At 42.7% G+C, this 72,089-nt stretch overlaps 1 protein-coding gene across 1 annotated transcript; it reads right to left on the bottom strand.

Moving 5' to 3' along the window:
• Window positions 1–20,976: 20,976 nt before the first annotated feature.
• NUAK1 (NUAK family kinase 1) lies at window positions 20,977–69,339 on the bottom strand. The gene is made up of 7 exons (XM_051784373.1): window positions 69,026–69,339; window positions 45,583–45,703; window positions 34,906–35,057; window positions 33,532–33,597; window positions 26,582–26,701; window positions 26,141–26,273; window positions 20,977–25,077 (listed from the first exon to the last, which is right to left on the bottom strand). Exons 1-7 carry the CDS (start codon window positions 69,311–69,313, stop codon window positions 23,924–23,926), a joined length of 2,034 nt encoding a protein of 677 aa, XP_051640333.1. The 5' UTR covers window positions 69,314–69,339; the 3' UTR covers window positions 20,977–23,923.
• Between the last annotated feature and the right edge of the window lie 2,750 nt (window positions 69,340–72,089).

The following is a 72,089-nucleotide window of genomic DNA, read 5'->3' as shown; positions in this document are numbered from 1 at the left end:
AGCAAAATCAACCTACACTGGGTCATCATGATTCAGCTTTCATATTGGATTGACTCAACTGGTTTACAATTCAGTGAGGCTCCAATGCAATGCATCCTGATCAATCAAGAGTAATGAGAGAAGCTGAGCTGAATTGTACTGGTGCAAATAATGACATAGCTTGGGTGACACAGACTCCACATCATGCAGTCTAGGACTTCTCCAGAGAGAGGCTCCTCTGCAGTCACTGAATGGGTATTAGTTTAAATGGAGTGGAAAAGAGTGGGAAGATGGCTTGGCTGAGGGATGAGGGAGAGTATTAGTTGGTTTCTTGCATTTCAATGGCATTACACAACACAATTTTTGCAGTCTGGCTGGATTCCTACCTGGAGGAACTTGCTGAGCACATGGGTGGGTTGAGGATTTTGCTTGCCCGTTTGTTTTCCTCTGAAAAGCAGGAGGTTTCTCATTAAGAGCTTATGAGAATCTCAGTTATAATAAAGATGTTTGTGTTTAAATGAAAATATTCACTGGGGGAAAGTGTTTCTCAGCCCTCTGTATTGTGTGCTTTCAGTTCCTGAAAAGAGAAAAGAAAGGTGCCTGACATCCTGTGGGAAGTCCCAAAAGAGGACTGTATCACATATGCAAAGCAACCCAAAAAAGTTTAGCAACAGACCTAGGACAATCAGAAGTACATGAAAAGCCCTAAACAATACCCAAATTACTGAGCTATCTCTTGTCATTAAGCCCATATAAATGCTGATGGAGGTATTCTGCTGATCCAGTAGTATGCTATTCTCTGGCCAGACCCCCCACTTCGATTTCTGGGCCACCCCATAGCAAGCAAGAGAAGTTATCAGACTTTGTTGATTGTCCACCAAGGAGTGGAAATGAAAACAGCTAAACATCTGCTATTCTTCACAGCAACATTACAGCTCAGCTATGCAATCCACCTATCTAACTTCTGTGCAAACGAAATGGTGCACCAGCGTTTCCAGTATTGTAAATCAAGGTTACAACCTGAGATGCTGTTAGAGATCCTATAAATAAAGATAAGTATATGTAGGGTGGAGGGAAAGATAATAAAAAAGATCCCACATCTGTGGGGATTTGTGTTATTGCTCAAATAAAGGGATGGGATTCAACAGGCACAGCTGTTCCTTGCCTGTTGCTGCCTCCTCCCATACATTTTCAACGATATCCATATTTAATTGAGCTTTCTCAATGATATTTTCTCAAGTGCTTTTGAAAGGTATGTTTGGTTCATTTTTCCTTGGCATCATCTTCCAGCTGCTAATTTCCTTATTACTGAGGACTCTATCACTCACAGGAGGTCTCGATTTTGACTGGTCCTGCATTCAGTAGATTTTAAAGCTGATGTAGCAGGATACCATCCATTGTGATATAATGGTATTTTTTAGAAGTAATTATAGTCAGATGGTGCCTGTAGAGATGTATATGGGAAAAGTCAATACCCAGGTTTGTTCCCTTTGGAGCAGCATGCAAATACTGTTCTGTGCCTGCCCCCACACTTTCTTTTGGGATCATCCGTGTAGTAATTTGCTGATAGCAGAAAATGGCAACATGGGCTTCCCCTGCATTTGGCTATTGCACTGTGGAGCTGAAGCCTGAGAAAAAGGACATGTGGCATCTATACAACTGTGCATAGAGTGAGGTGAGGACAGAGGAGCTGGGACAGAGCAGCTGCTTGTAATCCCTGGGGAGGGCCCTTGCATGGATTGCCTGTGTTGGATGAAGGGGCAACCCTCTTCTGGAGTCTGGGCTACTCTGCCATCCTGGTGGAGGCACAGCAGGGTAAGGGAGGCCCACAGGGAATCAAACCCTCGTATATCTTTCTAACTTCTGATTCTAAGCCCTACTGCTAACCCACTCTAAAGTCAGATATGTAAAATAAGTATGAAAGGCAAAGGAAGCCAACAACATCTTGGAAATGGATCTGCTTTTACAATTTAGGGTTGTTTTCATCTTTGCTAAAGCTCTGTCCAGTCAAGTGTGACCTGTGATCCCAGCTCCAGGCATCAGTGCACAGCTGAGGTCCTGGGATGGGCACTGCCCTGCAGCCAGCTCTTTGGAGGGAGGAAGATGATGGAGGACTGCTGAGATATCCCAGAAAAGGGAAAAGCTGTTACCCGAGGCACATGGTACAGACACCTCAATGTGTCTGCAAGTAGTCAGCCTGGGTCACCCAACCTCAGCTCCTGGGTCACTCACATTTGGGGCTATCTGAGCCCAGCTAACAGGGGCTGGCAGACATTCCTGCCCCAAGGGCCCTGGCCCTATAGTGGGGAGGTCACAGAACACCAGCAAACAGGATGCATGAAGCATAAGGTTAGTGTAGATAAGAGCAAAAGATAGTCTAGTTCTCCTTAGATGTGCAATGTCTTTGTTAAAAACAATTAGATTTTGCTTGACAGAGGGTACAATTTCAGGACTTGTTCTGGGATGACTGAATAAATTTTAACAGTTGAAAGGAATCACAGAACAGTTGCAGGCAAAGTCAGCATGAAGGTAACAGACACTTTTTGTGCCTTTAGTTTTCTTTATGGCCCTTTCCATCAATTTCAAAGTGGTTATCATCTCCTTGAAATTCAGTAGTGCTAAAGGGCATGATCAAGCTGTGGCCAAGTAATAGGATAGAATTTTAAGGGGAATGAAGACATGAAGCAATGGGACAAAACTGTTCATTCTGCTCTGCTGAACACATTTCTGCAGGCAATACATGTGGCTAACACTGATCAGAGGTAGGTGAAACTTATTTAAAATACGTAAATTAAATACATATGTTAAAATAAATATGCTTATGTGCCATAAAGTATATGATCAAGAAGAATTGTTTGCTGAAATGTATGGTTAGCACAGCTTAGCTGTAATTGCTATGGTCAGTGCTATGTTTTACTTGCAATACCATTACAATCCATTTAGTTGCCAAAGGGAAACTTGGGAAGAAATTTAATGCTATCTAGATGAACACAGAAGAAAAATTTGCTCTCACAAGCTGGACATTTTTTATTACTCAGGACTAAACTGCAGTGTCACTGACATTTGTTTAATTTTGAAATGCCACATACTAGGAAAGTGCAAGTTAGGCAAAGCTACATGATAGATGTTGTGTACGTCTGCAAAGGAAGGCTCTTTCTCTGTTTAATGATCTTAAAAAATCCAAACCCATTCATAATCCCAAAATGGGATTGCACATTTAATCTAATTATGGACTCTGGAAAATCCTGAGAGTTTCCTGTTATGCTGTTTGGCTTTATCCTTCATCTCAGCTGAAACCTCTGAGCTCATTTTGAGTCTCTGTGACACCATGGATCTGATTCAGCAAAACACTTAAGTATACACTCAGCCCAAGCACTTTGAGGACTTGTATCCTTTTTTGCCAGTACTTTTAAGCACTTACAGAATTTCAAGCATATACTTAAGTCCCTTCAACTTCATTGAAGCATAAGATCTACTTAAGTATTTTGTTTAATGAAAGTATAAGTGATTAGAATATCACAAATGCGAACTAATTTTTTTCTGGTTTGCATTGCTCACTTCTTTTCAAAGTAGTCCAGCTTGTCAGATCTATTTGTTTGTATTCACTTTAAATGCAGAGCTGTGTGTGGGAACTCTACAATTAAATTCTCCAATCTGTTTGTTTGATTTTCCCTGCAGATGTAGGGGTTCCCAGCTCTTTGGGGAGGTGCTGTGCTGCAAAGTATTTAGCACTATGCTGAAGCCAGAGCAGAGCTACAAGTCAGGTTCGCCGCAAGTGACAGAAGCAGATGAGTAAGCTAAGCTCTGTTTCAGTCCTCTTAGGCAAGATCTGTGCATCTTTGGCTCTAATCTTGCAAGTCACATATGAGGAAATAATCTTCATCCGCTCAACTATATCCTTGAAGTTGGTAGAAGCACTCAATGCACAGAAAGTTTGCAAGAACTGGTCCTCATTTAAGTAAAGAGAAGAGAAAACAGTGCAAACCCAACCCGAAAGAGATCACGTGCATCTGCCACTGAAGTCAGTGGCAATTTAGCACCAGCTTCAGCTTCAGCAGGCTCAGTGCCGAAGGTGGGGCTGGACCCTTTGCTGTCTGTGCCATCCATATAAACAAGCAGAAAGATTGCTTTTCACAGACTGTTGTGGCATGATATAAATGAGCTCAGGCGAGACCATCTATAAATCCTTTCCTTGAAATGTCTTTTATAAGGCTGGGTAATTATATAGGAATTACTTCTCAACTTGATTTTACAATGGCTCCTGAAAAATACAAGGAAAATGTTTGACTCCATCAGAAAACAAGTTTTGTACTGTAGAACTGTTGTGTTACACCCATGAGAAGAGCCTAGGCTGCACAGCCTATGAGTGATTGTATCTCCCACTAGTCCTTCTCTTTAGCAGACAAATCCACCCTAATTTTTCCCTGACAAAAAGACACAGCTTGATTCCTAAATCTACAGGATGACACGCAGGCTGCTGGGAAATCTGGCATCTGTGATGAGGCAGGAGAGATTCTGGCACTGGATGATGCCCCACAGGAGAGCAATTCTGCTCCACAGCTTGGCCAGAGAGAGTTTTAAAGTGTGATTCTTTCTCGGGACATACTTAAGAGAAAAGCCATCCTAGAGGAGGTAAAGGCAAGTGGTAAAACTGTACCAGGTTCAATAAACTATGTTGACACAGACACTGCTTTTAGCATAAAATGAAAAGAAGATTAATCTAGCTTTGGTGATGCTAATGCACTGGGGAATCAATTAGTACAAAGGGACTGCAGAAAGCCCTAAAAACTCTCACTATACAGAATTCTAATCAGAAGGTTCTTTTAGAAAAGACCAAAACACCCAGGAAACCAGCAGCTTTTAAAAAGAGAGAGGTACAAAAAAGAGGTCAGCCAGAGGAAGAGAAATACTACTTTTTCTCTTAGCTTTGAAGGGTTTTACCTTTAAACAGAGCTAGTCAGCAATATCAAACACTAACTGTAAGACGAAGAGTAGCTAAACACAGGACAAGCATGAAGCACACTTGATTTTATAACCATCATCTTAAATAGAATATCTTAAATCTGATTTAATCTCAGGCATCTGGAGTAATTTCTCTGAAACATGAATATAAAGTGGATTTTTTCGCCTATGCTTCTTTCACAGTCACAGGGGAGAGGATGATTCAGCTCATCTGTTCCTCATGTGTATACTCGGGTGATGGCTGAGGGAGTCACATCAGGGAAAGGACTCAGCTCTGGCCCAACTTGCAGGGCTTGTTTCCCTGTCTTACATTCTTCACAAAGAATGATAATAACTCTTAGTCCCTCTCTTCCTCTGATTTTTCTATTTGATTTTGAAGTCTCTGAAACAGGCAGAGATCTCCAGATTATTACATTAATATATAGTGTGAGTTAGCCAAATTATGATGTTCATTAGCAAATGTCCCTGCAATATCGTGGTCACAGTTCCAGGAGTCTTAACTAAGTCATATTTGTTTAGAGGCATCTTGACAATGTGGAACTCAAATATGTTTAGCTTCACTTCCTTGTTAATATTCCTTATGAGATATGTGTATGGGGTTTTTATATTTTTATATATTTACACTGCAGTCTGACTTCATTTGTGGGAATATCCTCTGTATATTTGCTACACAGTGGATAAAGAGGGTCTAAAACTTTAAATTGTGAGTATGAAAGCAGCCTGGGCTGTGATGTCTTTATTTCCAGGCAATAAATTAGATGGTTTTTTGCTCTCTGTGACTAGAGAATCATCATTTTTTAATATTCATGTTTTGGCCAGTGGTGAGGCAGGAGGTGGAAGTCTTTGGACAGCATTTCCACAAAGGAGACAAGCTGTCCTTTCCCTGCTCCCTTCAGGGACAGCAGGAGAGTGGCAGGGACTGAAGCCTGGCTTCCCCTCCATCCCGCCCACCCCAGTTCTGCCCTGACCCCCCAGGGCCATGAATCACTTAAAGGGCCTCATTTTCAGGAATGCCTGACATCCACAAGTCTGCAGTGGGAGCTGCTGGTGTTCCTCACGCTGGCAGATCAAACATGTGAGGTCTGCAGCAGTGGTTCTGCTTGAGCCATACGCAGCCAAGGTCGTGTGTAAGGGTCTGGAGGTGTCAGCATCCGTGGTGTGCCAGGTGAAGCCCTGTATACTCTTCCAGCTATTGATAAGGGAGAGTTTCGGTGACGCAGAGGTCCCAAGGCAAGCCCCAAAAATGCCTGTGGAGCAGTGACTCAGCACTGTGTGGTGGTGGGACACCCTGACCATGGCTCACGCCGGTGCTTGTGGGGAGGCCTCAGCACATGCCTATCAGAGGCACCACCAAATTCCCTGGCCTCGCCTCGTCCTTCTCCCCTTCTGCCAGCAAAAGCCTGTGGGGCTGAGCTTCTGCACAGCAGGCACTTCCACCAGAGGTGGCCATGGGCTCTCCAGCGTGAGCCAAGACACCCCGGGCTGTCCACAACCCTTCCCGTGGATATGGGTGCCCCTTGGCACACCCGCCGTGGGGGTTCACGTGGCATGGGGTGTGGCTCCAAGCATCCACCAGCCTCAGCGCTGTGGCAGAGTACCTTATTTAACCCTGGCGGGGGAACCACCAGCTCTTTTCCCTCTCAGCATTTGTTTTCAGTTGCTAATCCAGGAAACACACGTCCTTTCTATTTACTTTGAAAAGAATGAATCACAACCACGGTTCTCCACAGCTCCTTCCCCCTCTCTGGTCCTCTTCTCACTCCCCTCCCCACCTTGCTATTAAAATGGCAACCTCTGTGTTACAGACATCTCCGGGCTGTTAGAGCACTTAAGCAGCACCCTGTGAGCTGCAGCCATTTACTACGTGTGATTGTTTCTGCGAGACCTAATAATTCTACCATTGTTATTATAACACTGTGCACTAATACAAATGAGCTTGTAAATAGGGGTCCAACTAAAATAAAACCATTATAATCACAGCCCAGGCTGTAAATCACAGACTAGTGTATTCTGCTGTGGTTTGACCCAGAGCCAGGCAATAGTCAAATAATCAAACAGCAGATGTTGGGATAGAAAATCTGCTTAAATTTAAACAGTGGCAAAGGTCCAAACAACAGGGGGGGCAGAAAAGAGTCCTTTGCACAATGTAGGAATTTCCCCACACCATCCCCCCTACCCCTTCTTGTTAACTGGGTCTATAAAGTAACCAGACATGTTACCCAATAATAGCACTGTTCCTTGGCAGCTTGTGCACACCAGTGCCAGCTTGCAGGGCGTGATGCCATCCAAAGCGTCTGCAGAGTGACTGATAATTAGCACTAGCTGCCAGGCTTGTGGGGACATTCCCCCAACAGCCCCATGGCCACTGCCAGTGGTGAGATCAAGCCCTCCAAACCTTCCCGGGGAGAAGCCCAAGGGTACCCAATAATGTTCTGTACCATGAACTTTGTCAGTTACCCCAAAAGTCGGTGATGCAGTCACAGCTTGACTCTAATTTCTTGAGCTTCTTACTATGACTAAATCCTCTCTCTCCTTCATCTTACTCTTAGATGACCCTATTTCCCCATAATAAAGCCTAGGATGCAGCTGCAATTTGGATTCCTACTCGGCATCCTTGGTCAGGGCACGCAGAGAGACCTGCCTAGAAGTGGCACGCTGAGGGTTGTTTCACTGAGCAAAGCAGCATGTGAGGGGCAGCAGAGAGGCTGTGCTGCAAGCATGGGGCAGCTGAGAACAGGATCCACATCAGGCTGTCACAGTCTGCCAGCTATTCCCATGGCTGTGGGAGATGCAGTGTGGTTGCTTTTCCTCCTAGCCAGAAACCAGGATCTGTGTCAGTAGTGCTCACAGGCAATGTGTTTTTGTTTGGAGAATACATGAGCCTTGGCTGTTGCCCCACGACATTTGAAATGATACTATAAGATGCAATACTTTTCTTTAAGAAAAGTATACAGTCATTTGTTTTTCTGACAGCCCAAGGCAAATAAGTTGGATGGGTCCTGCCGCTCACCATGTTGTCACATGTGGTCACAGGAGGACTGTTAAATGTGAGAACCTCCTTGATGTAACTTTAACTTACTAGGAAGGAATTTTTTATGGTTTTTTTTTTTTTTACTGTAATATTTAAGTGGCTGCCAGGCAACAAGTCATAAGAACAATCAATCACACAAACAGATGTCATGTAAATACATCTTTTAAGAGAGTAGGTCAAGAAATCATTGAGGGGATAAAGTAATGATCTCTCCAAGGGAAAATCAGCAAAATGACCTTGCCAGTCTTGGATGAAGACTGGACAGGATACAAACCAGTCATCCTCCTGAAGCTGCTTCTTTTCTGTGGCACTGACACAGCAGATGTGAATATTAATGTTATTTCCCTAAAATCTTGTGACTAAATTCCACTATAAGGACAATTTGCCCTTCCTGCTCAGGAAATATTTGCTGTTAAAATGACTTGAAGGCAACATGAACCAAGCTGCAGGGACCCCAGAAGGGGATTTTAGTTATGAAAAGCTCATTCACTGATTTGAAACATTTTCCTTAGAATTTGAGTAAGCAACTTGGAAGAAAGTCCTCTTTTCTCCTTTTTTTCCCTGTTCTTGGTTCTTTTTAAGGGACAGTCTATCTCCTGGAGGTGGAGGACTTTTTTTGGCCTGAGTCTCCCTCCTGGAAGGAATAAAATGTTAAGAGCAGAAAAATGTGCCACTCTTAAGTACATATTGCAAAATTAACATTTCTTGAAAATTCATTTTGCTGCATCCACATTTTAACAGGTTTTCCTGCTCCATTTGTCAAGGGCACCATTTTTAAAAAGTGCTATTTTTTTAGTGTCCAACTTACAGTAAGCCCATTGCTCAGAGGAAACTTGCAGAAAGAGACCGGTTTCCTTTGATGCATTCCTAAGTGTCTTGGTGAGAGGAATTGTTCTGGTCAGTGAATCAACTCTGCTTCCTCTGCTTGTCAGAAAAACAGTGCAACCTTGTACTGCTGATATATGCCACGCTGCATGGGATGTGGTTGATCTCTTCTGCTACTGCTGCTGCTCCACAGAGATCTGTTTCACAGTGTGAGCAGTAACCAGATTAAAATCAGTGCTGGAGGTTGTTGTGAACATTAAGCATTAAATAAACTCCAACACTCTACCATAATTCCTCATAAATGATTAGATCATCCTGCTGGGAGTGCTACCATTATACATAAGGCTAATGTCACTGGGTGCCTCATAAATTTAGCATACAAGTACTAAACATTAGGTCTGATTCACTGCTGCTTCGCTTTAGATTATCCTAGTATGAGGCAGAGGAGTTACATTGGCATAATGTGCAGTGAAACGCTGGTTCTCTTCTCATTTTAAGGGATCAGCTGTTTCCACTGACTTTGGTAAGACTGACACTAAGTAGATTCACAGTTGCTCTATTCGAGCTATGTTAAGTCTCAGTTATGGTAGATCATGCAGAGGAGCCAGTCCCGGGGAAAAATATAGGCTGGTATTTCTGGCATAGAAATTGCACTCCCTAAGAGTGAAGGTAGCTCTAGACTGCAAAAAAATCATGTGCTCTGGAGTTGGGTTGACAAAATCAAATTAGCTGATTTAGGGAAAAAAACCCACAGCCATAAGGTAGGTTTGATTTTGACATAGGATAGCTGCTTGAGTGCAAGTCCACCACAGAGCTCATGTTGAACAGGAGCTACATACATGATCCAAAACCCAGATTGTCTCAAATTCCCTGGCACTTCAACCAGAGCTCACCTGCCAGCCACACTTCCCTGGGGAAAGGGAAGGTTGGCACAACACCATTTTGGTGTGTTCCACAGCTCCCATTTCAAATACAGTGACTTTCCCTTGATGTTTCAGATTTTCCATAAAAAGAGTGATTTCCCTCAAAAAGAGCTTCCCTCCACCTTCTGTTTGTTAGGGTGGAACTAAAAGTCTCCTGCCTCAAAAACATTGTTAGGAAAACCTTTAAAATCATATGCTGACAACAGCACTCATAATAGAGCAGAATATGGCCTCTGAAGCTCCCTGATACTTGACTTCCTCACTGAAGGATTATTCCTTGCAATCCCCCTCAGGGCATGTTGACCAAGGTATTTTTAATGAGGTGTTGACTAGTTCCCTCGGGAAATTTTTCTGCAGTCTGACAGGTCTCATTGTTAGCATTCTACCCAGCCTAAACTTCGCTTTACCAGACTTTGTCTCAAACTCTTTCCCTCTTTCCTTCGTGTATTTTGCATCTTTCAAATATTTGTAGGCAGTTATCATATCCCCTTTTTAGCTGTCTGTCAGCCAAGTTAAACATAATTAGCTTTTTTAATCTTCCTCCATAAATCCAACTTGCTTTCTTGAAATCCAGTCCCCTTCTCCTACTTACGTGTCTTTTTGGTATGATGAAGCTACATATTTTGTGGTTGGTTTTCACACGCCATCATTGATATCAATAGGAGGAGGCATCAGAAAATCAGACAGCGGATCAGGAATGGTTTCTAGCCTGGGCCAGTTTTTTTCTCTTTGTAACACAGACTTTGTTTTGCTGTCAAATAATTTTCTTTGAATTGTTATATCAATTAATATTTGCAGCATTCAAATCCTGTACAGTATTTTCAAAGCTAATTGCTGTAAGAGACTAATTAGGAATTTTCTGCACATTTTATGGGTAGACTGGCAACGGTAGAACACTACTGGAAGATTAATTTACCTGTCATGAAAATGTGTTAACTCATGTGGAAAAATGACAATTTTTTTTCCAAAAACAATTAGAAAATATTATCCAGGACTGTTTTTTTGTTTGGCACTGGTGAAGCAAATGTTCCAATGTCCCAGCACTCATTCCCTAAGCATTTGCTACAGGATGCCAAAACTCCATTTTTCAGATCTATGTAAACAAGAAGGAAGCATTTCCCACTGTATGCATCCCAGAGGAGTAGATGGAAGCTTAACCAGAGCAATGTTTTGCACACCTACTGATTCTGGACACAGGCAATATCTATTTACTCATTCAGTCATTGTTTATATATACTTACATGTATCTCTCTATATATCTCCTTTGGGAAGAAGGAGGCTGGGGGTTAAGTGCACACAGCGGTCATGAATTGAGTATTCATATTCTCCAAGCCATTCTCCCATTTTAAAATTTTTTAATTTTTCCCTGTCAAAAGCCTTCAGGGACTTGATAACACTTTAATCTTAGATGTGCTCCAGAGGTACACTATCAAAATGCTGAAGAAGTTCATCCATATGGAGATTTTAAAGATGAACTGCCTTCAGGTCTTGGGTTGCTCAAGGTGACTCTGAAAATCTCAGCTTCAGACATTAGTAATAAATGACTGAAACAATTTCCCCAGGAACGCAATTGATTCTTCATCCACTGGAATGTTTGTACCAAGGCTGGTTACTTTCTAAATGATAAGCTGTATTTTAAACAGATGCAACTCATATCTGGTAAATCTGTACAACTTCTGTTTAGCAAAATGAGCAGATTATAAAATAATCCTCTGTTTGCCCTTAAGCATATACTAACAGCTCCTTCCTTCGTTGTATGCACACAGATTTGTAGATTTTCACTTCAGCTCCTTCAAATACCATAGCTATGACAAAAAGTGTAAAGAGGAATCCTACTTATCAAAATGCCTTCAGGGAAATTAGCAACTGAAGCAGGAAAATCCCCGCTGCAAGAAAATCCCCTGAAACAGGGATGGAAGCAGGCTCAAGTATAGGCCTCCTTCAATATTAATATCCTTCCTGAGGGCAGAAGTCTTTGTTCTTCAGGCTTCTTATGTACAAATTTTCAAATCTCTAAATACAGCTGCAGAATGACTGATCAGTGTGGCTGCTTGAAGTTTTTCATATTTTGAAATTTAAACAAAATTCTTTAATTACAATTTGAAGGGATGAAGAAAAAAATTCGCAATTTTTTCAGTGGTTTGTGTTGTTTTCACAATTTTTCCTATGAGAATGGGTCTGTACCCAGAATCACTGACAGTAATTGTGTTATGCAGGTCTCCAGTTTCCTTGGTTTAGTGCACAATAAGTTCATAAGGAATTCAAATATGGAAAAGTTGAGAGAAAGATCCAAGTCCAAGCAAATGAAAATGAAAAGAGAGGGAGCTGCTTTTGTTATTACAATAGCTAAGAATGTCCTGAACTGCAGATTTCACTCACTGACAGAAGCAAAATCCTAGCTGACTTCCATTTCTTTTGCTGACGATGGTACTTCTTTTGCAAGATCTGCCCAATACCACTCCCCATAGTCATCATGAAAGTGGAACAAAGGCCTGAAAGACACCATGAGACATCTGACATGAGCAATCATGACATCAGTCAGAGCTGTGCTCAGCTAAGGACTGTTGTATAAATGCACATAAAAATTGCATAGCTGTGTACGTGCAGCTCTACCCCCACAAGGAGTTCACAACCTGCAACGTGCTCCACACAGACAGCAGCAATCCAAAAATATGGGAGGGTGCACAGAAGATGCAGCCTACAGCTTTATTTCTCAGTTTGCCTTTTTAAAATAAAAATAATACTGTAACATTACTCATTTTTACAAATAGGAAGGAAGCTGAATGAACAGCCAGGAGCAGATACTCACCTGAGAGAAATCCATCTGGATGCAGGCAAGCCGACCTCCCCACCTGCTGTGGCTGGGGGAGCAGAGGCTGCTACTGTGCAGGTTACTGCAGGTCTGAAGTGCCCCGATTTGACTCTCCCTTCTTGCTCACGAAACAAGGGCAATTTTGTTCAGCCTAATGGGGATTCCCAGCATGGAAACCAACTGCTTGGATCACCTCAGCCCCTCCTGCCTTCCTGAACTTGGCTATTGACTTTTAAAGTAAATTGCCTTCCCCAGCAGCAGGTATACATTAGCCTTGTCTTAGGGGAACCAGCAGGAATGAACCATGGGATGGGATGTCCAGTTAAGAATTTGTCTCTGCTGTTGCTGGCAGGAATTCTCAAATCAAATCAGCCTGGACAAAATGGATGAAAACCTATGGTCTGGGTACCCTGGCCCTTGATTAGCAATGAGCAGCAGCAGACTACCCTTCCAGGAAATAAAACCAAAACAGTGGTGGAAATGGGGTACAAAAAAACCCCCGAGGAGATCATTCAGCTCAAGGTGTGTGTGGTGCAGAAGATATTTCGGAGGGACAAAGTAATAGGGATCCTGGAGGTTTCTGGGGTCTGATGGCACTTTTGGAGCAAGGTCTGGGCTTGTGGCAGAGGTTGCTGCAGATGTATCCAGCCTGCACCCATGCTGGGACATGCTACATGGCCTATGGGGTGACAAGGAAACTCAGTATGGATAGAGGTGAGCAGAGACTCCGTGCAATATCCATTTCCTTTGAGCCTCTTCTTTTCCTCTATTTTGCTCTGGCACTTACAAAAAAACCAAGCAGTTTAAAGGTCAGTTTTATTATTTTTGTTGGTTTTTTTTAAGAAGTTTAAACCATAGCCTAAGGAGTCTATCTATGCCATTTAGGAAAGAAAAATCCGCACATAAACCCAGTCATTTTATATATAGGTGAGGATGACCTGTCCACTACAGCAGGAAAGATTTCATGGGCTACAAAATTAAAAATGACAGTGACTCTGGATGTAGTGAAACAGCCTCTTCAGCTTTTCTCTCCATCACTAAGCTTGTTGATTTAATTCCTTCTGAATCCATAATTATATAAGAGAATATCAGGGTTGTCATTATAATCTTGCCAAAGTGTTCATTCCTTTTGCAATAACTCCTATAATGATCCTACCAGAAATTGGAAACTATTCTTCTGGGGCAAAGCCATAGGATAGGCTTTTGAGGGATTATCTGCTGAAAAAAAAGAAAAAATATATTTCTGGGGTTTTGCTAGTAACTTGAACAAGAGCAGAACCAGGCTTATGCTGAATGTTTTTGAAAATCTCAGCTTTGATTTGTTAATGACCATTTGTATGATGGACTACTGCAAGCCATTTATCTGCAGAAATAAATACTCAAAATAGAAGAAAACAGGACATAGTCAAGCAAGCTGTGGTTTGTACCAAAGCTTCATATTTGCTGAAAGACAGATATATAATATTGCTCGGTTTTTTCAAGAAAACCTCTACTGAAGCATTTCTGCCAGCCTCTTTGAGTTCACATCAAAAAATAATACTGAAAACTGACCCTTGATTTTCCTGGATAGCATTTCATTGTCAGATAGAAAGCCATAGCCCTGAGTCAGCAATGAATGGGCAGGCCTATCTTTAAACATGTGAAAGTTATTTACAGGAGTAATTTACTGAATCAGCATTCATATGGGACAGGTGAGGGGGAAGATTTCATAAAAAAGACTAAACTACAGGAAATCCTGGCAGAGGATTTGAAATGTCACGTCTCCTCTCCCCACCCTCCATTTAAAATGCATTCATTAGTTGTAGCAATACTCTTCCTTATAAAAGTGCTGGATTGTTGGAAGATGGACTTAATGTGGTTGCTGCCAACCTGGTGGTAGACTTAGCTTAAGGTGGAGCATGAAATTCAGGTAAAGCTTTGAAATATCAGTACCAAGACCTGCAAGGCAGATCAAGTGCCTACATTGGCTGTGTCCTCGTAGGAACCACTCATTCTCTAAAAACCAAACCTCACCAGAGTGCCTCAAGTGGGACCCTCAGAAACCATGGCAGCTAAAAATTTTATAAAACCTCTAGACTGAACCTACAATGAATTAGTCCGACACAAGAACAGAAATTTCTAACAAAAACTTGCCTGTTCTGATGAAAGACAGTATTTGTAATCACTGGTAAGACAACTACATTTGGTTATTTTTTCTAGTTCTTCCTCACCCCTCAAAGCAAGCTGAAATGACCTTACAACAATAGTTTATTTCTTCTTGGCTCAATCTGAACAAAGGCTTCCTATTCCCATGCATGTGAATGAGAGTATGGATACTTTTGTGGTGAAAAATCAAATCTCTCTTTTGAACTTCTCAGACTTACTGTGGCACCTCCAAGGCTTTCTTCTGTCCTCCGAGAAACCGGCCAACCAAATGTTTGTTTGTAGCTAAGAGTACATACAACAGGGCAGAGGACTAAATCAATCTAGAGCCTTCTGATACTTCTAACACATTTCCTTCTGGGGGGGCAGTTAGTCAGTATGGCCTCACAGTATTTCTGGGAATTTGCCACCAGACATGGAATGTTCATGCAGGCTGTGTGGACAAGCTTTGACTGGTCATTAGTGATGTAATTCTTGTTCCATTTCTCAGACTGACCTGAGTATTGTTTCTATAACTGGAGGACCTTGCTTCTGCTTTTAACCAAGGCTACTTCAGAAGAAAAGGTTTAAGGGGGGAAAGCATATAAACTAGATGTGGGAATTCCTGTCTCAATAGTACCAGCTTTGCCAGAAGAAAAGCCAGATAACTTTGCAGTGGAACAGTACATTTTTAATTAAGGTCTAGTGAGTGTGTTGACAAAAAAAGGCTTTTCTGCTATTTGAAGCAATCAGGTCTGCTCACAACACATGTATTTTTTGAAGTATTTTTAGAGATGGCTTCTGTGGCAAGAGTGCTTTTGCAGGTGTTGGGGAGTGCACTTATGTCAGAGGGGAAAATATGCAAATCTTCTTTTCTTTGCATGGCAGACCTTTAACAAAAGCTGTCCCTGACGGCCCCATTCAAGCACATTAAGGACTCTGACCCCTCTCACACAGTTGTCTTTGTACCAGGGCTCCCTAGAGGGGCTCTGAGAGCTCTCCCTCTTTGAGTTAGCAAGCAGAATCCCATTCTCTGTGCAATATTGCAGTCCTCTTGCAAATGGTGACAAGGTGCAAATTTGCAACTCTTGTGAGCAAACCCAACTACATGTTCTTGCCATGGGAAAAGGAATGAGGAAAGTTCCAGTAAATCTCCTCCAATTTTAGAATGTAACACCAGGAGGAAATTAATTTATTCACTTATCTCTAGTGCAAGAGAAGACCATCCCTCTGCTCTTTCACCAAGCTGAAATGTAGCCCCCACTCTGCCTCGTTTTCTGTAATCATAATAGTTTTGTTTCTTCCAGAATTACCTACCTTAGTCATTGCCAGATCAGGACAATAATTTGGAACTTTCCAGAAAACAGCATTTTGGCTGTAGTAAAAAGCAACTGCAGTTATTTCTTCATAGACCAGGTGACGTTGTTCATGTGCTACCTATCTGGGCTGTATGTGTCTTCTCCATTAATGTCAAAAGAGAAACATTTCTATGCCTATCCAGACTAATATGGTGGGATATACTGGGATAAAACCACGTTAGAAACTTGACACACAGTACCACTTCACTTCCTTTAGGAAATGACAGATTTACTGACTACAATGTTCAAGCTGTTGGGACCTTTGCAAGTGTCTTGTTTACAAGGAGCTGAAGCTCCCTGTTGTCTAAGCAGTACTCCAAGTCACACAATCCTGAGAAATTAAAAACATTTTTATTTCCTAAAAAATCACCACCAATGATAAAATCCCTCTTCAGGTGAAGAATTGTTCCATTTCCCGAAAGTCTTGGAAGCAGGATCTTATACAATGCCCCAGTGTGTCAACGATTTGAAAGACCCCTGCCAGCTAAGGTAAGGCTAAAGACATCAGATATTTCCAACACCACTTTTGTAAATACAGAACTCTTCATATGGGGAAGTCAAACGGTGAGCATGTGGGGCCTGATGCTAATTCCCACTGATCCAACCACAATTTCACAATGATAGGAATTTACTTTTTAAGGCTGGATGCTTGTCCATGTTGGGTCAACAGCAGTTTGCACCATCTGGGGATGTAGTACTCAGCTGTTACCCATTGTCTCTTTCCACTCTGACACAATTTTTTACTGGGCGGGCAAGGGGCTTAACTACCTTGGGGTTTCTAAGGGCTGGAGCTAACTGAACATTCCTTGTGACACTGAGTTGTATGGGAATTTAGGAAAGATCTCTTCTCAGGCAGCAGATCCCTCCTCTCAAGAAATCTTCTGATGAAACCGTCAAGCTGTGGGACGTGCAGCTGAAGAGAACAACAGAGAACATTTAAAGAAATATTTTCGACAATTCCCAGTGCAGCCGGGATGATGACACACACTCTGGTCCTAGCAATCTCGCCTAGGCGAGGGCTAGGGCTTTATATGTAAATATAAACATATATTTACATACTTCCTAACATCTGTTATGAATTTGTTTTCCCTTTGGTTCTATTTAAAGTATGTCTTGTCCTATTATCTCCAAGGCTGAAATTTGGAGGGGTTTGTTAATAAACTCTCTGTACTGCAGAGCCACAAGACAAATGCTCCCTCCTCCCTGGCTTTTCAGACAGTTCTACAGTTATTCCTTCCTTGTATTTCTAAATGCAATGGCATCTACCTAGCCTATGAAAGAAGCACAGTTTTCTGAGTGGATTCCTGCTGGGGAGGATATAATCTCACCACCAACTTCTAGGGATTTGTATTTGGTTGGTTTAACACATTTGTCCTAGCAGCCTAGCTTTGTAATTGTCCGCAGCATGGTGTCTCTTCCAGATAGCTCCCCACTATTAGCTCAAGGTCCCACAGTTTCTGCACCTGGAAGAAAAGCTACCTGCTGCAAAGCACCAGCACTAGAGCTGCCACTGCAGGAGGATCCAAACAGCCTCCAAAGCAGAGGCTGTGCCACGGCCAGGGTTAGTGCTGCAAAAGGACCTTGTGAGCAAAGTTCAACCCACCGTCCTGACAGGCTATTGCACAGTCCATGCAGCAAAACTAAACAGGATGGCAAACAAGATTTGGACTACGTGAGAGAGAGACACGTTGTTTCTGTTAAGTAAATAGGTTAAAGTGAAAGGCAAAAGGTCAAAAAGAAAATGTCAAGGCGGGTTGACACCAACATTTCCACATGCTGTCTGACAGCAAAGGCTTCAGTGCTGGATGTGCATTGTGAGAAAGCTCAGACATGAGTTTTCAGAGGTGCTTACTGTCAAAAAAAACCAGAGCTCCCACTGGCAGTAGAGCTGTTTTCCTGAATGAAGAAGTAGGGTGATGTCCTGACCTATAAGGGCACCTCTGGCCAGCCCCCACGGCTGATTTCCTTATTTTGATGGCAGTCAGCTATCTAATTCTTTCATGGCCCTGGGCCTGGTACAATTCTGTGTGAGCTCTAAGCCCAGCATTTGTATTGGTACGGAGAATCTTCTGGTGATACATAAAATTGTCTTGTAAAATGCTGTTCCAAGGAATAATTAAGCATAAGTGCAAATAAATATAATTTCCTTAAAAGTTCAGGGCTCTGTATGGCCAGATGACATGCAAATCAAAGGGCTTTCTGCACTGATGAAATTCCAGGAAATATGGGGTCGGGAGTAAGGGCTAGAGAGAGATAGCCAGAAACAAAATGCTCAGATCATCTGTCCAAAAAAGTTGCTTCTCCAGCCAAATTACTCAGTCTTTTATGAGAAAGATGTCTTGGTTTGGCAAGGAGGAAAAGACAGCTCCACCAGACAATAAAAAAAGAAAAAAGCCCTAGTTGAATTCTAAATACCATCAATCCAGTGGAAACACGGCTTGCTCTCTTCTGTGGTAAAACTTTTAACTGAAACCACTGACCCTGGGGACAGGTACGAGAGACCCTGGGCTGATTCAAACACTAGAGTTTCTGTTGGCTCAACAAAAACATTCCTGCAGATTTGTCTCCAGAAGCATCTCATTAAAAAGAGCTGTGAATCACCGAGATGTTTAACTGAACTGATAATCTTCTCATATACACCAAATTTACATGAGTATTGGACTTCTCCCTTCATTAGGCTGGTTATGACTTACCCTGTAGCTATAACTGAGACTCCAGTGTTGTGAAGTTTACTATTAAACATGCTTATGGAGTCACTAGCAAATTTATCTGTAAATACACTTGTCTGCAATAACTAAAAATGCCATCTCTTCCCTCCAATTTAGAGCCTTGCTTTCACAGTCCCTGGATTCTCTAAACAGAGACCAGTCTCTTCTGTGAGAAGAGGCGCAACTACACACCAAGTGCAAACTTTTATGGCCAGAAATTCTGCTGTATCACTTTGCTCTGAGAATTTTGCTTCTCTTGCCAGCACTATGGGCTGCTTATGGGCATCAACTCAGGCTGTGACAGCACTGGGAGATCCCGCTGTGTTGGCACAAGTTCTCTCCCTCTGCACCAGTGACTTGGGGCCAGTGAGCTTTGAGGAGCAAGTGTCAGGCTGTCCTGCAAGTTTCTGTGCTGGCTTCCAAGTGCCCTACTGATATATGGAAGCATTGCTCAGCATCAGGCAGCACTACCCATGTCAGCTGGCCCCTGGACTTCAGCAAAGCCCACCACAGCAGTGAAAGGGATCCCTGGCAATACTATGTTACACACAAGCATGTACAGGCTTTGCAGGATCAGAAACTGGTATAACAAAGGGTTATAATGGACAAAACTATTTGTGGCTGTATAGCAAAAACCCACACTACTGCTTTTGCCACTCAACTGTGCAGCTCCCAAGGCTTGTCTTGCTTCCTTGCTCCTGTCTTGCCCAGTCCATAAAAACTCAATGATTCCTGAGAAACACTGGACTGCCCATGAAGCAAGCACGAAAGAAGACCAGGTCTGTCTACAGACTTACTATGTAACTTCAGCTAAGGCATATTGCTGTACACTTATCTACTGTAATAAATAGGAAAATCAGACTCTCAGCTCCCACCCCACCCCAGAAGTGCACACTCTCAGAGCTGTACAAACACGTACATAATTACTCCTCAGATCCTGCCACAAACACGCAGCATGCCCAGCCATCCAGAACCTTCTAAAAGTCATTATTTTTAAAATGAAACAAACAGTTTGCCCTCAGCTTCCCTTTTTTCCTAGTGTGTTAAAAAAAAAAAAAAATAAAAAAAGTTGGTTCATAATTGCTATTACAGAGGAGACTTACAGTACATTTTCCACCACCCAGCACCCACACAATTAAGACTTTCTTCACCTCAGGTACAAGAACACGTGTGCTGACTTTGAATATACACCATATAATTCCTGACTCAATTAGCACATAGCAGATAATCATTCCCTTTGTAATGTATTAACGGCTGTTTGCCTTTCTGCATCATTGGCTTTTTCCCTTTATTCCCAGTGGTTTTTAAGTGGTCATAAGTAAGAAATCTAGCACCTACAGCCATGGTTTCTGGCATTAAAAAGCTAGAGAGAGAAAATGAATCAGGAAAAAAAAAGCCTTTTTTTTTTCATGATATCCAAACCTCGGATCCTGATCCAAACTGCCTGTAATTTAAAAAGCAGAATATACACTACAGGTACCTTGGCTGGCTGCATCAAAGGTGAAGTTTAATGGTGTCTTGCTCAGAGCCAACATGAAGACATTGCCAACCATTTCCTTTATTTTAACAAGTCCCCAGCACACACAGCATACCTAACACCCAGCTTCCCTTATGATGCCCATCTGTTTTCCAAGAAAAACAATCTAAAGCCTTCTGGTTATCATGGGGACTCCAAAAAAATGAAAACTGACTCCCCTTTTTCCCTCTCACTAGCTGATTATGCTGGCTGCTCAAAGCCATCTGAGTGAAATCAACTCACATTTGACAGCAGCGGATGGCCATCAGGTTTTTTTGCTCAAATAATTGCTCCAAACCCCTAAATTTTACCTACAGGTACATTGTCAATAAACTGTCCCCTCTTCCCAATAGAGGAAAAAGGACCATGACCGTCTGTCTCCGGGCTACAAATGAGTTATGCTGTGTCTGCTCAGCCAGCCAGCTCTGCCTCACCTACAGCACACCTGGCCCGCAAACCTCATTTATCTCAAACAGAAAAACCCCAGTCAGCTATTCTCCACCAAACATTTCCACAGCTGAAAGCTCTGGGTGCTTTGTAGTGCCAAACACTTCGTAGCACGGGAGTGTCTGTGGCCACCCACATTATATTCAAATGTACAAACGAGCCAAGAAGCTTTGCATAAACAACTTGGTACAAAGTGCTGAGATGCTGCTGTATTTCTGCATGACAAGTTCATTACCATTTGGCATTGGCTTATGCTGATGTACAATAAAAAAGAAAAGGGAGAGAGAGAGACTCTTCACAGTTACATTAACTTCATTTTATTTAATAAAAAACAGTATCAGATTAAAAATACAAACACTTTGGGTGATTATCCAGCGTTTTTCCCTGTGTGCCTCATAGAGCTCAAACCAACCAAGGATTGGGAGAAAAAAACAAAAAACCCAAAAAATAACACCAAACAATTTTGGCCGGAGCTGTAAAATAATGTTGCACCAATTAAATTACACCAAATATATTATTATACCTTTGAAATGGCTTTCAGACCAATAAATAAAAAAAAAACAAATTCAAATAAAAAAGTCGACTTTGTATTACAAAAAAATTAAATAAGAATCACAACACTAATAATAACAATGTGCAGTCAAGTTTTTTTTTTTCTTCTCTTCTAGGAATGATAACATGCCAGTAAACATGTAACATGCCAGTAACATGCCAGTAAATCCCTACATAACATTTCCAGTTTGGCAGCAAGCAGTCACTCACTCATTCACATTTGTACACAAGGAAGCAGGCCTGGGCAAAAGCCTCGGGAGATAGGAGCCTTTGGGGTGCTCCTCACTTCCCTGCCATGGCTCGCTGAGTTCCCTTCCCTTCATCCTGAAACCTCTATCAATCCATTCAAGGTTTAGTGCCACACGTGCAGGGAAGGTGTCAATCAGCGTAACCCCACCGAAGTGATGCTCCAGCATGTCAGCAGGACAGCGCTAATTCACACCAGCTAAGGATGTAGCTCTTACACTCCAGGGCACGGGTTAAAAGCCATGGCTGCAAGGCACATCCACCCTTGTTTCAGAAAGGCCATGGAGACTATGTTGAGTTGTTTTAAAATGCACCACAGCAAACCTGTTAACTCGATACACTGCAAAATGGGCTGTTGGTTTGGGATGGGCTAAAAGAGCACATGCAGGGCTTGTGAGAGAAGTTGAGATGTCTGACTATCATACAGAGAGGTACACATCTGCAGAGAAGTGACTTGCAGTTGCCCTTCCTAGGCAAACAACAGTGAGCCAGATTTCACTTGACTGCTTGAGAGCATGTCTCTCAGAGATTTCATGGTATTGATGCCATTTATTTCAGAGCCAAATTTGGTCCAGTATAAGGAAATAAGTAATAAGTAAAGGTTCTGCACAGAGGCAGATTAACTGATTTAGGAAACTCAAGTTGGTTCACCTTTATGCTAGGCAGCCCAGTTGATTTTTAGGAGGAACCACCAGACTTAATACCATGATACACTGAATAAGGAATCTGCAAGTGAAATAGCTTCCTGCCTCAGATGCCAATGATTTATGGAGTTATCTCCAATTCCCAAGGAATCCCCAGAGAAACTCTATTCCGTTTCTGCACCACCTCTAGGATTTGGGACACAGTGGGTCAAATTCTGCTTTCAGTTCCAGTTTCAGGGCAGGAGTGAGACCAGAACTTGCCCCATGCTCCTCTGCTCTGGGTATGCATGTAGATGCAAGTTTTGCAGCTGTGGATCATTTGACAGCATAGGCTGAAACCTGTGATTTAATCACACCAGTGCACCTCCAAGAAAGCCAGGGGCTATGTGCTCACGGAAATGAGACTGAAATGGGCCTGAATATTCCAGTTTGCCCAGGCCTGTCAAACACACAGTGCCTTTCTGACATAGGCTTACATTCAGGTAATCCAGTAGACCCATGTGGTACCTTTATGGGAGTTGAAGCCTTCGGTCTGGATAGTTGGATATCTGAGAACACAAACACATATCCTTTTTTTTTTTTCAAACTGGTGTCATTGCACACTCAGTACCAGCTACACTAGGATAGAAGCAGGTCTGCTAACTCTGTTATTAAACCTAACGTTATCATTTCATCGCTCAATTCTTTCTGCTCCATTACCACCTACCTAAAAACATTTTCATACGGAGAAAGGCATCTTCCCACTAACTTTCTGACCTCTATCTGTTTCCTACATGCTACAACCTTTTCCTTACCTAACATTCAGGTCACAAACTACCTGTCACTCCCAAATACTACAAGTTAGCAGCAAGGTGGCACCATTTGCTGACAGTGACTGAACTCTAGACTGGAGGGTCAGCTAACTGTTGAGACCCTTTGTCAGATCCATCTTTATCTGGGCATTCATCTGGCTGGCAGTTTTGAAAGAGTCACAAGTGGAACACATGGGCTGAAATGCCTTAGAAGGTCATTTAGCTGCTGATAACATCCCTTCCTTCCAGATCCCTTTATTGTTTCTGTGGCTCTCTTTTTGCTAGTAGGAGCAGTAGTTGGAAACAATTTTAGAACTTTCTGCTCACTGAAGAGCAATGGCTTCGGACCCTGTGGGAGAGTCCAGATCTGAATGTCTGCTCCATCACTTGTCCACAAAGACCTCATGGGGTGTTTTTCTGGGGCAAGTCTCTCAGATTATCTGTCCCAGAACATGTTCAGAACCTCTCAGGTCACTCTGGTGGAAGGGACCATGGTGACTACCTAGCCTGGCCTGCTGCATAATGCAAGCCAAAGATCCCCACTGTGCAATAACTGTATTCAGATTAATAACTTCAGGGGGAAATAAAAGCCTCTCTTTCTAAAAGGCATCCAAATCGGACTTGAAGAATTCAGCTCATCTCTTGATAAAGCTTAACTGATATTAATTAGAAACATCTCAAAACATGTATCCCTCACTTCCAGTTTTAATTCTGTCTGACTTAGAGCCATCAAATCTTGATGCTTTTGCCAGCTAGTTCCTGATGTGCTTTCCTCACAGACACAAAGACCAAAGGTTTTTCTCTGGTCAGGTAGGTAATATTTTGAGGGCACAAGATTAGAGAAGTGTGAGATGGCTTTGGGGCTACTTTACTAGGAGTTCAGCTAAGTAGGTACAGTCAGCACCTCTGAAGCAAAACCTACCATTGTCAGCAAATCAGTGACCTGGCTTACTCCATCATAAAGGTACACAGAAAACCTCCCTTCCCTCCTTTTCCATCTTCCCTCCACTAGTTGAGCTTGTTGCAGATCTCTAGGGCTTTCTTGTAGACCTGAGTCACATCATCCATGTCTGTGAGAAGAGAAAAACTGCTGTCCCCCAGACGGTTACGATAACGCTTTAGATACTGTGGCCGTGGGCGGTTCTGAAGTCCTTCGAAGTCTTGGATCTGGAGGAAATTTTCAGCAGAGACACAGCTCCGTATTCTCTGTCTGTTTGGCCTGTTCTCTTGCAAATCCAGCAAATCAAATGAGTCACTGGACAAAATACTGTCATCACTAATCACGCTGGAAGGGCGACTGTAACTTCGAGGTAATGCATCTCCAGGCAGGATCGTTTCTTCCATGGCCTCCAGCGTTGGTGTCTCAGGGCTAATCAAAGTAGATTCAGTGCTGCTGGGAGAATACTTGCTGTTGTGTTTCAAAATGCCCTTACGCCTGCAGGAATGGCTGTAAGACCCATTTCTGGATGGCTCTGTGACCCCTGGAGAAGTGTCACTATTTACCGTCTCATCATTATTGTCCAAGAGTTCAGAAGATTCGCTTCGTTCTGGAGAGGAGTAATAGCCAGACTCCCTCTGCTGAGTCTTCTTTAAGATTCCTTTTTTTGGCATGAGTGAAGACTGCTTAGTGCCATATTTGCCAGCTACCTCTACCTCCACAACACTTTTAATGGCTACGCCAGTCCTACACAACTCTTGCTCCAGCTTAAAAGCAGAGGGTAACACTGGGCTGACCACTCCTTCAATGAAACCTGCACTGTGAGATCGATGCTCACTGTTGCTCCTTTTCTTCAGGATGCCTTTGGGTCTCTTGGAAGTGGGTTTGGTTGCATTTTCAGCTCCTCCTTCCTGGATGGACTGTGCAATGTCATTTTCCTTTTTTGATTTTTTCAGAGATCTTTGTCTCTCTAGTGTGACTTCAGGACCTTTGGGCTTAGAAAGGCACTTCATTTTGGTATCAGTCTCTGGTTGGAGGCCAGTAGAACGATGATGCCAATCAATGAATCTTGCCAGCAATGGGGACTCAGAGTCCCTCATGGCATCACAGTCACAAACACTACTCTTGTAGCCCCAGTTAACCCACCAGTGGTTGGCAATGTCTTCAATGGTTGCCCGGCGTTCAGGGTTCACCATCAGCATCCATCTGATAAGACCACGAGCATCTATGGATGAAGAATGGCATACAAAATTTTCAGAACATGAGCATTGCTAGCTTTGTCAGTTTAAACTGGAAGTGTGAAGCCAATCAAATGCGCAAAAATAACGCCCTTTACAACAGGAGAAGTGAAAGAGGGCAAGGCTTTGTCCATCAATCAATGACAGAAAGTGCATTTGAGTATTACTTCTCATCAGAAGAATATGATTCACTCTGAGAAATGTACACTGGGCTATCAAATAAATTAGTATTTGTACTGTATTAGAAAGTGAATAGCTCCATATTACTGAAGGAAGTCACCAACCAATTGACACTAATAATAACAAAACTTAGAGAAAAACAAAGGTGAATTGGGATATTTGCTTTTTTATTTATTTTTCCATTAACAGTGTAGTCTTCTGTGTATTTTAAGGGTTTATTTTCATACAGAGAGCAAGAAGACATAAAACTGAAAGGGACAGCAAACAACTGATATAAGATAAATATTAATTTAAATATAATGTATACATAGATATTTAAGGCCGGAAGGAATCATTATAATCAATGACCCAGACTTAGTTGATGCTTTTCTGTCAGGTGACTGCTTAATGTGTTATCCTCTAAGTAGAAGTCAATGCAAACATAGTGGCATTAATTCAGATTTTGGCCTGCCTTCTTGAATAGGAGACTGTGTTGCTCTGACCATTCATCATCTCTCTGCTGTGATATACCACAGTGTAGTTAGAGGATTGATCTGTACTAGTATGTTGCATCAGTTTAAAGCTTCTCTGAACAATTCCACTTGCAATAGTTAACAGACCTTTCACTGTCACACATCTAGTTAAAAGAGCCTGCTACAGCTTCCCCAAGGGAACAAAATCTATCTGCTACAAAATTGTAATTTCAAAAGGGCTTTTGGTAAATGCTGTATCCAGATGGGCATTTACAGTACATGAAGTCAGTAGAGGATGAGATTTTTTTTTTTCTGCATCATTCTAATATGACACCAAAACATGTTGGAAGGGACCAGGCAAACTCTCCATCCTGAACTCCTGTCAGCTCAGGACACGGCCCTCCCTCCTTTTACATACCTGAGGTCTGTGTTGGCTCACGATATTCTCCACTGCTGATCTGCCTGATGAGATTTTTGTGATCGAAGCCATCAAAGGGCATCGTTCCATAAACCAGAGTGTAAAGCAATACACCAAGGGCCCAGCTGTCAACCTGAAATACAGACACAACACGTGTGAAGCCCAGGGAAGCTGATCCCTGCCCTTCTCCCTGCCATTAGCACCACAAGAGCAGCGTCATGTCCAGCTGCACCTGCTGGTGGGCAAACTGGTATCTAACACCTCACTACCCACTCACAGGCAAAGCAAACAAAAGCAAACTAAGGCAGCTTAAGAACTTTAAATATGGGACAGACCCGAGCGAACTCACACATACAATAACATTTGCAGTAAGACTAACCCTCAAGAACATTATCATCAAAGACATCCCCATACCAGCACAGAAAAGCTGACCCTTCTTACCTCTGGGCCTCTGTAAGGTCGTCCATTAACTATTTCAGGGGAAGCATATAGTGGGCTTCCACAAAAGGTCTGCAGAAACTTGTCTTTATGATAAAGGTTGGAGAGTCCAAAATCAGCAATCTGCAAATAGAATTGCAAAAGGCCTCTGTAGTAATAATTATATCTTAAAGAAACAAAAAAATCCTTTTCCAGGAAAGACTTAGCTATATTTGACTCTGCTGTAGTCCAGGGATCTTGATGTGGATAATCTCTCAGGTTCCCTGGCCAACCCATTATTCTATAATTTTTTGACTTTCCTCTCTACAGACCTTTCAGAGAAGAAAGATTCACAGATTAAATCCTCCCAGTCAGGGACAAGGATGCTTTGGTACCATTTACAGACAGGTCACCAACTGACTGTAACCATCAGTCAGTAATTTTATCCTGGATGAACTGCATATGCTTGCAAAAACAATTTCATACTGTGAGGCACTGGGCCTGCTGTCCACTGATTGCTTTTCATCTTGTTTAATCATTAATACCAAAGGAAAGCAAATAGAAAGTACCACCCTTCTTATCACACACACACAAGCCAGAAGTCAAGACCTTTAAACTCAACAGGAGGAGTGAGGCAGGAATGTTGCAGGAAACTAAGCCTTACAGAAGAAAGTAATTTTTGAAATCATCTGGAACATAGCTATGCTTGAATGAGATAGAAAGTGAGGCAGTTGCTAACTCTTCCAGATTCAGGGACACCAGGCTGAGGAAGCTGAGCTGTTAAGCCCATGAGATGTCTATCACGAGGTAATAAACACAAGTCTGATTCCTCACTGGAAACAATGGGCCCAAATCTGGTTTTCCCAACACAAACAAAACTTCCCTTGAGACTATTGGGAATTTTGCCCACGTAGGAATTGCAGGATCAGGTCCAAATATTTTGTTTACTTCAATTCTCTGTTCTTGTTCTTACAAAACAAAGGCTGAGGATAGCAACACTGAATACTCCCACAACCTTTGCATTTTCTTTGTTTCTCTAGCACAAGGCAACACATCTCATTTTTTTACTTGTTTAAAACCCAAATGCTTCTGCTTTGCAAAGATACCTGCGTTACTGCCCACTATTGACATAAGGCACACATAAAAGACACAAAGCACAGGCATTAAAAAGATATTAGAGCTATAAGAGATAGGAGTTTTGTCTGGGTTTTCTTCACTTTATTCATGTATTTTCTACCAGAAAGAAATTAAATCCCAGGAATTTTCACAAGACAAAAATTCATGGAAACGCAAAGTGAACGGAAAAGAAAAGGATTTACCAGCAGCATCATTCACTTCTGGTTTTCTAGAATGTTCATCATTGGAGCCTCTAATAACTGTTGAATTGCAACATTTAGTGACCTCTCAGGAGAGGTAAAGTCTTTGTCTCTACTATCTAAACTTCTACAGCTACACTGAAACATGACATAGTCAAGACCAAAACAGAAACCTATATACACTTCATAAGCAGATACATATATAGCTGTTAGATACTGTCATGTTAGAAATATAAACTTTTTTTTAAAACATCATTTTCACACAAATTTTAAAGTCACAGGTCAGATACAAGATTTCACGCTTTACCATCGCCTATTTTGATGTTCTGCTTGTGCAGGTGTTTCACCAACAATTTGGACTCATCCTGCTCAAAGAGCAGCTGATTCCTGTTCATTAATGTTAATTCATCTCACTATGAGAGATTGAATTCATAGATTGAATTCACTCAGTCCCTCCAACAGTGTATTATCAACCCTCAGCAGAAAATTCAACCCTTAAATAAATGCGGTTTGTAAAATCTTCATTGTATGGCTGGAATGTCATTGAAAACAGCTGGTGTACAATTGCAGTCTGCAAACATATTCTCATGGCTCAGATTGCACTTAATTGCCCTGAATTCCACTTTCTTATCAAGTCACCCTGCCTGGCTTGCAGGAAGTTGGTTTTAAGCCTTATGAAGTGTGCCCTGTCAATCAGGGGAAGAATGGGATCATTTCAGTGTTAAAAATTCGTGCTGGTCATTGATTTTATTTTAGTTCAGGATGCAGCTAAGACAAGGACAAACACTGCACAGTGTGATTCCTTATGAAAATACATTCCCTTAACACCATGGAATGTATAAAATGCATGTGGATGTCCACAAATATATATATATAGGGATATGCATACCATTGTTCACTCTAAGAAACTCAGACTTGGGCATTCATGTTTTCATTTTGACCATTCAGGAAAAGAGTATTTATGTTACAGTCCACTCCCATACTCACAGACTGATGTTTATCAGCTTTTCCCATTAAAACTGTCATGCCCCCCAAAACAAGATTAATAGAAGCCAACATTACTTCATGTTCTTGGCACGTAAATGGAACTAAGGCATCAAGTCAAAAAAACTTCCTAAATTAGGAGGAGCCGGGAAGTAGAGTTTTATTCCCCTCACTTCAGCAGTGTATGTTTCATATTTACTGTTAGCTGTGATAAACCAGATGTAATTTATTGTTGAAGTGTGGAATACAAATTCCACAAAGTTCACACTCATGGAAATTGTCAGTTCTGTCCCACTTAAAAATCTGTCTTTCTGTACTGCAGATAGAGAAATAATTAGGTCTCTTAAAGCACATGAAATGTATGTGCAGTCGGTGAGACTTCCGGCAAGGTAAATCCCAATTACATACACTTACTCTGTATATACGAAACCCTCATGGGTTTTTAGTGGTTAGTCTGATTGGTGTCCCCTTACCAGCCCAAGAGAAGGTGCAGTTAGTAGGATTATGTTACTATTATACTTGCATTTTTCTCTCCTTCTATCACTTTGGGGTTGATCATATGGTTTACGTCAACCTCTGCTAGACGTCTCTTTTAGGTGCAATTCCCAGCCCAGGAGCCGCCACAGCCCTACTGTGAACAAGGAGGCCCCTCCATCGAGCCAGGCTTCGTGACAGAGGTGTCCCTGGGGGCAGCCTATGGCATGGGGGAGGAACACACTATTTGGATAGTCCAGCAAGAGGCATTAACTCCCCACCTGCCACACCAGACAGCAGTTGCTCTCCACCTCCTTGCATGCAGTTTTGGAGATTTAGGCACTGGGGAGAACTGCAGTGCTTGGGGACATATGGTTCTTATCAGACTAAACTGCAGGAGCTATGGGCAAATGGAGGCAGCTACATACTTGCCCCGCTGCTATTTCTTCTAGTAAATCCATAGCTGCAATAAATCAAAAACTAGCATGCTTCATCCTTTCAAAACTAATGAAGAGAAGGCACCACCAGAAGGCTTTTTTAAAGACCACCGAAGGCAAATGCTGAAGCCATCGTGAATCTCTTCCCACAAAGGGCAGCTTTTTCAATGCTTTGGAACTGCCTTAGCCCTCCTGCCTGTCTGACCCTGTCCACCTCCAGCTGTGTGAGGATGATGAACGATTACACCCTCTTGATGGGATGACAATGCCAGTGAGAGGCTGCTCTGCCACTGCATGGCAGGGGCAGCAGCTGTACCCACCCCAGGAACCCAGGATGAGCAGAGGGGGCAGCTCCAAGCTGCCTACAGCTGTAGGGTGGAAGTCACCAAGTGCAGGCAGCTGAAAGGAGTAAATTTTAAGGTGGTGATGTTACCATCTGGCACATGAATGTGGCAGAGCTTGTACATGCTCCAGAAACCCTTTGCCATGTTATTTCTGTAAAGAACATGGCACCATGACAACAAGGTAAGAAAGCAAATAACGCTCCTCTGGCCTGGGAGGCTGCAGTGTCTTAGTAAGATTTAGCTCTAAGACTCTGCCCCACTGTTGACCTCCACAGACAGGCTAGATCCCAGGAGAAACACTCACGCTCTGAGTTTCTGCTACATAGTTGGGTGTGCATCTGGGGAGCAAGGCAAGGTATTGTGGGATTAATTGGCTGGATGAACTTCACGTATGCCATAGATATGCATGTGTGTTCAGTCTCACAAGTGTTTAAAACTTCTTTTATTCACTTATGCTTGCTGCATTTAGGGGATTTATGTAATAGTTTGCAGGAAATAGTACCACATACACCAAGTCCCTGAAAAACCTAACTCTTCAAAATGTGTAATTTTTTGTCAGCTTCCACACACTGGTGTTTCCTAATTGCTGTACTCTAACACATGACTGTTTCCAGAGACTTTTACTCACCATGTAACTCTTAAAAATAAAAAAAAGCTGATTATGTCTCCATACACTCCTTATTGACCTTCACTTAATTAGCTAAAACTTAAGAATGCTTTCCAAGTTAGTATTATGTAAAATGGCTTGGGGCCCTTTCAGGTCAGATAATAATTTCTAATGGATTACTTGTCCTCTTTATTTCCTGTTTTAAAAGTATTGTTTAAGCTGCTTTACAGGGATGTATTTTTACAACATCTTATTTTTTCTTCACATTACTATTACATGTTTTTGGAAATCATAATGTATAGATCACTGGCTTCTTCAAAATCATGTATTTAATTGCACATTGTATCCAAGAATAAAGGGATTCCTTTAATTTTCTTATTTTTTAAATCAAACTGCCAATTTTGTATCTGTTTGTAATCCACTGAATGAAATATAAATACTAGGAAAGTATAGATAAGACTATCACTCCATTTCCAGAAAATGCCTTCCACTGAGTATTTGAAGCCATCAGTCAATACCAAACCCCAATTTTTTTTTTCTGCCTGAATAAAACACATACGAATATTCTCAGAACGAGGACCTGATAAATTTACTCCTAATAAATAATTTACAGTTCCATATGTGTTTCCTTGGCGACGGTTACTGTTTAGTGAAACAAAAAAAATGTGGGAAGTAAAATTCTGTGCAAGTAACATAGAAACCACAGTAACATATTCAAAGCTTCAGAACCAGGGAAATAGTGGCAGTATGCTTAACACTGAGTATTCAGCGCTGACCTTAGCCACAAGGTGTAAAAAAACAGAACATGGAGAAAAAGGAAAACCACACCAAAAGCCACCTCCTGAAACAATCAAAATTCAAACACTACTGATCGTAAAATGTATGAAATATCTACAAGTTCAGTCTGTTTTTCAGTTTCATGAGATCCTTTGCAAATATAGGTAGTAGGGGACAGCAAGGAAGCTTGCAGCCACTTGCCCATGCCTGCTCAGAGGCCTTAAGACTGAAGAGAAGTACCTGAGGAAAGTAACTGGAAATAGGCAAAATACCTACACGGCAGCTTAAACACAGCACAAGTCAGGAAAGGGAAACCCTCAACAAAAAAAGGTCCAAATGATAGGAAGGTATGTGGGGAGGTACAGATACATGAACCTCTCCCACAGCAGTGCCACTCACTACGGCAACTGGAATGTGTCTGTGGTTCTGAAGCCTCTGGATCAGCTCCATGGTCTGAATTGAACACAAAGCTACCTGTCCTTGCTCTGTCCTCCTGTTCTACCAACAGGAGGATTAGACTCCCATAAGGAAGAGAGAGGCGGGAGTGGAGCCTTCCAACAAAGCTGAGCTCCCCAGAGGTTTGGGGAAGTGATTGGTTTTGCATATGAGGACCACAGTGCAGACATCCAGCCCACGGCAGCTAGCGAATTCCTCAAATTCCTCTTTTCTCTCAAGAATTCTCTGATTAGCTGGGAAGATAGTTTAGCGTGCAATGTGGAAAGAAAGGTCATCCTGCCTGCGGAAGTCTGATTCGTATACAATGTCCCAGAAAGGCTACTTCTCATTTTCAGCGCTGCTGAGAACAGCTCTGGCTGCTGCAGCCAGTGTCCCTGTAGGAACAGGAGTGGGGAGGTTTGCTCTGACACTGGATGCTAACGGCAAAACGTCCAAATATTGCATTGGATGGGCCTTCTGTAAAAGCCTATTTTTGGAAACCACATATTTATGTGCCTTTAATCCACTAGTTGATCCAAGTTAGCTTCTGTCATCAGCATTACACAGATGGCAGCTACCACATGTTACTTTCCATTTCCATTCCACATCAGCTTAAAATGAAGACAGTCTCTCCAGCATGGAGTGCAGAAGGCAGTGCGTGCAGCCCGTGGCTTTGAGGGTAGACAAAAGGAAGACTCAGGCTATTTAGGTATTTGGCTATGCAAGTAGCTCCTTCATTGCATTTTTAATTAAACAAGGATGCTCAAGCATCAGCAGAAACTCTTCTGGCTTTCATCCCTCTTCTTGTTTGCCCATAGATGAGCCCAACCAGCCATCCTTACATCCAGCTACCCAGGGAGGAACAAAGTTGAAAGCGAAACAGGTTCAGTCACCTGGAAATTACACTTATTTTATATAGGAATATATATAGGATATATATAGGGAATTACACTGGAAAAGAAATGTCTGTATTATTTAACTTAATGATACAGCTATAAAAAATAAAAGAAAAAGATGGGGAAAAAAAGTTATTCCCATGCTTTCACTGGGGAGAAATGACATGGAAATGACATCACTGACATCACTATCCAAAGTATACGTTTGTGTCTGAAGTTCCAAGGCCATTTCCTAATGAAGCACATGTGCTTTACTAGGTTTATTTTGAAACTCTATTTGCTTATTTTCCAGTCATGATCAAAAGAACATTCTGTGTAGTGTTCTGTAGGAGGCACTTGAACCCTGTAGACCAGAACAGTTTTTTCCTACCCTGAGAAGCAGCCAGCAATAATATAATTTGTACAATAAACCTGACTGCACGAAATGCTCAGTGTTTTCTACCAGTAAATAGATGCTGCATTGGGAATCGTGGCACTTGCATGGCAAGACAGGGCCTTCTCCCCCAAAGTATGCAAAACTTCATTTAGTGTGTATTACTGGTAATCAATGGCGTCTTCCTTCCCCAACCTCCAAACTTCTGAGCCTCTTGCCAGATGCTGTTGCTTAGTAGCTGTTGCCATAACACTAGCTCTTCTAATACCTTGGATAAAAATGTTAAAAAACATGCAAAACCATTCTGAGAAACAGAGAAAAAGAATCCTACCTTAATATTAAAATTGTCATCAAGAAGGATGTTTTCCAATTTTAGGTCCCTGTGGACAACACCGTTCTGAAACAAGAAAGAAAAAAATGGAAGAGAACATGAGAAAATACTGGGAAAATTAAAGGTGAGCTGGCAGGGTGGTCTTTGCATCTACATTTCAGGGCTGATTTCACTGTCATAACACTCCTGGCCCAGTGACTAGTGACAGGCTCTATATTAGTCACTTGGTGTGTGGTTATGGGAAGGATGACTGGAATCTGTCCTCCCACAAAGACTCTAAAACAGCAGGGAGGGCGGGGGGTGGAGGGCAAGGGGGTGTCTTTTCGGAACTTAGTTTCATCCTGGATCCTGCCCCCACTGCGTGAAAGCAATATATACTTCCCAGGCACCAGAAAAAAATATCTGCCAATGACGTTAGTGCCTACGAAAGCCCTCATTCCTCCAGTGCGCAGCCATGTGGATTGGAGGAGTTAAAATCCTGAAGGACTGGAAACGTTAGAGATGGAAGCAAACAAGCTGGCTTTAAATCAGAGTCTTCTTTAAAGAAATTTAGCAAAATCAACTGCACCAGGAATGGCACTGCAGCTTTTCAGCACTGCGCAGTGAGGACTTTGAAAACCCCCCCTGTTTATCAGAATTCAAGTAGAGATTTAAGTGTTAAAGAATTCAAATTAAAAAATTGTGTTAGGTGCTCATTGTATTTAGCTTCATACAAGTTTTGGCTCTATGAGGTTGGTTCATAAGCAGGGCTAGAAAGTCCATGATGACAGCCAGTCAGCTACCTTGGGTTTAATTGCTTAAACTGTCATTCCAAGTGGGTACCATGATGGATAAGGTCATTTGCAAATGGTATCTTTCTACATCATCTCCACTACATTTGAAAAAATTACTTTTATCTATCCAGAATGAGTAAATGCTAAAGCTCATACGTGAACTTCATACCTTTCTCTTGGCTTTTTCTTTCATATACTGTATCTTCTATTCTAAAGTTGTTCATTAGTATATTCACATTGCAAACTATCATTTGTTTGAGTGCATTAATACAAATGCTGTAGAAGTTATATGGGATGCCTTCTCTAGCTCATGCTGGAATTTTTGTTTTTTAATGTCAGGAGAACCATTTCAAAGGCAAAAATGCTATGTAGGGCTAAAGTAAGGGAGTGGCTGGTATCTGCCATAACACAGGAAAACATCATTAGTCTTCAAAAACAGGCACTAGTTCAGTGTTGCACTTTTAATGAAGATCTCCTGCTGTACTGATAAAATCACATGCTCTGATACTTAATAATGAATGTTGTTGACTCAGACATGCTTTGAAATATGTCAGTAATCAGCCTTCAAATAGCATTTTTTAATATTAAATCCTTTGCTCACCTTGTGGCAGTAATGTACAGCAGAGACTATTTGTCGAAAGAAGTGTCTTGTCTCTCTTTCACTTAATCGCCGCCTCTCACTGATGTAATCATACAACTCTCCTTTACTTGCATACTCCATGATGATCACAATCTTATCTTTATTTTCAAACACTGTACAGAATAAAAGAAAAGAAAAAAACACCACAGTTGATCCAACATTTGAAAACTGACACTTTAAAGAGTGAAGACGACTCGGGATGTCTGAACACATCCTTCATCACCACTGAAGCCTGGAAATACGTACCTATCCCACTGCAAAAAGCAAGTTCCAAAGCTACTTTCTACCAGAGGAAGTTTACATCATCTCAGACCAAGAGAAGAAGTTGAGGCTGTCTTCACTTTGATATGGCTACACGAAGGAAGCTCTTTGCCTCAACAATATGGGGTCAAAGGGTGGCAAAGTCAACTTGATCCTAGTGAGGTAGGTAGATACTTGTGCCAGTGACACCTGAATACTAGCTCCTGCTCCAACAGGGACTTCCTCTTACCAGTAGCCCTCTTGAAGCCATAGAACAGAAGCAAACTGGAGCCCTCACATCATTTGGAAAGGGTTAATAGAAGGTATAATAAATTCTTGTCTTCTATGACTGTTTGATACAGGATTGCCATTTGGCTTACAATTGCTGTTGGCTGGCCTTCACCTACCATCAAAATCCAACAAGTGAACTCATACACATGTCCTCTTCCACACCAGTGCTGTGCAACAGCACGGTTGGCATGGACGCTTGAGCTAGCTGTGGCTGCAACATCACCAGAGCTGTACAGCTCTTCTCAGTATGGCTCTGTGCCCTACCTCATGTACCCAACTCATCCTCAAGCTTACTTATCTCCTGCCACCACTTCATGTCCCACTGCACGCCTCAGATGGCACGCTGTAATCCTCTGTCACTCGTGCAGAGCCGGCAGCAGTGCACGACTCCGACGTAAGCAGTGCAAGGAAAATTCGTCTAATACACATCATGACCTGAGTCTTCTTTGGGGCTAAGAGTACTCTGTGTCACATGCTGTCAAGGACTTCACTGTGAGTGGCAGATAACTAATACTTAATCTGGTAAAACAGGCTGTTAGTTTGGAATTGCTGTAATGCCCTGGCTGCTACATAGTTCTTCCCTTCTGTCACCGAAAATCCACTGCAACCCACTGGAAACTTCCTGCACCTGCCATAAATAGCCACTGCTAGATGAAAACATGGTAATTTTCCTTTTCTTTTTATCTGTGGCAGCAGCCTGCTGAGGCTAGGTTACACTAGCAGCAAGGCACCTACAAATTAATGAGGTTAAAGGGTTTATTACAAATGGATGCTAGTTTTGACCAGCCCTACTGGAATGATGCCTTCCTATAGCTCTTCAGTAAAGCTCAGCCAGTAGTCCTTAGTGATTTAAAAAAAAAACCAAAATCAACCTTCAGCTTTTGCAGTGAAATGCGAAGCTGCCTCTCTCAACACACAGATTTTTGCTTCTCTTAGGCTTTGTCTCATGTCCTCTCACACCTTGTCACTCAAATCTACAAGCCAAAGCCTTTGCAGTTCCCTCTAACACCCTTGAACCCCAGCCAAGCAGCTCTGATAAAAGGGAGAGCAAACAGCCAGATAAAATTGGCTGCTTACTTGTCTGCTGGCCTCACTGTACCCCGAAGCAGAGGCTCCTGCAAGTGATTACATCCTATGTGCATCCTCATTAGCAATAAACTTCAGAAACTGGACGAGCTGTCTCTGGATGGATTATACATACAGTATCCTCTCCAAGAATGACAGGCTGATATTGTCCGGGAAAAACTGAACGTGCCCCGTGTCATATAGGGAAGTGCTGTGGTGTGTTATCAGTAAAGGGTAATGCACACATTTGTTTCTCTGAGCTTGGAAAGGCTTGTTAGGTATATGTTTGTTTAAGAAGGCAAAAAGAAATGTTTTCAGTAAGCTGAGACAAATCACTAAAAACGCTCTTATTTAAGAGATCTGCTTTAAAACAAACTAACAACACAACAACAACAACAAAAAATCCCCACTCCCCCCCAAAACCCAGCTGATTCCATGAGTTAGGGCTTATTGTATCATGCACATACAAGTGAAGCTGCCACATGGTACTAATGATCTCAGTGCACTTTCATGGGAGTGCACATCCCAAGCAGTTCCAACCGAGGACCACCCTCAGCTATAGGCTCTTCCCACCCCACTCCCCCAGCTGCTGATGCCCTACCAGGTGTTCAGTGCTGCTGATGACAGTAACAGCAGTAACAGCCCTGCCACGATGGAGCATTCTTACAGCCTGTTTTAGTTAAAATTTTGCCTGCATCACTCAGTCATGAGAGCTTTCTCAAATCATCCTTGATGTTCAGAAGTTTTAAATTCCAAAACCTAATTTTTTTGACTCAAATTCACCATATTAATACAAGTCCTAATCCAGATATATTTTCCAACATTTCTAGAGAAATGAGGTGGAAAGCACTTCATTTGGAGGAATGAGCATTTAAAGGCATTTTCCATTTCAAATTTTGTCTTATGCCCTCTAGGAAACTGAGATAATACCTTCAAATTGAATTTAGGAAAGCATAAATCACTGTTCCAAATTTCAAATTTTTGTCATAGAGCCATGCTAGAATAGATGAGAATAGAATCATCTCAGTAACTCATATTCCACTTTCAGTTTACCAGCACACTTGGGACAAATTGGCACATTCTCCTTCATGAGGGAGCATTGTGAGAGGGAAACTATCCTTGAACTTAAATGACATTACAGAGGCCTCCTCACCATCATCATAGCTGAATGATTACAGAATTAAACAGCAATTAATTTCTCTGCCAAGTGGCAGAGATGAATGGGGAGGTATTTTTTCACAACTGCTTCATTTCAGCTCAGAGCATCTCCATCATACCAGCTGAATCTCATGAGAGGGCACACAGCTACTTTCCTGCAGAGAGCGAACTGAACAGCAGACAAAAAAATCTAAGATGAGAGCTGCCACTGAAGGAAGAGGAAGTTGAAAGGCAGTGGAATTTATGTCTATACACACACGTAATCTTAAAGAGGAACTCGGTGGTCAAAACTATCAGGGATGTGACAGAGTGGTATTCTGGCAAGTCTCAGACCATCAGCCAAGAACACCATGAATTTCCACAGTAGTATTTAGGATGTCAGGCAGGTTTCACACAGGCACTTCTGAATTTCCCTTCTGAGCACAGGATGTAGTTTTACAAATCTATGCTCAAGAAAGCCTTGTGGGCAATGGCTGGGGGAAGAGAGTGGGGCATTAATTAAATGCTGGATTGACTTACTGCAAATAATAATGAGGTAATAAATATCCCGCCCTGTTAGCACCTGGGCTGTAACCTACAGGCTGATGACAGACGTATCGTTTCCATATAGGTTCTGGGACTGCATGGTTCACTCTTTGTTTTTGTTGCAGATGATTTATTACCTGCCATCCTACTGCATATTCATTCCAAAGCTCACCCCCACCTAGAAGTGTGCCTGAATCCTGGCTGCACCTACTGCCAACGGAGAAACGTGGCTTTGGCAGGATGCTCCACCCCAGGAACATCCTACAGCGTGTTACTGCTGGGACGGCCGTGTTGTACAAGGCTGCTCCACAACTCTGAGCAAGGTCAAGGGAAGGAGGGAGGTTATATATAAATAAGGTGGGGCTGCTCTAGCTTCTTTCAAACGATCGATACTCTGCAAACAGCTGGCCAAATAAGTGGAGAACTGTCAGTAAGAACTGTCGCTATCAACACCCAGACATGGATAGCAGGAGAGATGGCCTGTCAATCAAAAATCAAGAGATAGGGGTTGCTTAGATACGAGGCATGAGCACCACATATTAGAGGAAACAGCAGCAGGAGAAATGCTTGCTGTGTGTCATTTATTTCTGAGCCACTGTGTTTATTTTCACCACTCTGCAAGCTGAGTTATACTGAGAGAGCTGCAGCAAGGCCTTGATGTGGTGGGAGGGCTGCTGCACTACCTCAGCCATAGTGGTCAAGTGGTATAGGGGAGGGTAGTGGTTGCAAATCGCTAGTATTCCTCTGCAGACACAGCCTGCCAGTTGAAGAATTGACTTCTGAGATGCCTACACTTCCATGTGGCCACAGGGGAGGAAGCAGGGATAGCACTGTGAGAGCACATCAGGAACCAGGAACGGCATGTACCACAAGGTGTGAGGAATGTGATTGTATCCCCAGGAGATGAGCAGAGTACTGTGTTAATGTACTAGGAAACTGGTCACAGCAATGTGAAGAAGCAGAATTTTCCAGTGGGATACAAGCTTGCTTGGGCTTAGTCTGTTCACCCCAAGAGCCTTGGCAACCCAAGCAGCAAAGGGTGCTTAACATGCAGTGGTCAAAGAAAGGTTTCTTACAACTTCTCTAATGTGTTTGTTTGTTTATTTCTTTTTTTAAAATGACAGAAAAAAAGTTCTACACTTCTAGGCTGATAATTGAAGCCAAATCTGCTGGCTTCAGAGCTCATTGAAGAATATAAATGTGAAACTGGGAAAGGACTTCACTTCTCACTATCAAAGACATATCTGAGACAAAGTACATTTTGTAACATCAACAATCTGTCTCTTTCACAGGTTGTTCTACTACAGCAATAATTCTTGGATATAATGTCTCCACTTATTTATATTTAGAGGCTGTTAAATTATGAACTCAGCTCCTATCTACAGCTTCCCATTTTCTGAATAGCGCTGGTTGTGTTGGGATCTCTTGCTCATCAGCACTCTTCTTTTCAACCCTACTGCCAAATTCTTCCCTTTAGCTACACTGAAGTCACCTCCTCTTAAATTCACGGGACATACTCGCTATCCTTCTTAAATGCTAAGATGTGCTTCACCCTAAAATTGTTGAAAGCCCACATGAGCATGGTTGTGCAAACATCGGTCAGAAAGATTCAACGGTACGTTGTGCACTTCTCTATTAGGACAGTTCAATTTGGATTTACTACCAAATTTAAAAAGCAAAACAAAGCAGAAGGCTTTTGCCCTTCCTCCAAGCTTATAGGATACTAAAGTTAGAGCGAGTGCCGACAACGGGGGGGGGTGCATTTCCCCCCCCCCTTAATGGACTACCTCCTCGTGGGCTGATTCCATTTGGTTTACATGTAACCCTGGGGTAAGGATTTTAGTTTGTTAGTTTAAGAGGGGCGGCCAATCTCTTTGCACTGGAACCATTTGAATTCTCCTCATGCCTTTGCTCTCTATCAGAGCAATCTCCTAAATTAGTTCCAGTATGTTGACATTCCTTCCATCTGGTGTCTTTCCATTCAGCGGTATTTTTATTACTCTCCTAACAGCCGCAGACAGAAGTACCTTTCCACTGCTACAAAATGCTCTTTTATTAAAGGTCAGCCAAATCAAAAGAACAAGTGAGTTTGTTTTTAATTTTGGAGATGCAGACTAGAATAACCTTTTCATTCAGAAAAGTCATGTATGACCCAATTACCTCCCTTGTGTAATAAGGCTTGAATTATTCTTCAAAAAGACATGTGAGTACTGAAAACGGTCTTTTACCTTAGAAATTCAGCCTGATGCAACTTCCATGTTCTTGACTGCTTTGAAAGCTTTAGAGCCCCTTGGCATGCTTTTTATTTGGCTTTTTTTTTTGTAGTAGTAGTAGTATTATTTTATTAATAGAGCATACAGCAGCCATGAAAATATCCAAGGTCCAATGAGAAAACCACTTGTATGCATACACATAAATTTACACATATGCTTAATTATACTTGAAGATAGCAAGATGTATAGTAGATGTTTTAATGCTAAGCTTGTATTAAATAATTTTCCTGAATTATGGACTTATTCAGCCAAATTGCACCTCTTTTTAAATTAAAGGAATGTAGTTAAGATCCTGCAATAATATTTTTAAATCAGACAGCATGCTATAATTTACTCCCCAGCGAGAAGATTAAATCAGAATGAGAACCATTATCCTTAGTGAGGTAGTTTCTTAGAGAGCGAGACTGAGGATATGCAGACTGTGATGGTTTACTCTTTAAAAAGGAAGGAAAAGTGACAGTTGCTAATTTGGCCACAATAACATGTTACGCTAATTGTCTTTTGTTTCAGCAAAGAACACAAGAGCTAATTCCCCTTTTTTTAAATTATGATTAAAAGTGTCAAGCAAATATTTACATTGCAGTGGGACGATTGTGTAAATGGGAATATAGAAATAAATTTCATCACTGCTTGCAATCATTTTGACATCTGAATTGGACCTGTCAGTGATCTCCCACATTTGAGTTTATGTCACGTCTGACAAAGCGCAGTTTAGGCAATCACCCTGAATGACAGGAAATTCATAAAGCTGGGGTATGGTAACTAAAGAGTTAAGTTTATTTATTCTTGTTTCATTACTATCGCCAGACACTTGAAATATTACTTTATGTTCTTGGATGTTATCAACTGAAAACAAAGGGAATAAAGCACTCGAAGGTCAAAAGCCTACATAATTAGAGGAAATCAATTAGAAATGTGGTTAAATAGTATCACTGCTGAAGTACTTTCTCTTGGCCAAACAAAAAAAAATAGAATCACTTCAGCTTTCCACCTTCCATCCTTCTTGATTACAGCCCAGTCATCCATGTAATGTTTTAAGGGACTTTTGACTTTTTCAGGTGTTTTGCACACAGAAGGGGTAGGGTCATTAGGCACCAAAGTTTGTTTTGATTATGTCTGAAAGCCGGGAGATAGCAGGGCTGGGATAGAGGCTGGTATTTTCTCCCCAGAACTGTCAGCCTGAGACACATAACCGTCCTGCCCCTGCACAAACCCGACAGGGGCGTGAGCTGCCGCTCCGGTCCCTGGCTGCCTGTCCCTCCAGAGGTGCGTGTTGCAGCCGATGGTGGGGGACACTGGACTGAGCCAGTGCTGCTGCAGGGGATGCAGCTCCTCAGCAATGGTTCATGTCACACACCTTGCCAGCTGCCACCCAGGCAGATTTTTGGCAATGCAGATGTTTTTGCTGATGACACGGTGACTTGACTGACACAATTCAAGGAGCCCCACACTGGAGACAGGCCTATGTGTGTCTGAAACATCAAGTGTGTGTTTATTTTTTCTTGCATGAAATCTGGCACAAAATGTGAGACTGAACAAGTATTTGGCAAGTAAGATGAGTATCCTGGAATATTTTGCCACTGCCATTACACACTGTCAGATCTTCTTCCATTGCCTTTGGGATTTGAAAGTATAGAAGAACTGAACCAGTTTCCTGACTAACCAAAGCATGCAACCTAGCTAAAGCCATTGTGGACTGGCAGACACGTGACAGAGAATCTCTGTGCTTTTTCTTAAGGGTACCAAAAACGCAACCTAAAAATAAAAAAAGTAAGAAGTACATCTTACTCAGGAAATCCATATTTCTTGCCTTGTGGATGCAAAGGGTCCAGCACCATTATAAGCATTCTGGCCCCAACCCAGCCAAGCACTTCAGCACGTGCTTTTCTTCAGTTACTCGTTTACGCTAATGCCATCGTGTTCCCTCGGCACCAAAATGTGACCCTAATATTTATTCATTCTTCAGGGAATATCTTTATTAAACTATTTCTACAATCACGTTAGCTGTTCATTTTTAAGTGCATATAGCAAATGGCCAAGACTTCTCTGTATGCTTATGCTGACCAAGGACAACTTTTTCAGCACAGAAACAGTCATGTAGACAACTGTAGTTCACACTACAAGGACTCAAGAGCTCACTCCTGAATGTAGCAAGCCTAACTTCACCCTCATGATTGGCCTAACATGTGTTTAAATGTTTGCAGAATTGGGTCTGATGTTCTTTCCCTGGTTTAAGTTTTATAAAGTACTGCCAGATGAGATAGATTTTGCACTCAGGCTACCCCTGGAAAAATATGTTAGCTCTTAAAGGCTTTATTATAAAATCCTGGAGTTTTCAAGGCAAGAAAGAAATAGGGCAGGGGAAGGGGGGGTCAGGGGAGAGACAGACAGATGAATGGACAGAGACATTATTCTATAAATTAAAATTTATATGCTGAAATCAGAACACTGCCAGCAAAGCCAGCTTCATGTATCCACTCCCTTTCAAGGAGTTTAAAGTCACTTGAAAGAGCACTTCCCTCACAGCCATACTCAACAGATTGCCAATTACAGTCCTGCTGAGAGAATGGAATTTCTTTGGAGTCACAACGGTACATCTGCCCTCACAGTAAGAGGGAAGGTACACGTCTTTTGATTAGATTACAAAAAAGATCTCTAAACTGGAAAGCTTTGTCTCCACATATTTGAATTAGCTTGGTATCAAAAAAAAAAGATAAGTTTGTGTTTAAATCAAGTTGACAAATTCAGAGGTTAATTGCTCCTAAGCAGGAAGGTCAAAAGGATACCTAAACAGGGATGTTACTTAAAGAAAACATGTTTGTAAATGCAATACAAAGAACTTCCAAAGATATTACAGGAAGATACAGCATTGTCCATGGTAAGTGTATCTGTGCACCTACTGAAAGCGCTGTCAGACTTGCAGTGGCAGTCTGAAAACCTACAGTAACAATCTGTGAGAGAGGAGAAAAATATCTCTGGGGTGGCTTCAATTTAAAAGTTAAGCATCTGATCTAAGTTAGTCAGCTAGACTCCATCTATAATCAACAGGAGCCTCCAATATGTCATTTATCCCACCTATCTGAAAAAACATCTCCCAGGAGGAAGCCAGCATCTGTGAAGACGCTGATCCCTCTTGACTAGAGAGGGACTCTTCAGACTTGTAGCATACACCAACTGCATAAATGATGGATCACTTAAATTTGGCAAGATTAAGCCCATCTCTCAGGATTTACTGACTTCATCATTTTGTGTCAGGGGATAGCAATATTATCACTCTTTATGCATCACTCAAGAGGAACAGCCATGTGTTTAAAATCCAGCTTCAAGAGGCTACAAATACTTCAGTCCTAGATGTAGTCCCTTAACTTCACTACAAGTATCCTTCAGCTTATAATGAAGCATGTATATAAGGATCCCTGAGCTCACATCCTTACCTCTGGGCAGTATGTGACTGGTCCTGTGGGTTCAGTTGCACAACACATCTTCCCAGTGCTACCACATCTAAGTTACAGCATTGGCTGCTAAAGGCCAAGTACTGACTGACTGCTTGGAAAATAAACCATCACCTGACATAGGTGCTCATCCTCCTACAGACAGGATGAACTCTCTATCGTGGAGCTTGACTGGGTCTGCTGCAGAAGCACTGCTCCTCCCTCCCGCAGGGCCAGAGGAGGAAGTTTTGCTCTCACAGAACTTTATTGTCTGCTTCCTAAAAATGCTGTAATCTTTTTAACTTTTACAAATGTTTTAACTCAGTAAAAACTATTTAAAGTAAGGATGAGAAGGGCAATTGGTCAAAGGACCACAGCATGCTTAATCTTTTTTCTTTCCAAGTTCCCGTCCACATTTGAAGTAACTTTTGTTCCATTTGCAACCCACATGCTGACACAGCATCCCTCCCCTTTTCTGTTCCCAGATCCTTTTATGAGTTTATTCAATAAAAAGACAGATACTCATCTCTTTTCAAGTACCAGAACATGCTTTTGAATAACTCAATATGCGATACTGTAACAGTACGCCAAGACAGCCCTTGTTTTAATCAGTTGTCTCAACTCTCCGAGCAGAGCTGCCATACACATATCATCACCTTGTGCATTTACCTCACGTCTGTGTAAACATGTAGGGCTAAATTCAAGCTGCCTGCTCTGCATACAGGAGAAGATGTGATTTCCAGGGACAAGGTAGCCCGACCCAGGTCCCTCTGAACCTCTGGAATCTACAACGTGGGTCCACCACGCAGCCACCCTCCTCGCAGCAACAGACCTTTGGGCCGGTGTCTTTTAGCACGCACCCAGCCTGAATCTCTCAGCTAGTGCTGGGATGTTACTTGAGGAAGAAAGAAAGGAAGGAAGGAAGGAAGGAGGAAGAGATTTTACTACAGAGTGACACTTTATGAATATATAAACAAACAAACTGGCAAATCAGGGAGGAATGCCCCTGGCTTCCTGTTCCTTGCTGTAAGACTAGGGAGCAGCTCCGGGAGGCAGGAATTAGCAGGTTTCCCAGCTGTGTCCCAGGAAGAAAGGAGTTAGAGGGGGAAGGCGGGATAAGGAAACAGGACTGATAAGCCAGCGACCAGACTGACAGGAAAGTGTGAGAAGGTGGATAGGAAATGGATGCTGGGATTCAGGGGGAAAAGCAGCAACGGCAACTGGCAAGTAAGGGAGGACCAAAGTCCTAGAGCAGATAAGATCAGCCTTGTGCAGTCCAGGGAAAATAAAGCATACAAGGACTGGTTTAGGGGCTGGGAACAGAAACAGACATCAGGCTGGTTCAAGAGTGAGGATGAAATGAAACTGAACTGTCCAATGAGAGCAAGGAGATGAGGTGATACATGCCACAATTACCCACCTGCCACGGACGCAGTGCTTCACTCACACAGAAAGAAGCTCTTCCAAGCAAAGGGTTATGCACCTGTGAAACACTGGTAGCTCAGAGGGAAGGTAGTGCTCAAAGCAGTCTCGTTGGTAAGGGATGGGTTACACTAGGAGTAGGAGTTTGTTTGGTGCACCATCTCAAGAAACATGAACATCAGGTCTGCAAGAACGTAACAGAGCACTCAGAGAGGAAAATGACATTCACTAACCTTCATATATGGTGATGATATGAGGGTGGCTGAGGGATGACATGATCTCAATCTCCCGTCTGATGTGAACCATATCTTGTTCATCCTTAATTTTGTCCTTACGAATGGATTTTATTGCAACCTATAAATTCAGGAAATCAAGTATTATTCTTAGAACTGAACAGATGCATCTAATCCATTAAGAAGAGTTCAAAAAATAAAATACAGATGTTAGATGTTGGCAGAATGGAATGACCAAAACAAAGTTTTCAAACACAAACCTCCATGCCCCAGCTCCCTCATTTTATAGCAATAAATACACTCTCATTACAGTAATGGGTGACATGAAGTTTTAGAGTCTTCAGGTCTTAAGACTTCACTGAGGGGGAACACAGCACTTCTTGCAAGGATCTCTGTGCCAGCCTAAGTACTCTCCTTTTGAGGCAAATGGCAAAACTTCCAAGAGATTTCAATGAGCAGTACATTTGCTAAGACATGACTGCATCTGAAAATTTCAAGCAGAAGCTTTGGAGACAATTTCTCAGAAACAAGGTTGAGATCTCTGAAGAAACAGAGGGAGGGAATCCAGGGTGCTGATTATGTATTGGTATTTGTCCATGTTAATACATAGAGGATCCCATTAACACAGGTTAGTCCATAGTTCTCTAAAAGCAGGTAAACTGTTTAGGAATTATGACTTATTCAAAAATCAGAAAAAATAAATCTTTGAAATTCACATCTAAACTCGTCCTCATATAAACCCAAGACTTTCAGATCAGCACTTATGAAATCGCTGCAAAACCATATCCTTCCTGCATCCTTCCTCAATCAGCAACCTTTTTTACAAGCATATCGTGTGACTCGGTATCTTTCCAAAAGGCAGGGTGGGAACAGAGGAAGTGATAGCTAAACTTGCAATATAAATTCAAATTATAACAGTCCTTGTGAGTGTGTGTATGTGTGCTGCCTGTGAAAAAAGGGCTTATCTGAACACCACCACAAGTAATCGCGGAGGTCATCTCATGCCCTATGAGAAATGCAGAAGCCAACAATGCAGAGAAGCTTGTGGGAGAGGGAAGGTGAGGGCATTGTGCATACTGAATGGTAGCATGGCCTTTATTATACTCACTATTTACCCTGCTTTATTTTTGTAAGCCAGAGTTCAAGGAATAAATTACCAGCTAGCTTAAAAGCAACAATACATCTTTGAAAAACATCACTGACCTGCTGAGATGACCACCCTTTTATGGGTAAACCAAAATTGTGTCATTCTTTGCAGCCAACTACTGTGGACTTCTCCTGGGAAAACATTTGTAAATCTGTGATTTATGTGATTTTTCCCAGTTCCCCCAGAAAAGAAACTTTCACTGCCTACTTCAGTAATTGCAAGTGGCATGACCAGTATTGTTCTCATTATATGATGTAGCATCCAGGATATTGAAGAAACAAGGGAAAAACCTAAAATATTATAAGACTGAAATGTACACAAACAGGAGCCAGTTTAAAGGATCAGGTTTCCTACAAAGACTTCAATGCCAAAAAGCAACATTGTTCAAAAAAGTATTATGCACATGCCCCATCCCCTTGAATTCCCAAAGCTTGCAGCACGTGCTTAAAATCAAGCTCATGCTCGTGTGCTCCCCTGCTTTGAGACAGCAGTACAAAAAGAAGTCAATGGACAAATCGATTTGCAAATTAAAACCAAAACAATTCTATTCTTCCTCTTGACCCAAATATTTGGGATAAAGATTTTAACAGTAACAATATGACTACGGTCTTATTTACATGGCACATAATTCTAGAAAAGGTAATACAACAGATCTTAATTGAATGAGTGCCCAAGATAATCTCCAAGTAATTTTTGAGATGGAAAAGGCAACCAACTATAAAGATGACACTAGATTTTTCCCCCTTCCCACGTTTGCACTGGGACCGACTGCAAATGCAAATACACCCTGTCTACAGAAGGATGTGGGTGGCTCTTGGAGCAGCATGTGCATTCCTGCAAGAAATAAATATAGACATGGGTAAAAACACATTTTTTATTAAAAGACAGCCTTGTACTTGGCTCTGAGGAAGAATTTAAGAAGGGTTTCATTGTCTATACAACGAGGAGCAAATTCTTCCTCATTCAGGGCTGGTAAAGTAATAAGGCAGCCCAGAGGACATGCCAATCTCCTACTAACTTGACTCTGTGCTTCACAGGCAGGACTTCTGCACATCTACATATAATTACTGAATAATTGTATAAAGGAAAACATTTTTAGATACAAAAGTGCAAATGTGATTGAAAAGTGTGGCAGCACTTTGTAAATATATGTTTGGATTAATATTCTAATGCAACAGATGTGTTGCCTGGGAACATATTTTTCAATAGGACCAGAGAGTTTAGAGTCCCACAGTACATGCTGAAAAGTGGTTAAAAGGCACCTAGGAGCCTTAATTCGTAACAGCTATTCCTAAAAGTTTAACTGAATTTTGAAGATAGTACTTAACCTCCTGAAAGCATCACTTCCCAGTTGCCTGGGTACAATTCAACAGCCCAGTCAAAGTACTTGGGATTTTGTCAGTGACATCCAGGCTGCAAGGAAATATAAGGAAAGAATTCAAGCTGAACACATCTCTTGGGTTTTAACATTCAAGACTTTCTCTTCCCTCCCTCAGCTCCTTCAGCTCACAGTGACTAGCACCTGGAAACAAGGAAAGACAACTGGCAGGCATGAAATATCTTAACTCCAGTGGTGTAAATGGAGCCAGGGCAGCTGTAAGCATCCACCTGCCCACAGTCAGACCATCCCCTGCGATCCTGACAAATAGCAAGAGTGCTGTGGAGGAGGGAATGCCCCTTGTACAGTATCAGTATAAGCACTCCATAAGTAAGCGAGGTTTACTTGCATATACTAATGAAATAGTATCACTGTCCATTTGCACAGCACGTGAGCATACTCAAAACAGAGTGCAACCATTTATTAATTAAACCTTGGTAGGCAAGTGGTGAAACACCACTATTCATCCACTTCTAGGAGATGAGGAAATCGGAACAGAAAGCTGATGTGACTCCTGAAGGAAACGAGGACAGCAGCGACAGCATTCGCTGTCTGCCTCTTCCTTCCAAACTGTGCAACACACCATGGAAGTTCAACAAACCCTCTGGTTATTAAAGGGTGATTTACCTTTCCCCATGTTCAGTTGCTGGTTTTCTCCTCAAAAAGAGCCTCATGAAAGTGAAAGGTTCTAAGGCATTGCAATAAATACTTTTTATCCCTTGGCATCTGCCTGGTGGCCTCCAAGATCCCCAAGTGGGCAGGCTCCACATTTCAAAGGCTACCAGGAGTGCACGGCCTTGCTGGTGACCTGGTCTGAAAGGCCAAACAGTGAGTGATTGCTGTCAGCAGGCTGTCACTGTCAGAGGTGGCATCCTAAAGCAGGATTAGTGGAGCAGCAGGACAGTGTTTGTTCCAGCTCTTCCCTTCTAAGAAAGGGATTTCTGCGAGCCAAGTGTCCTTCACCTGCATCAGTCTGCTCCAGACCATGTCAGCAGGGATACTCAGGCTCATGGCTACCGATGTGAAAGAAACAGCACAAACAAGAGAGCAGTCCAGTTGGGTTTTCTCAGTATTTCACGAAAACATTACAAATCATGAGCGCATTTGAGGTATTTATAATATATCTCTCTATATATATATTTCATTGTTTTCATCTCTCTGAGCAAAACAAGACCCCTACCTGTATGTTATGGTATCAGACTGTAAAACAAGCCTCTCTTGCAGGTATTTTAAAATATCAAAAGTGTAACTTTTTTTCATTAAATGTATTTTTCTCAGAAACATATTCCAGCCAGTACGTTTTCAAAGTGGGCTTATGCTTTTAACACCAGACAGAGCTGGCTCAATTTTTCAAAACCCCACTTGCGGGACTGCTACATGATGAACCTGAATAACATAAGCATAATAACAAATAATCTCAATTGAGAAATACCTTATGAAAGAACTTGTTTGTTCATTCTTTAGGTCCTTTTCTTTCTTTCTTGACTGCTTACTTTCCTTTCTCTGAAAGCAACAGCTTCACTGTGTGCAACATCAAAATTTATTAAGGGTCACAGCCTATGAATCAAGAGTAGGGCAAACACAACATGCTTTTTTACATCAGCTACATTAACTACTCCAAATATTGCAGCTCAAGATCTGCAGAGAAAGTGTTGTTAGTCCCTCTGGTACTCTCAAAACACTGTACTTATACCTCTACCACACTTTCTCAATATATTTTACTGGGTTTAAGACTTAGATAATTTAATTATAGTATTTTTAGTAACTTTACTAGGGGAGGAATTTGTATTTTTCCTAGCTTCTTGTCTTAATGAGAATTTCAGATAACTCCAAGACCTTGCACTCAGAGTGTATAACATATCAGATTCCTAATAATGAAATCTTAAGCCTCTAACCCCAACAAAATAGGTTCAAGTTCACCCAAAACCCCTATAGACACAGTATTCAATCTGGCAAAACACTTTAGCACATGCCTAACTTCACACATGTGAGCAGGCCAGTGACTTTTGTGGGATAGCTCACACATGTGAAGTTAAATATATGCATAAGCACCAAGGTCAAAGCTCAAAACTAGGCCATGTGATGGTCCCTCTGGGAATCAATACTGGCTGTACACGCCAATAACGTCCTCGGTATCTCTCCTGCAGCTCTGATGGCTGCATGGTCCCACACATGGGGTCGGGGGGGAGAAAGACCATCAGAGATGGGCTGAAACCACCTCTGCCTGCATCGCCAGTTCTGGTACCAACCTCTGCTCAGAAGCAGGTAGAGAAAATACCCTCCCCAAAACATACGGTAGAGGGGAGAGAAAGCAGGAGGTTGTGAGCCTTTAATATTGCCACGAATTTCCCAACAGCTCTGCACAAACATAGGCCCTGCCCCACTGCTGCTCTGCCTTCCAGAAGCAGATAGGAAAGAGGGAGCACAGCTTTTGGCTTCCCATCCCTCCATGAGTCAGCTTGCAAAGTTTGCTGGGCAGAAAGCGTGGAGAAATAAGCTGCTTTCTTCAAGGTTGCAATAAATTACCTGTCTCCATTTGCTGGAAAGAGAATTTATAGTCACTCTCTGAACTGGTGTAGAGAGATTATAAAATATTTTCCAACACACTTCATGCTTCTTTGCTTTTGTTTCATACAAATAACTGGAATTGAACTATAAATACTTCAAAAAGATGACGGTTGCAAAGGTTTCTGTACATTCAGTCCTATCTGCGAGAGAAATGTCTTTCCTTCTTTTCAGGCTTCTCGGCTGCTTAGCAGAGCAAAACAGGTGACATTCATTTTTACAGAGCCTGATCAAGACCATCACGTACAGAAAAATATCTCCAAGTCTAAACGTCTGGCAAAGGGCATGGCAGGCAGTAGGTGCCCAATTCCATATCAAATCTCCGTGTCTGCTGAGTCACTGCTGGCATCATCGTTTATGGCACGAGCTAAAAATGCTGTATGTTCATCAAAGCAAAAAGCTGTTTCACTTCATTTCAGGAAGTTGGTTCACGTGTTTGTTTTAATGTAATGAACCTATGTTTGCCTCATTTCCAGCCGAGATGTGTGAATACAAACAAAGGTAGAACGAGCCACAGTGCAGTCACAGATTTTTTAGTCGGCGAGTGCTGTAGCAGAGGCTGACCACCTGAATGTCACAAACCACTGACCTTCCCCAGCAACCTCTGTGTGCAGTACATTCAGTCCCATTGAAAACAATCTTCCAACTCCCTATTATCTACCAAGGCTATTTTTAGGACTGTAGTGAGATACGAACTTCTTTTTTCCACCATGGGGACTGTGACTTTCAAGCTGGTTCCAGTGCCTGTGCATACCACCCATGCTCCAGCAAATTCCAATAGGCTCTTGCAATAGGATTGTGGAGAGTCAAAAAAATATCAGTCCCCTGAGAAAGGGAAACCAGCTTGTTGCCACTGCAAGGCATGTCAGAAGAGTAGCTTAAAGAAAATTATTAAAAATTATTTGTGGGAGGTGAAGAGGGAGGGGAGGGTTAAATTCACATAAACCTCTCCTTTCTGAAAGCTGTGACTGAGGCCATCCCCACCCAGCAATGGGAAGTGGGCGAGCCCAGCCGGTTTCACAGCTCTGCTTCCTTTCTTTGAGACTGGGAGGTGGGAAGTGAAATGTGCCAAATGCCAACGGGGTGTGGAGGTAAAGAATAGGTGGATCAACCAGGGGGAAGAAAGGGAGGCAGAGGATGTTTGGGGGTGGGGAGAGAAAAGATACATTGTTCTTTCTCCAGCCCCACAGAGTCGAGCAAGAAAGAATAAAGTCTGGCACCATATTATGTTTTTTCCAGGGGAGTCTCTGCCTATGGCTCTTGCCCCAGACATCACCAACACAAGAGGAAAAGAAACAAAGCTATGAAATTGTGTGGTCCCTAAGGTGGCTGCAATCAAATGATAAGGAGAGGGATACTGATGCAGTTGCACTGAAATGGCACTTCCAGAGGTTGCACAAAGGAGAAAATGGAAAGGCCTGTCTATCTGGCCTCTAGACCTTCCAGGTGGGAAGAAGGAGCCATGGACAGATATTCCTATGGGGAAGTGAAGCATCCAAAGGGCTGTGCAAAGGTATTCTCATGCAGACTTCTTGTAAGCCTCTTCCCACAGGATTATATCTTTCCTGTGTCTATTTGCTGGAAAAAAAGCTGTCTTGAGACTCCAACTCCTGGCCAAATGCAGTACTAAAGAGCATCATGCAGGACATGTAATTCTAAGAACAAGCTTCTGCATGGTCATTGAAAACATTTCATGCACTCACTAAAAGGTTGGACAAAAGTCCACTGTGAGTGGAAGCAAAATTAGTGTCTGGCATTGTGCAATCTGCTAACAGCTCTCTCTGAGAGCTCTCCCTTTCAGAGAAAGAGTAAGGTTGACACAATGCCATTGTTTTGGAGATTGTTAGTTTTCACATCCTAAAAGCCAGATCATCTCCATGGTGATACTGCCTGGGAGACAAGCACGCAACAAAATCCTTATTAATTATTTATCAGCAGCCCAACTCTATTGTTTGATATGTTGGCAAACTATGCAGTAATCAGGGGAGTTGCTCAAAGGGGTAACCGGTGCCATCTGCACCCAGTGAGACTCTGCTGATTTAAATCTCAGGGCATCTCCCCATTGCTCTGCTCCATCACGTTTGTTCACATCACGGATGTGACCAAGCACAAAATGCTGTTATTGTTGTGAGACAGCAGTTGTACACATAAAGGGTGAGGATGCACGTGTCATGATGTACCTTTCAGGTTCATTTGTTTGTACGAGGTAAAGGTATTTTTTACAGCTGCCTCACTCTGCATGGTAAAGGCATAAAGAAAACATCTTTATGCATCACTCTGTTTCATTCCCCTCTTCACAATGTACCACATAAAATAGCTTATGTTTCTAAATACAGCTGATGTCATTACCTGTAGAGAAACTCACTCTTGTGCCAAGTCTCAAGTAAAAATTCTATTTGCATAAGCTGAGGCACAATGTGCTGCTGCCTCTTGGAGAACCAAGGTACGATTATCTCGGGTTTAATTTTCCTTTTCTGGTTCTCTGGACATAGTTGCTGCTATCATATCATAAATGACGATCCATCAAGTGGAGAAGAGGAATTAACTAATTACGAACACTAGGTCAGGGGATTATATATTCTCTCTAGTTCCCCTTTATTCATAAAGACGTCTGTGGAATCAAGTTTTAATGAACAGGAAGGCACCAGATGAACACATTTATACTGTACATATACAAAGTGGGTGCCAGGAGGAACACATACAACACCCTTCCTCCACTTCTCTCCTCACCCCCGCATACGGTGCCTGTTAACAGGATTTGTGAGCACATTTCCTGAGTAGCTACTGCCTTACTGAGAAGTTTACATCCCTTCATTGTTTGGTACCTGCTATGTTCAGCTATGTATATGAAACCTGGCATATTTACATCATGCATTCCCTGACAAATTTACCTGGCGGACCTTTCTTCGTTCAATGGTGAGAATCCTGGCCTGAAGTCATACGTGTTAGAAATCTACTAAGAAACTTCTCACTTCCCAAAATAAAAAGCTTTTTACACTGCATTACTGAAGTTCCAAGTTGTAGGATTGTTCAGTTTGAGAAGGAAGATCCTACAAAAAATCACCATCCCTAGCCATGAAGTGTTTCCCATAGTGCTACCTCAAGTTGCGCCTTCTCACCCCTCCCCATTGTCCCAGTGCTACCTCTGCAGCACGTTACCACAAATCTGTACCCACTTCAATCCTCTCCGATCCACAGTAAAATGAATTTGCCCTGGTAGGAGCAGAGGGTGCAAAGGATTTGTTGAAAAGCAGAGATCCGACAAGATGTTTCCAGTTGTGGTCTGTCAGGATCAGAGCCCAAGGCTGGCATCCTGTCATGTGCAGACTTCACCTTCCTGGAGAAAAGGATAGGACTGCTTACATTTTTTCTAATACATTTCTAAATGTAACATCATAGCCTTCTGAATATCCAAAGATGCAATACCTAATACTTAAAAATATTGATCACTCTGCCTGCAAAAAAGAGGCTTATGATCTAATTCTGAATGACTAAAGAAAAGAGAAAAAAAAAACCAGCCCAGTCAAAGTTTTGGGGCCGTCAGGCACAGACTGATGGGAGACCATCTCCTTTCCAAAGCCTAGTAACTCACAAATATCCCATCCAACTACCTTCAAGCTTTCAAGAAAAGTTCATGCTTTGGCGCATAAGAAATTATATCTGGAAAGGAACTGGGGTAGGGGATTTCCCCGAGGCAATAGAGGTTCGTAACTGTAATTAAAAGAAAAAAATGCTTTACAGCCTCAACTAGGGATCATTCTCCTTAATAGATGTTAACCAGCACTGAATGCCACATTCACTGAAAAGATGAAATCTGCATTTACAGTTAACGTCTGGTGAAGTTGCCAAGCAGATGTTTATTTTTGGCTTCCACATTTACTAAAGCCAAATGCTACACTGAATTGGGATTTCACAAAGTCCAACTGCTTTTCTTCCAGGTTACAATTTTGTTGGAACCACAAAGGCGGAAAAAAAAGGAGGTGAAAAAAAAGGCAGAAAAGAAAAAAAAAAGCTGACTTCACTTTTAAGTAGGAAAAAAACTGGTAGCATCCGTTTCTATCATGTCTGTTTATATCATAGTTTAAATGAGGTTAGAGTTGTGCAATCATTATTGATCAACTTCCAAATACAGCATAGCTCCATCCAGCACATGTGCAAAAGAGGAAAAGTCACTGGAAGTGAATCTTATGTCAGTCAGTCTTTTAACTTCTGCAAGTCTGTGCACAGACTGTTTAGCACTAATTAAATTACTAGCAAGTCAGGATAAAGAGGAGTGAAAGAATTCACAAGCCCCAAGTTTACTGTTCTCAATGTTACATGGGTATTCCAGATCCAGTCTCCAAAAACTGGAAGATAGATTTCACATTAATTTTGAGGCTTGATCTCACAGCTACCACAGCTGCTGATGTAATGCAAAATGCTAACCTGAGGCAGCAGAGAGGGACTTTAATTCAATGTTGTTTTTTCATTGTGAATAAGCAGTGAACCACACTGAAGCAATCCTCCAAAGTAGGAGTGCACACTGTTCAAGGCATCAATTTGGGGATGAAACACAAAACCAAGATCTTGGCTACGTTGTTATAAAAAGCCCTTTATGACTTTTTAAAGAAGACAGGTATAAAGCCCTGGTGCCTGGATCTAGTTCCAGTTTGAAAATTACACAGTCTCCTGTAATTCCTCCCAATAATTTAAATTGGAAATAGGGTTATTCACACCCTCTAAGTAACCACTGCAAACTGTTGCAATGTGCTGCTAAATAATTGCTAAATAATGGTAACCTCAGCAGTTACCAGAGTCTCTAAAGTGATTTTGCAGGTTTAGGTGAAAGGTGCTACATCAGTGCAAGGCTGTAATTCACATTAAACAAAGAAGAAGGTTAGACATTGTTTGAACTCATTCTTAGAACTATTTTTTCCCAAGCCACCTCACAGCACATTTTCATTCATTGGTACGTTCTCCTTGAGAAAGTTGTGGGTAAATAAATGTAACTCGGCTTATTCTATTCTCTTTCAGTGAAGTTTCCACGAGTTCAGAGAAATCTCAGAACCACTGAGAGCTTTGCACATCTTTACAATGCCTCTTCTGCCACAGCTGTGAAATCACCTTCAGATCTTTTAATCTTGCTCTCCTGGTTCTGCAGTCCTTCAGAGGACAAAAGAAAGTGCTATTTCACCATGAGAATTACGATAGTACAAGGAAAACGTGGGAAGAGACTTTCTTGTCTAGAAAAAATGCTGTACCTTCATGCACCACAACACTCATTAAAACTCAACACCATACTGCTTGACCACCTCAAATTCCAGATTAACAGAATGGAATTTTGAAGTGTGGAGAGATTTTAAAGTTGAATTTATACAGTTTAGGCTTTCAGATTAACATTGATGAGCAGGGATTCATTCTGAAAAGATGGTGGGTCACACAGATTATATCATGGAAAGTGCACAGATATGTTTAAACAGCAAAGTTGGAAGGGTTAATGACACAGAACTATCAGACGTACCCATGTCTAGTATATTTTTCTAAATTGATCTAAGGTGGATCAAAATATAAACACCACTTTCTGGCAGGAATCTAGCAAACCATAAACCCACATCCTATCTGGAAAAATACTCTTGGAAAACAAAAAGATTGGCAATCATGTATCAAAGCCTCACCCAGATTATTTTGCTCCAGGGCTTACAGACCACTTTGCAATATTAAATTTGTTTTTGTTAATGCACTGCTTCAGTATTACATTGTTCTGCCTGGACATTACCTATTTAACGGACCCTTCTGGGACGGGACCATCCCAGAATTTATGTCAGAATGTGGTGGAATTGCTACAGCAGAAGGAAAGGAGTTTGCTAAAATTTCTTCCCCATCCGTCTCTGATTTCTGAGAAATATTTATACCCCTGAAGGTAGAGGAACCTCCTGTTGTTCCCTTCTATTTATTGAAAGTATATTACCAGGGCCACCCTAATGGCTCAGTGGAGAGAGTAACACAGGAACAGGAACACTCTTGCTCCCTGCAGCCAGTTGGGCTTGGAGTAGACATGAGAGGGTGAGAAATGAATTACACTCTCCTACAATTAAGTGGTTGGTGATCAAGCAATTTGGTAGCCTTAAATGCATAATCTAGCTTTCCCTGACAGAAGAGCAGTTCACAACTGCAGGCAGTTGTTCTAAGTAGTTATGAGGAGGCTTAACTTTGGAGGGGAGAAACAGCAAACCGATTTTTTTTTCGCGTTGGAAAGCTTTTGCCTAAGAACTCCTCCAGACTCTGAGATCTCCAGCACTGTTGCCCCCTTCTTCAACACGCTCAAACACCTTTTTTGGCACGTGTTTTGGCTGGAGTCAGTTGAACAAGGGAGAGTTAGAACTCAGGTTTCTGGTATCCCCTTGCCAGAAGCTAAGCTGTTAGGTAGTGTAACAACAGCAGCCCAGGCTTCCCACTTCACCCTGCCAGTGACCTTCGCACAGACTTGGACATATCCCCTTCCTCAGAGTGAGGAGCAGTTCCCTCTCACTCTGCTCGGTCCAAAACCTCATCTCAGCAAATACCACAAATCATGTCAGACCGAGCAGGACTATTAAAGCAGTGCTGCATAATGTGAATTGCTGTCCACAAGGGACGGGACCAAGAGACTGCCTAACCCACTTTGTTTAACTTTTTAGTTAAACAATCCTGAAAGGGGAAGCTGCATCGCTACTCTGGAAATTACAACTTTAATCTCATTTGAACCACACATTCCTCAGTTAAACTGCAGAAATAATTTAAGAACCAACTCCCAAATAAGACATTTTTCAACATTTCCTACATTTCCTGGAAATATATTACCTCCGATGCTGCGAAATAAAAACAGACTTATTAATTCACCCAGGTTAAAGTTCTTCCAGTAGCCCCAACAAACTCTAACGTCAGCCTAATTACATGCGTTTCACCGGTTTTGCATTTTCACATTCCTCAAAGCAACACCACACCACACCACTGGAACATCAATCAGTTCCAACTCAATCACACAAACCGTTCTCACATATTGCATTCATCGCTCACTCGCACTGCATTGCCCATGGCAGGAATCGATAGTGCTTCACTGAGAACAGAGCAAGCTTCATTTCCCCTTCCTCAGGCACACTTTAATGCACGTGCCACATCTCAGAGGTGCCAGCATTTACTGGCTTATTTAAATAGCACTTAGAGTTTTGCTGGGCAGGTAAGAAGAATAACTTGGGTGTACAGCAAAACAACGATACGGGTGTTTGTGCCAAACATTCAGTTTATGGCAATACTTCATAGGAATTTTTCCCCATAACAACTGAACTGTCATATCCTACAACTACATCCCAGGCAACCTCCCAGCTGAGCTCACTACGGCTGCTGTCTGATGTGCTCTACATACAAACACCCAGAACTACCCAGATGTTCTCTATGTAAAACATTTGGTTTGAAACACGCAGCGCTTCTTTCCAAAAAGCCATTACATTTGTTTAATGGACTTGCACAGTTCAACTAAAATATCCTGGAGCAGCCATGTGACTGCAGCTCTACTCTACAAGCCCCATCTGCAAAAAGAAAAAAAGAAAGAAAAGGCAAATGAGAATGCTTTACGTGATTTATGCTGCCTTTATGATCAGTCAGTTCATAAAATACAAGCTCTGCTCTACAGACAATAACACAAATCGCTTTCAAGTGTATTGTTTAGTCCTTGCTTGTGTTAAACAAATATTTCAATTGAAACAAAGGGTCGAACTCTACTCTTCAGCTTACAAGTGTTAATGTAACTGAGAGCAGCATTTTACCCATGGACATCACAGGGGATGCAATTTTTTTGGTTTATGCTCGGAGTGAGTGAGTAATGACATCCAATAATGACAACCAGTTACATTCACGGCTGCAGAGTTTTCCTTTCATCCAAGAAAGGCTAGAAGGAGGTTGAAGTACAGCATGAAATCCTTTTCCCTGATGAATTCCTCATGAGTAATGCACAACCCACCACGAGGCATTTCACAGGTCCCATTAGACCACGTTTTCATCACAAAACGCCAGATAGGATGGGAGAATACATTTGTTTTACAGAAACAGAGAGCCTGGTAGAAAAATATCAAACTGTACTCAGAAAAAAAAACCGGTAGTTGAAAAAGATGGCTAGTCCCTGACCTGGATGTAAGTGCACTGCACAGTTTAGCTAAAGGCCCTCATTCCTCCCAGTTTGTGAAGACACAACAGTGACCAACTGGTACCAATCGGTGCTCAACAGTGGTGACCTGCCTCCAACAGACAAGAGATGGCAGGCTTCTGAAAAATTGGCACCATCCCTTCAAAGTGTGACTATGGCCATGGAAGAGGACGTTCATGTCAAGAGAAATCTTCCTGAGATGGTTATACGCACAAAAGGAATGGCCCAGCACAGCGCTGGAGCTGTGGTCAGCCTGCGGCTCCACCACTGACTTTCTGGATGAACCTCAGGGAAACCATTCACACACTCAGTGTAAAAACCAGCTCCTACAGGAGATGGAGCTTAAACCCACAGATCACCATTTAATTATTTCACCCCATTTTGGCACCCTGAAGAAAAGAATATAAACATGACAAAAAAAGTAGTGTGAAGGATGCTATTGCTTATGTATAGTCCTGACTAAAAACACATCTTCCCAAGGGGGGAATGTGGATGCCTCTCAGTTGCATCCCTACATTGGTCAGCTAAGCCTGCATTGCCTCCAGCAGGTATTTACAGGAATCTTCCAGGTTCCAGGCCACATGGCATTAGAGCATTACCAGCTAGAAGGTTGCACTCTCCCCTCCTCTCCTCCCAAAGGCTATTTTTTTTCCACATGCCAAAATACAGCCCCCATCTCGGCCCTGCTGAATCCACTGCACCAGGTGTCCACAGGTGTCTCTGGTCACCTTAGGGACTGGGTGGCCTTCGCTCCTCCTTCCTGAGCTGCACTCCACCAGGAAAGCTGCAATATTTGATCTGTGCAGAGTGCGATGGCAAAAATATGCAAATAAATGACAGCTCTGAGCACATGCCTCAGGAACTGTTTTTTTAACAAATGCTTTGCTGTCTTCCCCTGTCAAACTTGTGTGCAAAGGACTTAACCTTTTTGTGTAAACAACAAAGCACCGTTTAACAAAAAGGAACATTTGTTTCATTACCACACAGCTCAAAAACGTATTTCTACCCAACCCTCATTGCTATCTTCTGTGATTAAAAAATTATACACACTCACTTTTAAAATGACACTTGTATCTCAAATAAAGAGAGATATCCTTCACCATCAGGTATTTCATGGAGATTAGGAATTGCAGCAGAGATCAAATGCCTTTTTGTGTACAGGAAACATGATATAGAGGCTTTGAGATCTCCATCAACAGCAGGACCCTAGTCTTTCTGAACTACCCACGAATGGCCAAATTTAGTCTCTGAGCTTGGCATGGTATCTTTTCACAGGAACAATTTTTTTTTTTTTAAGCCTAATATCCCTTAACTAGTGTCTTTATTCTGAGGCAGTAAATGTGCTGACTCAGCTCCTCAGCACAGCAAGACATTAGGATAATTGCAAGTCCCTCAAGCCACCAGACCTCAGAACAAAGACAGTCCTCCAGCCTCTCTGCTTAAGTTGTCCCACATGCCGGCTGCTGGGCCAGAGTGACCAAAGGGCTCTGGGATTACCACAGGCCAACCAGTAAGGTGAAGCAACAGGGACAGAGCAGCCTGCCAAGCACTGATGCTTCACCACAGAGGTAGCCAGCCCCACACAAGGTGCAGCAGACCCTCCCATTCACTAGGCTGGCATCCAGAGGACCCAATAGCAAGGGGTCTCAGGCACCCTGCCGGAGGCGTGGCTGAGGTGAGGTGGGAAATGCCAACAGGGAGAAGGGAAGGCTAAGGAAGAATCCATAAATTAACAGTTACATTATGTGCACGTTAAACTAAGCAACCTCAGTTGTCTTCTTAAAACTTACAACAAGACCTGCGTTTATTTTGTGATTTTGCATTCACCTACAACTGGCCAGGACAGTTTCACACATGCCAGCCATGCCAACCCCTTTTCCCTTAACTGCTGTGTGACTGGGGTTTTTTTCAAGTGAAAGCAGCCACCCGTTAAAGTGTTTTATTATGTCCTCCATTGGCAAGAACAGAGCCTGAAAACGTTCACACGAGCAAGACTAGGGACTTGCATCCCATTCAGACCAGTGGTAGCTTTAAGGATGGAGTCTCATAAACCATCAGATCTAGAAGCAAGTCCCATCTGTCTTTGGAGAGTTAGGGAACACAAGGAGCTTATACCATCCAATAGTTTAACAGACTGCATTGAGGCTTGGCCCATGGTCTTTAGCTCAAAATACAAAAATTACTGAGCTCAAGTAAGAGTACTAGAACAATGGAAGATCAAGGGAGGGCTACAGCCTTGCCCCCTCCACCCTTTGCAACATGCAGCAAAGGTTGCAGGAGGGCCTCCACGTCTACTGAACATCTGGCATTTCTGGTGTGGGTCCAGGATGTTTGATGGGTATGGTCATACACAGTAAGCACATAGAGCATCTCACCCAGCCCCCTAGTGTTCAAAGGTCTAGGATCCCCTAATTTATACAACATACTATGCTGCCTGTGAAGACACGGTGATATATATATTCTGTTTAAAAGCAGATACTTCTCAAATCATAACTTGCAGATGCTCGAAGTCTTTCATGTGGGTAAGACAAATGAGAGCCATAGAGACTGATTTTGTAGCCAGGGAGTACAGGAAGCAACAGCAGGAGAACACTATTGAAAGCCTGGATACACTTATGGCTTTAATGAATTGGTCATCAAATATAACAACACACATATGCAGCCTTTACCTTGCTTTGTAGTTCGCTCCCCGCCCTGCCCAGCTATTCCCCATATATCTAGCAAAGTGGAAATTATTTTGAGTTTAGTTTATTAACTGGACACACATGGTACTCACATCTGCTGGAAGATATTTGAGGGAAACACTGACAAATATCATTTACATATTTAGTCGGAGACCTTTTCATCTAAGACATTTCCTCGGACATACCAACTATCCTAAGTACATCAACCTATCAGGGCTAATGACAAGAGGTTTTTCTATAAAGTGTCTGGTGCATGCCTGGGCAATTTAGGGACAAATCCTGACTTATGTAGGAGGTAAGAAGAGAACAACATTCTCAGTAGGTCAGAGATTCCCATGCCAAGGCACCCATCACCAGTGGTGTGTAAACCATTGGAACTGACCACCAGAGCTGCAACCTCCACCCCTACCCAGGTCGGGAGCTGCTGAGGCTGCGGCCACTCCACACAGAGGAGGAGTCACAGGAAGAGTGCACGATGAGGAGAACAGTATCCTGCTGAGAGAAGCATGGCTGTACAGCAAGAGGAGGTGCTCTGGCATGGGCATCCTGGTTCACACAGACAGGCATAAGCATGGTACAGGAGGCAGAGACCTGAACCAGGGAGATGCCTATGTCAAACCAAAGGTCAGCAGCCAATTTCCAAATCCCTGGTATGTGGGTTTTGGAAACATGTCCCATATGCTCTACATTTGGATAACCATGGCTCTACACACATTCACCTGCTGGTGTTCAAGGCTGATATATCCAGAACTGAGTTTCAACCCACACTCGTCATTCTTCCTTGGCACTGTTGTGGACACTGCATGCCTCCTCCCAGTGCTTCACTCCAGCAAAGACTCTCGGGTTATTTATTTACCAGACAAAACACAGACTAACTACAATTACAGTTCTCTAAAGAATAAACAATTGTTCACAAGAACTGCACATTCCACACGATTTTGTTCAAACATGTATGACCCCGAACTACAATATATACAGTAATTGTATCCACATGGCAAATCCACATTGTGGTTCCTAAAAAAATAATAATAATTTTTAGAACATATGCCACTAAAAAAAACGCAGTATATTTCAGCAATATCTAATGAAAGACTTCGTACAAGCAATTTCCATTCTGTTGTGTTCTCTAGCATATGGTGCTGTGAAACCATTTGTAAAAACGCTTAGGCATGTTATAGTGTTTTTAGCTGAAGGCTGCATTATAAACATTGGCTCAAACTCTGTTGTGAATTTCACATTTAGAGGGAATCATATTAGGTATGTATCAGGCCAAAATGGGCCCTGTCAATTAGTTAAACTTTCCTATATTAAGTAGTATCCCTTCAGAAATGAATACACTGAGACACAGGAAAGTTCATTGACCTGCCCAAAATTGTTCAATCCAATGCAGGAGGGGGAAAAAAAAAAAAAAGCATGCAACTTTTAATTTCTTCACCTGTAAGAAAGTGCAACATCACTGAAAGAACATTACTTGATGTCCACTCAAAGCTCAAAGAACATGTTGTTCTTTAATTTGGTAAAAGATTTGACAAGCTAGTGTATTCAGATGACTCCTCACTGGCTAGTCATTAATTCAGACTTTCATACCACTGAACCATATTCCCCTGAACAAATCTGCTTCTCCAACAAAAATTCTCATGTAGAAAATTAGCATTTTGTACTAGTGCCTTTCTCCTGATGACCTTCATGCTGTAACCAGTTATTTCTGTCTGCAGCCCCTGATGTTAAGGTCTTCTTTGGTATTTCAATTAAACAAGTGGTTATGTGAAGACCTTAGTAATTTTATACAACCAGGTAGTAACTCCTACGGCAATAAGCCCACAATATTCACTGTGAATGACATTAGATTAATTCCAGTGTTTTTTACTAGATTTATTCCAGTGGGTTTTTTTCCAAATCCTGTTTTCTTTTCTTTTTTAAAGCAGAATCTCAGAACACATCTAATAACTAAGGGTGGAACAAATAACAAATTAAGAGCAAAACTATTTTCAAGCCCATATACTCTTTCCAACTTCTGTTCATTCCAGATCTAGAATTTCCATGCATGCAGAGGATGACCTGAGTTTCACTAACATGCCTTCAGCACCATGAAAACACTGTCCAGATTTAGTCACATTACAAGTCCCTAAAAGAACTCAGTTCACACATCTTAAATAAATAAATAAATACACACACACATACATAAATAAGCTTTAGGTGACACATTTTGCAAGAACCTCTCCTCCTCCCCTCCTCTGGCCCCACGTGAGCATTGCATGGCAGGAGAGGTGTACACAGCAGCCACCCCAGGCTGCGCAGACCGTGCTGGCAGCTACCAGCTTGGAAGCAGGGAGCAAAGCAGCACGCTCTGCACGGGTCACAGCGCTGGCATGCACAACAAAGCAAGAGGCAGTGGAGTACAAAAGGGCCAGGAACAGAGACCGAAGCTGGATGTCACACAGGGACAAAAGCTCAGGGCAAAGAGAAAGCCCAGGAAGCAGGAGAGCCTGAGGAGGAGGCTATCATCCATAGGACCCTGATGTTACGTACTCTACATGGCTGGAAAAAAAAATCAAGTATTAGGTTTGCACTCAAAACTAGCTGATATGTCTGACGATTTTGGCTTTAATTGGCAAGTTTTTCCTTTCTCATGTATAAAATGGGGTAGTGATACAAGCTATTGTTTCTATAATTCAAGTGTATTATCATAGCTGTGGAAGGCACATTCACGAATCAGGAACCTGCTGTGCAAAGTGCTGTACAAGCACTTCACATCACAGCAGTGTTGTGTAGATACTTACACCGGTGTCTGCAACAAAGGAAGATATCTTAATAAGAGCAACAAAGAACTTAAAAAAAAATAAACAGTTCTGTGTCAGATTTGGACATTATCCTGAGCAGTTTGGATATTGCACTGAGCGATCAAGATAAAAATCAATATGAAGTAGTGACCCAGGTGCTAAGTGAAGCAGAAGTTCTTAGGGGGAAAAAATGGAAATATAACATATCATTAAAGATAAAAGAATTCACACGCTTGAGAGGGATACCAGCATTCTCTGTGATATCAGCTGTGCAGATAAGAGAATTGGGACAAACGTTTCACCTGGCTTTCACTATCCTCAATGACCCATGAGCACATTTTTATCCTGTTATATGGAACCCTTAAAAACCACACTGCAAACAAACAAACGGTTGTGTGGCCAATAAGGCCTTAATTACTGATATGACAGAGCTGTCATTGTTGGCATTCATGTTTTGGTTTTGTTATGATATGGAGAAATACAATCAGCAAAGCAAAGGTCCTCCTTTCATGCAATCTGTTGCTGTTTCAGGGTTTCAAAAATCCTGTGCAACCCTTCAAAAGCATCACAATGCAGAGCTGTTTCAAAGGAGAGGTTTTCACTGGAGCTGCAAATAAAAAGATTTGTTGCTTTAAAGTGTAAGGGTTTTTTACAAGATTTGATTCAGAAACCAATTTCATTTGGCAACATCCTTCTACCTGAATTTTTATGCAAAATAGATAAATAACAGGCGCCAGCCACCACACATAACTCGCCTGCCCAAATATGAACCATGTGCCTGTTTTTCATGTTGGGCTGCAGCTTGTCATCAATTCCCAAAATAATTAACTTTCTGAAGGAACGGCTGGAGGAGAATAGTGCTTCCTCCACCTGCTGGTGAGGAGGAAGAAAAGATGTCATGGTTCAGGCAGAAAGGGGGAGAGGAAGGTGGAGGGGGCGGCTCCTGCATCTACTCCCCATGGCCTCCTCAGTGCAGCCTAAGCAGAGAAAGGGAGACAAGCTCCTGGCTTCTGAAAACGTCAAAATCTCTTCTGCGGACAGATGGTACCAGAAAGGAAGCACAGATAACACAGGAAGCTTCGTGAATGGTTGTAACAATCAACCAGCAACATTAACAAGCTCCAGGTCCAGGGGTGGCGAGAAAGGCAAAAGGCCTCCCAGCAGAGCATCTCGCAGGAGGGCACCCCCAGGGAGCTGTACACCGGCCAGGCTATTGAACCCCTGCGTTAAACTTTGCTGGGAGTGCTCCAGGCAGTCTAATAAGGTTTACCTAGCGTCTTCCATGTTTCAGAGAGCTGCATGCTCCTCTGTTAACATTAATTAAAATTAATGCATTTTTTTAATCCAGGTATTGTTTTCTGTATAATATCAGGAATACACAGATGACAAGACTGAAAACACCTATCTGTAATTTAAAGTTGCATTCTAATGAGTATTTACTCCAGGGGAATCATTTACTCAAAGAAAAACCCAGCAGCATTTACCATCTTCTTGCATCACACACAGAATCAGTCAGAGGTGGTCAATGCACACCTTAACTAAGGCTGATATAAGTGTAACAGTGGATTTCTTGGCTAACAAACATTGAATACATAACACAAACAAAAGTTCAGTTCTTTAGTTTAACATGTGCAAGCTGTCAAGTGGAGAAAACGCCCAAAGAAACGTCAACATGAGTGTTACTTCACAGGCTTGTGATATCATCTCTTCATCCTTACACTTACTAACAGGTGCCTTAATTTAAAATATCATAAGTTACAACTGTGTATACTGAGCCAGTACTAATGAAGAAAATCTTGTTGGCAAAATTAGGCGCCTCATACGTCATGTAGAGGGCAATATTTTAACTGCTTCATGCAGCATGCAATACTGTCTGCAGTCACTGTGGCAACTAATACACAAATTCACTTAAGTTGTTTCCAATAAGAAACCAAATGTATCATACAATCTACCCTGAAGCTTTATGGCAGGAAGCTTTATGATCATGTACCACTGCGTTAGGAGGAAAGACAATGAAGTTAAGAGGAATAACAATTTGAATAAACCTGTAACCTGTGAACACATTCCAAACGCTACTTTCATTCAATTCAACAGAAATCCCGCTATTGATTTCCAGTGGCACAGGACTAAAGTACATTTTTACTTTAAAACCATGGTAAGAAGACAGGTCCCACTTTATTTACCCAAACGTGCCAGTTTCTATCTCATTTCCGAGCTCTGTATTTATACAGAGGATGACAAATCCAAAGTTTGTGCTTCATATTAAAATCCTGGCTAGTCATGCAAATATCTTTATGAAATGCCATACTAAAGCTAAAGAGATTGTTGATAGACAAGAGATGGAAAGGCCAAATAGGAGAATCGCTTAGACAAGGCTGGTGAATGGGAACACAGTGCCGCTGCCAAGGTCCAGCTTCGCAACCTGTTACCATCCAGCTTCAAATACCTGCTTACCACTGAGTAAAGAAAGAGATGATTAGCTAAACCAGTAGCAGGAGAGGAAGCAAACAGAGCGGACTAGAGCCACCATAGGACTGTTGCTTCCTAGCTGCCGGCTGAGATAGGATTGGCATTGGACATGGTGCAAGAGAAAGTGCCGGCCACATCCCCTGCTCTGTGCATCCTCTGCTGGACACAGCAGCACCTGGTCCAACCCACTCCCGGATGATGTGTGCTCTGTCCACTAATAAGAATTGAGAAGAGGAAAGGGAAGAGAAAGAGAGGTGGAAAAAAGGAAGGAAAATTCTGCCCCTCTCTGATCAGTCATCCTGTCGGTGCTCTTATCTCACCCACAGAAAGCAATCGGTGTTCACTGTATCAGCCAGACAACGGAACTGTCGGAAAACAAGAAGCGTTTTCCATTCACTTAGATCTGGCTAGATTCCTGACAACTAGCTTTTATTCTGCAAGCAGACAAAATGTGGATACTTTACATACACTTGCAGATGTTCCAGTTCAAACAGACACATTACACCAGAACTTGCCTGCAGACTAGTTAATAATTATGAAGTGCCACACGCCAAGGCTTGCATTACTCCAGTAAAAAAACTCACACCCTGGTAAGGACTTGTTTAGCTTCTACATACCAGCTGATAGTGCGAGTGTTACATTTTTATTGCGTTTAAGATTGCATGGGTATTCTGATTTTCATTCTCTCCATTTCAAGATGGCATTAGCCATATAAATTCAGTTCAGACCATATCACCAAAGTACCCTTTAGCTGTGTAGCTGAAGTGCTTGACAGTTATACAGAAAGACCTGGTCTGTTGTTAACTCAGATGAGATACACTCTACATCTTTTCCTGTGAGGGCTCCTCCCAAAGCCAAATCTCATTTACATTACTGTCACCTTTCCTTTTTAATTTCTCAACTCTTTTAAAAAAGATGTTTTCCATTTACTTGCTTATTTACTACATCTTGTAATGTAAGTCAAAAATAACCTACTTACAAAATTATAGTATATAATATAGCCCTGGAGCTTTTGTTAGCCTGAAGTTGTAAAATGGCCAAGACAGCAAACTTTAAAAATCATGGACTTAGAGTGAGCATGTGCAGAGATGTCCATCTCTGGTTTCTCTTTAGCCAGCCTCCAAATGAGCTAATAAACTGAAAGCATATATGATATGACTCTACAACTTGGCTGAAACTCTCATTTTCACTGTCGACACAAAGCTATTCAGTTGCAAAGTAAGTGTTCCTTATTAAAGCCATAGCATCTGAAATTTCATTTTCTGTTTTACAGATCCTTCTGCCTCTGGGTGCACATTGAGCTTCCCAGCAACCCAAAGGGAAAGATAAATGTAACGTCACCAGGGAAATGCCTTGCTTTTAGATGAAGTCGAGTGAAAACTCAATTAGTCTACTTCAGTATGGAGACCTCTGTAGAAAACCATCTATTCCTCAGAACAATCTTTAACACAACAACGCCTGCCTCTCATTCGCTTGCCCTCTGTGAATAGTTACATATTTCTGGGAAGGAAAAATGACAATAACTGTGACTAATGTGTACACTGCTTCAATCGCATTTCTGCGCCCGGCTGGAGCTCTGCACCAGTGAGGAAATGCTGAAGCTGAGTTATTGCTGGACAACCTCCGGGCTGCTTCAAGTCTCGAGCCAGCCGGCACCGCTGAGCGGTGAAACGGATCGTAAAAACCAATGGGGCTGGGTTGCAGTCCCTGCAATTTTTTTAGGTGTCAGCAAAGTTCAGGTCACAAAAGTATGACTGAACCACGGCGTTTTTAAACAGAGAAGCCAACGTTTGCCCTTCTGACAGTACACTGTGAGCAGCTTTGGTCAGCTGGGGGATGTGACAGGTTTCACCAAACCATGAATTTCCACCGGGGGAAAAAAATAACTGTTCACAGCAGACTCGCATGTAAAAACAAAACAAAAACAATAAGCCACCCTATTTTTCCAATGATAACGCATCCCTCCAAAATGTACCAATGTGCTACTACAATACCTTCACCACTCCACCCATACAGAAGTCTCTCTACTGGATTTGCACTCTAAACAAAGCTCTGGACCGCAGGCACGGGTGCGATGCTGACCTGGGTCCCCGCGGGCTGCGGCCACGCCAAGCGCCCGCCTCGCCACAACACGGCAGCCCCGCACAGGGACGGGGCTCCTGGTGGCATTCCCGACGGAATGCACCCGGCGTTGCAAATTAGTTGCATATACCTGTACATATGAAACGAACAGAGAGAGAGAAGCCACTCCGCCAGCCTTACCACTCTGCCAGAGAACCTCTCGATGGCCCGCTTGACTTTGCCATAGGTGCCTTTGCCCAAGGTCTCCTGCAGCTCGTAGCGATGCTTCAGGTTGTGCTTGTGGTGATGCCGCTTCACCCCCTGCTGCTTCCTCGCCGCCGTTACCTCCGGGGACGGAGCCTCCCCGAGCGGCTCCTCCATGGCCGCTGCCGCCTCGCCGCCGGCCGGCCCGGGGCCGCAGGAGGAGCCGCGGGGCTGCGCGGGGCTAGGGCTGCTGCTGCCGCGGGCGGCCGCCTCGGCGCCCTCCATGCCCGGCGGCGGCGGGCGCGGTGTGAGCGCCCCGCCGGCCTCGCCGCCTCTGCCTCGGCCCCGCGCCCGCGCCGGCACCACGGGGCGCGGCGGGCGGGGCGGGCCGGGGGGCGGTGGCGGCGCCCCCGCTCTCCGCCCCTTCCCCGCCGCCCGCCCCGGCGGCGGATCCGGCGCGGGGCGGCCCCTCCAGCCGGCTCGCCCCGCCCCGGCAGCCGCGGAGCCGGGCGGGGGCGGCGGCTGTGGCTGTGGGGGCGTCGGCGGCGGGGAGCGCTGGCTGCCCGGAGCCCTCTGTTGTGCGCCGGAGCGACGGGGGTTTCGCGACGGCTCTCCCGGGCCTCTAGAAGGCGCCTCAGCCGGGCCGAACCCCGGCCCGACGTGGTCCCGGGCTGAGACCCGGGTCCCAGCGGGGCCGCGCTGGGGCGAGGCGGAGCGCCCGCCCTGGCCCCGCGTGTCTGGCGTCTGCACCTGCAGGGACGGCGGGCAGGGGCTCGAGTGAGACCGCACCAAATTTAGGTCTGGAAAGTTTTTCCAGAAAACGCTTAATTTTCCCCATTCACCACGCGGGTGAGGGTTTCCTGTAGGGTTTCCATGTTAATGGAACTGGCAGCAAAACGCGGGCACGCCCAGGTGCCGCCTGTCCTTAGCATGGGCAGGCTCTGTTTGCCCTCTCCAGGAGGTTTTTTGCCTGTCAGAACCTTCCTGGCCCCATCCCGCTGTGGTCAACTTGCAAACTTGGCGCCAAGATCTAGAGCTGAGGAGCACCTCGCCTGTGCTTTCAGGATCTTTGAAATAACAAAAGAATGCATCGGGTTTACACTTTCTTCATTTTAAAGTAAGGTGGTTATTTCTGTCACAGAGACAGCTTGAAAATTTAAACCAATATAGACATATAAATTGTTGCCAGGGTTAAGTCGAATCAGATGTTTCCTTTAGAAAAGAAGCCATCCCCAAGCCCACGGCCAGTGAAGGCAGATGGTCTCTAGTAGCAGAAACAGGAAATTTGCATGGGGTGAAATCGCTCTGGCTTGCTGCAGTATGGCCAGTTTGCTGGACCAGTGCAAAGGCCTTCAAGTGAGAGCCCTGACTCAGTGTCTCTTCCCTGCTGACTGTTCTTAAGAGGCAAGTTACAGTTGGGATTGTCTGCCCTGCAAGAACAGGGCACATACCTTTTGAAATTCTGTGTTCCAGTTCATGGTCACAGCGATGCCAAGGCACAGAATTTCAGGAGTCAGTAGCCCCGTCCCTCCATTTCGCTGGAGGAGTGTTAGCACAGAAGTTGGTCTGTGTGCTCAGCCAATTTTACTGGCTGACTCTTGCAAAGGCTCATGTTTCTCAAATGTAAGTAACTCATGGGTGTCAAGGTGATGGGGTGATACCAGCTTTGGTATCTTTGGTTCTTCTAACTCGCTGGGCCAGTATATAAGGCTGGACTTCCTCAAGGTTTCTTCCTGAGACAGTGAACACGTGTCCCTGAGGTTGCAGCCTTAGCCCCTCTGACTTGAACTTGAAAACAGAAGTTTCTCTGTAATTACCATCACTACACCTTCATTTTAGGATCAGCAAAAGTGCCCAGCTGGCTCAAGGCAAGTCTGCTTAGTGCAGTACCCTATTCCTGGCAGGAACCAGCACCACGCCACAAGGGTTGAAGAAAACAGAAAGAATCCTGCAGTTGTCAGAAGTAACACCTCCTCTGCTGGCTTCTTGATCTTTGGAAGCCTGATATTGACTTAAGCCTCAGAGCATGAAATTTAACATCTCTTTCACAGACTACACATCAAACTGGCTATTCCAAAGCAGAAAGGGAAAGGGAAGCCTCACTCTGTTACTTTACAGATAAAAAAGAGTGCCTCGTCCTCCTGTAGCCCCTTCCTTTATTTTAACTGTGGAAAGGACAAACATTCTGTGGCCCTCTCTTTGTAAGAAGTAAGGTGACAGTTGTAGCTTTGATATTTTTGTTGTTTTGTTTTAATGCTCTGAAGTGCTATTGCATTCCCCCCAGCTGGTACAGAATAAAGCAAGGCCTGGGCTACCTACACACAGGAGAGGAACATCACTGCTACAGTGGCTGCCTTCAATGCCCCCAGTCTGAAACCCACTTATGTAGCTCTTCTCAAACTGAGGGGATGCCCCAAGAAACATCCACATGAAGGAATGCAGGGCAAACCTGCTTCAAGTAGGGATCGGCACATGGATGGGAATGCAGCAGGACCAAGAGGCAGGAGGGAGCTAGGAGAGGGGCTGGCAACACAAGGAACATGAAGGGTGTCCTTGACTGCCAGGAGAAGTGAAAAATTGTCCTGGCATGTGTTCACCTCAGCACAACTTCACTTACATAGATTAAATCAGAGTCCAATCTTGCTGCGTGCCAAAGGCACGGCAGTCTGTCAAGATGACAGTAGCAACTGCCTGGTGGTTTTGCATGTCCAGTGCAAGCCCTAGTCTCACCAAAGAGGAGAGCAGCCCGGGTCCTGCTCTTTCTTGTGCTGACTGCGCGCTGGACTGCAGGAGCAGCTCAGGAGTGGCTTGGGCCCCCCAGAGGCAGCAGGGAAGAGCTATGGCTGTCAGACTATCTGGAAGCTCCCTTCAGGCTGGAACTCAGCATAGCCTATTTTCAGGTCCTTTATACCACTTGAATAGCCGAAAAGCATGAATGCCAGTGATGAAAATAGGTGTCATTATGTTATGCTCATAAGCATTGTTAATATTCCCAAGAGTGTTCTCTTCTAGCTGCTTGGAAGCATACATCATCAGTTCCATAAGGAAATATGTCATGAAC

Source organism: Manacus candei, unplaced genomic scaffold, assembly GCF_025592945.1.
Source record: "Manacus candei isolate 608988 ecotype Guabito, Panama unplaced genomic scaffold, ASM2559294v1 h1tg000018l, whole genome shotgun sequence".
NCBI classification, from domain to species: Eukaryota; Metazoa; Chordata; class Aves; order Passeriformes; family Pipridae; genus Manacus; species Manacus candei.
The sequence above is the reverse complement of the archived record's forward strand: the minus strand, read 5'-3'. Positions and strand labels throughout refer to the sequence as shown.

What these genes read in the sequence shown, in the direction of transcription:
- NUAK1 (XM_051784373.1), bottom strand. Translation starts at nt 69,313, where the DNA reads ATGGAGGGCGCCGAGGCGGCCGCCCGCGGCAGCAGCAGCCCTAGCCCC. An exon ending in CTGTACATTACTGCCACAAG is followed by an intron (nt 33,598 to 34,905) that starts GTGAGCAAAGGA and finishes TTCTTGTTTCAG; the next exon opens with AACGGTGTTGTCCACAGGGA. An exon ending in GACCTTACAGAGGCCCAGAG is followed by an intron (nt 26,274 to 26,581) that starts GTAAGAAGGGTC and finishes TCTGTATTTCAG; the next exon opens with GTTGACAGCTGGGCCCTTGG.